The sequence below is a fragment of the Sciurus vulgaris genome (assembly GCF_902686455.1).
Source record: "Sciurus vulgaris genome assembly, chromosome: 17".
NCBI lineage: Eukaryota > Metazoa > Chordata > Mammalia > Rodentia > Sciuridae > Sciurus > Sciurus vulgaris.
This window is the reverse complement of record NC_136478.1, coordinates 71146900-71214203: the sequence shown is the minus strand read 5'-3', so window position 1 is coordinate 71214203 and position 67304 is coordinate 71146900. Positions and strand designations below refer to the sequence as shown.

Below are 67304 nucleotides of genomic sequence, written 5' to 3'. Positions count from 1 at the left end.
GGCAGTGTGTGGAGAGGATTTACTTTGGAGATGAACGCCTCCTAGAGACGGTTTCTTTGAGGGTGATAAAGCACCTCCCTGTCTGCAGCCGGCACCTGGAGAACATGGTCCTGGGAGGTGAAGGCTGTCAGTGCATGGCCTTGGGTTCCCTCCCTGTTCTCAGCCCTCACTGTCTTGGGGGTTTCTCCTTCTCCATGTCTTTTACAGACACCGTTCTCATTACAAGTGTCCTTAGAATTTTTCTTGGTTTCTACTGATACTCAAACCCAGGCTGAGGTTTTCTCCCTGGCGTTCTGCCTGACTGTGACTTGTGCAGCTGCGAGCTGTCGGGGAGCAGACGTTAGTTCCAGAGAACGACCCCTGTGACTGACTGCTTCACTGTGGGGCGACTTCTCCACCCTCCACCCGGTCTCAGGGTCCACCCTCTGCAGCCCTCACCTGGGTCTCTGGTGTTGGGGTCTTCCAAGGCTGGCTCGGCCTGCCTTCCAGCCCTGTCCCCACTCGGTGTCCCCACCTGGGCAGGGCAGCTGCAGCCACGGGAGTGCAGGTCTCACATCGCAAGGATCCACGAACACAAAAATCCAGCTGTAATCTGCGTCTTTTAATATTACACACTTTTTTTTTTTTTCTTTTGAAGCTGGCCTGGTTTCCTGACACATGAAGAACAATGAAAAATCCCTGAAAATGCAGGAATGGTAGGGAGTCATCGAAATCAGAGGATGAAAATGCTCATAAAGAAGAATCTTATTTAAAAATGGTGAATTAATTTAATTTTTAAAAGACAATAATTTTATAAGTTCATGGGGTAAGGTGTGATGTCTTGACATGTGTTTACAGAATGAATAAATCAGGATAATCAACAAAATAAGAATCTTAAAGTACAAAATAGTAAGCAAAGCAGTAGGAATAAGCCTTTCTTCCCAGGTCAGGTTTCTGGAGAATTCTTGAAGAGTTGATGGAACCCGACGACAGACCTTGGTGGTCACCCTCCTATCCCTGGGTCTTCCAGAACATTCTCGCATGTCAGCTGTCTCCACCTCTGGCCATTCTTACCTGTGCTCACGGCCCTCCCTGACCACACCCCAGAGGGTCCACCTGTAACCAAAGCCCGAACCTTTTCCCACCCACCCACCCACCGCCTTCAGAAGTGAGAGAACCAGCTGAGACACAGACACCACGAGTCTCACGCAGGCGAGAATCTAAAACCAGACCCAAGGCAGCGGGGCGGGGGTCTCAGGGGCCACCGGATCCTGGGGGACGGACGTTGGCCGGAAGCCAGGCGTTCAGTGAGAAAGAATGTGTCCTCGGGGTCCGTCACTGATCGTGATGATCCTTGTTAGTAACACGCATCCTTCAAAGTTCCCAAGGGTAGCTTTAAGCCTTCCCATTGCACAGAAGGGACAGGCAGGAGAAGCCACCAGCCTTGGTTCCCTGGGTTTGAGCATTCTGCAAGGTACCTGTCGCGCCTCACACTGTGCCCCGCAGATGCACAGAATTACTCGTCAGTGAAAATAAAATAAAACAGTAAGAACGTTTAAATAATGACCCGCCATGAAGACGCAAAGAATGGACCAAAGGGCCAGGACAGCGTCCAGCCTGGCAGCCACCTCTGCTGGAAGCCGCGACGGCCCGGCTCCCGCTCACCCCAGTTCCACAGGCAGGGCCTGCGGGGATCTGGTCTGCGTTCTGCTCTGGGTGTGACCACCCAATTCCTGGGCCGCTTTTCTCCAGAAGATGAGAGGAGCGTCTAATTTCAGAACTAAAATGTAGGGTAGGAGGGGAGAGGGGAAGCAGGACGGAAACCGATGTGAGGTGACGTTCCTCTTCTGGTCTGGGAGAAGCAGAGGCTTGCCGAGGAGCGGGAGTCCAGCTGCCAGATACGGCTTCGTCCCGGATCGCTGGGTTTGGGAGAGTTTGTTTTCGTTTCTCAGTTGGCTGGCTGTTTCGTGGTGCTGGGGTGGAGCCCAGGGCCGGAGCACGCTCTGGGAGCCCTCTGCCACCGAGACGCTCCCCGGCGCAGTAGGTTTTAAGCACATGCACTTGGGAGCACGTCTCTCTGGGTCACCGCCGACTTCATAGGAGCTATGGCGGGCAGTTCTGTAGGTCTCTGAATCAGGTGGACAGGTGTCCCTGGGAGGATACCCAGGTCTTCTCCACCTTGGTGTGCAAGGACCTCAGCCCAGCACAGTGGAGAATCAGATCCTGGGGAATCTCCAAAGCCCTGGGGAACAGGAGTGCAGGTTGTAGCCAGCTTTTCCACCATTGTGACTGAAAGACAAGGCGAGGACAATTTTGGAGGAGGAAAAGTTTATTTGGGGCTCATGGGTTCAGAGGTCTCAGTCCATAGACGGCTGACTCCATGGCTCTGAGCCCGAGGTGAGGCAGACCATCATGGCGGAAGGGCATGGAGGAGCAAAGCAGCTCAGGGCATGGCACCGGGATGCAGAAGGGCTCTGCTCACCGGGGTCAAAATATAAACCGAAAGGCACAGCCCAGTGACCCGCCTCCTCCAGCCACACCCCAGGCTAGTTAGGGCCCGGTTAATCCCTGTCAGTGGATTAATGCTCTGACTAGCCAAGGCTCTCATAACCCAGCTGAGTGGAGGAACCCAACCCAAGTGAATGAAGTGTGCGGTGAGGCGTGTCTCCTTTCTGAAGACGAACTCGGTGGCACCCTGACACTATCGGAGATGCTGGTGCAGCCTGTCCTCAGCAATGCCACCTGGTTCCGGGAGCACCTTCCTTCTCTCCTCCCCTCTCCTGTTCCCTCGTGTGGCTCCCCAAATCCCGCCTCTGCTCACAGCCTCGTCTGGGCTCTTGCTTTCACGGAGACCCACAGTACGACAGGGCTGGTAACGCCCGGGGTTTTGCAATGACATGCGGCTCTTTAGCGGCTCAATGCCCCTCACCTTAACCAGCCCAGGACCTCTTGGGCTTCTGCATTTAGCCATCCACCCTCCATTCAGCAGATCCCATCCCTCTTTACTTAAGAAGTATTCAAGCACATCCACCTGGGAAAGACGACTCCCACCTCTAACGCCCAGTGGCCTCCCCAGGGCCAGTGCATGCTCCGACTGGATTTAGCAAAGATGGGCCAGGTGGGGATGCCCAAGGCGGGGATGAGCGCATTCTCCTCAGCGACGTGGCTGCCCAACCTGGCTCTCTCTGCTCCAGGCTTCCAACGTCTGTGGGGTCTTTTGTCTTCTCCTTCATCTAAAAGCGTCTTAACTACCTCCCAAGCCAGAGCTTGGGTGCCACTTCCTCCAGGAAGCCTTCTTGGAACACCCTGTCCAAGCAATGGTGTTCTCTCTCCCTCTCTCTCTGCTCCTAGAGCATCCTGCACCGCCTCTGATCACAGCCGGTTCAGCTTGACTGTCGAAAGGCATGAACAGCAGAGCAGGCTCAACCCCAGTGTCCCTTCTTGTCCTCTGCACACAGAACACCATGAATAAGGCCTAATATTTCATAAAACCACACATTTCCTCTGAATCACATCTCCCATCGTTAAAAAATGTTCCTGAACTTGGTAAGGGGGGAGAGTTTTACTTTTCCTTCAGGAAATTTCTTCAGTTGGAATTTACTCTCAGCATGGAGACAGAAACATTGGATTACATATTACAGAAACATATTGATTGTATTTGAAGAGCTCAACATGTCATGTCATAGTTAAAGCATGATGATGGTGATGGTGAAGGTGATGGTGGTGATGGTGATGGTGGTGATGATGGTGGTGGTGATAATGGTGATGCTGGTTGTGGTGATGATGCTGATGACGGTGGTGATGATGGTGATGGTGTTGGTGGTTGTGGTGTTGTTGTTGGTGGTGGTGATGGTGATGGTGGTGGTGGTGATGATGCTGATGACGGTGGTGGTGATGCTGATGACGGTGGTGGTGATGGTGATGGTGGTGGTGGTGGTGGTGATGGTGTTGGTGGTTGTGGTGTTGTTGTTGTTGGTGGTGATGGTGGTGGTGGTGGTGATGGTGGTGTTGTTGGTGGTGATGGTGGTGGTGGTGGTGATGGTGGTGATGGTGTTGGTGGTTGTGGTGTTGTTGTTGTTGGTGGTGATGGTGGTAGTGATTGTGGTGGTGGTGGTGATGGTGGTGGTGGTGATGGTGGTGGTGATGGTGGTGATGGTGGTGGTGGTGGTGATGGTGATGGTGGTGGTGATGGTGTTGGTGGTTGTGGTGTTGTTGGTGGTGATGGTGATGGTGGTGGTGGTGTTGATGATGGTGTTGGTAGTGGTGGTGGTGATGGTGATGGTGATAATGGTGATGGTGGTGATTGTGGTGATGGTGGTGATTGTGGTGGTGGTGATGGTGGTGGTGGTGGTGGTGATAATGGTGATGGTGGTGATGGTGGTGATGGTGGTGATTGTGGTGGTGGTGGTGATGGTGGTGGTGGTGGTGGTGGTGGTGATGGTGATAATGGTGGTTATGGTGATGATGCTGATGACAGTGGTGATGATGGTGTTGGTAGTGGTGGTGATGGTGGTGGTGGTGGTGGTGGTGGTGGTGGTGATAATGGTGGTTGTGGTGATGATGCTGATGACAGTGGTGATGATGGTGTTGGTAGTGGTGATAATGGTGGTGGTGGTGATGGTGGTGATGGTGGTGATTGTGGTGGTGGTGATGGTGGTGGTGGTGGTGGTGGTGATGGTGGTGGTGGTGGTGATGGTGGTGATTGTGGTGGTGGTGATGGTGGTGGTGGTGGTGGTGGTGGTGGTGGTGGTGGTGATGGTGGTGGTGGTGATAATGGTGGTGGTGGTGATGGTGGTGGTGGTGGTGATGGTGGTGGTGATGGTGGTGATTGTGGTGGTGGTGGTGGTGATGGTGGTGGTGGTGGTGATGGTGGTGATGGTGCTGATGGTGGTAGTGGTGGTGATGGTGGTGGTGATGGTGATAATGGTGATGGTGGTGATGGTGGTGATGGTGGTGGTGGTGGTGGTGGTGTTGGTAGTGGTGGTGATGGTGGTGATGGTGTTGGTAGTGGTGGTGATGGTGGTGATGGTGGTGGTGATGGTGATAATGGTGATGGTGGTGATTGTGGTGATGGTGGTGATGGTGGTGATGGTGGTGGTGGTGATGCGTCTCTCTTCTGGTTCTTCTTAAGATGCAAGGATTGCAACCGCATCCACGGCCCGTGCTGGAGAGCCATAGAACTTGCGCCTCTCACGCAGTTGTGGTGTCGTGTCTTCCTCAGTGCGTTAGAGTCGTGTGGAGGGGGTTCACTCTGACCTAGTCACACAGCGACGATCACATGCTCCACCTCAGGCCCCAGGGCCTCCTCCTCGCCCCAGACCCTCTTTCTCTACTCTGCTGCTCTTCCTTCTATTTTCTTACTATTTATAAACTGCTGCTCTATTGCTCCTCATAAAGGTGGCATCCCTGTGGCACACTCGTGTGCACAGGCAGGGAAGCTGGTCAGACTCACTTTGCCCTTCCTCCTCACCCCCTCTAGTCCCCTTTTCTATTTCATGGACCTCCCTTCTCTTTTCATGTGATCCCTCCTTTTTCGCCTTATTTCATGCAACAGTATTTTCAGTGGCTCGTTTTCTTTCTTTATTCAAGTTTCTGCACAGTTGTTTGCCTTGCAAAGAGCCTCACATGGTCTCTTTAACAATAAAATGTCACCTGCACTCGGCTTCCCTCTTTCATTCACTGTTATGTTTGAAAACTAGATCTGTATTTTTGCTTACAGTACTAGATTGGATGTTTTCGCTAGTGTATAATATTCCACTGTATAAAGGTAATATGGAGATGTTCATTCATCTAGCTGCTGATGGATTCTGGGGTTCACAGTATTTGACTCTGGAAACAGCATTCTGCTTTTGTGTGCCTGTATCACAGGCATGTGTGCAGGGTTTTCCTGGAGGTCTCTACCTGTCAGAGTGCTGGCCTAACTGCCCAGCTCTTCCCCTTCATCAGGAAAGTCCCATGGATCCTCAAATAGGCTGCAGCAAGTGGTGCAGCAACCAGCATCTGAGAGATCCCACCTGGCCCGCCTCTCTCCAGCAAACAATGTTGAAGTGCAACTGAACAACGAGAATCGGGCACCAGCCTCCAACCAGCACTCCTACCCTGGCTGCACCACCCTGCCAACCAGCACCATCACTACCAGTCACGTAGGGAGACGCAGGGGCCTGCGGAGGAGCCGCCACTCTCCAGGCAGAGCAGGTCCTGGGCTCCAGCTGCCGATGCCGGGGAGGAGCGGCCCTGGGAGCCCCTGGAAGACCAGACGAGGTGTGGGAAAGGCGTCCCGGTTGGTGCCTTCCGGCTGGGACACACAGCTGAGTCTGTGGGTTCCTTTGTCCAGCCACACTGCCTGAGCCACTGCCCTTAAGCGGGACCCAAGCCCCATGGACAAGCCACCCGATGCCTGGGTCAGACACGCCCAGCGCTCCAGCTGCTCAAGCCAGATCCTGGAGCCAGATGTGGCCAGCGCCCTGGTGATGGGTATGCAGCGTGGCGGCCACCCTGGGGCACAGGGGCAGATGCCGAGGGAGGCTGGGGTGGGTTTACACTGCTCGCCGGTGCAGGCTGAGAACGCATTCAGACCCAGCAGTGTCCAGGTCCACAAGTGCACATCATGGTGACCTCTGGTCTCCTGGGGCTCCACATGGGCTGGGTCCTTGAGGGCCTCTCCCTGGGTCCTGGGGTGTAAGCTCGCTGGCGGGTGCCCTCTTCCTTCTGTGCCCTCAGCCAGCTGTGCCAAGCTCCTCCCAGAATCACCACCAGGATCACCAAGACCAGCCCAGCCAGGCCCAGGCGGACACAGTTCAGCCTCGCATAGCTCCGGAGGGTGGAGGCTGGAAGCAGGACAGAGGTGACAGCTCAGGACAGGTCAGTGACAGGTGGGAAAAACCCAACTCAGGGCCCCTGAAATGGGAGCCACTTTCCCACTTCTCAGGCCAGAACCTGTCTCCAAGGGCACTACCCCATGCAGAGTTCCAGGAGACCCACCTGTTGTGGAGCCAGTTCTGTGGGTGGGGCTGATGTCACGTGGGGCTCCTAGGAGACAGACAGGGCTGGAGAAGGCTGGGCAGCCTCTGTCCTCTAGGCTGACCTCGGCATCCTGAGCCCCTCCTGACTGACCTGTCGTGGGACGGCCCTGCCCCACCTCCCCTGCTCCCTGTGCCCCTCCCAGGCCTCCAGGTAATCAGGAGGACCCTGGGGACAGGTGACCTGGAGCACACACAGTAGCCTTTGATCAGACTCAGCTCCATGTCTGAGGAGAGGCCACCCTGTCCTGGAGTGAACGAGGGAAGCACAGCCTCTGCCACACGAGGATGTGAGGAGCTCTCCGTGCCTGTGGTGTCCACACCCCCCCCCCCGGGAGAACCAGCCACCGGAGGACAGAGGCTGGGACCCTGGCCTGGCCACTGGGCCTCATGTCCCCCAGCCTGGAGCTTTCCAACCTGGCTGCAGGTGAGGGCTGGGACTTCTGGACCCCGGCCGTCTCTGCTCTGCCCGTTCATCCAGCCCCCCTCTGCTGGTCCCTTCTGCGTGCTCCCCATCCCTCCTCAGCTAAACCCCAGCGTCTGAGGCCTTGGGAAAAGGGTCAGGCCATGGTGTGGGTGGCCCCTGTGTGTGCATCCCTGAGGCAGGCTGCGTGAGCTCTGCTCGCCTTCACTGGTGACCCCCTCACCCCAACACCAAGCCTCCCGAGGACGTGGTTCTGAGCTATGCTGAGCAAGGCCAGAGTCCATGGGCGGGGGTCGCAGGTGCACCCCCAGTGCATCCCTGGAGTTGACCCCCGGGCTGGTGATGGACAGAGCTCTGGGTCACAGGTCCTGAGGAGGCCACAGGGCACAGGACCATTGAGACGTCACCTCACAGATACTGATGGAGCCCTGAGAGGACCAGGGTCCCCACAGCATGGGGACAGGGAGGGGAGGACTGAGGGTCACACAGGGTCTCCCCCTCGTGGAGGATTCCAGGAAAACAGCAGAGGGGGAAGGCGAGACTGGATCCACCCAGACAGCTGGACCAACGGGACACAGTGGGGGACACTCAACCCATCGCATGGACAGAGGAGCAGAGACCATGACGGTCTGTGGTCAGGAGGGGTGGGCTTCAGCATGACACTTCACAGCCTTGCCACCTGCCAGGAGCCACCTCCCTGCACTGGGCCACATCCCTGAGAGGGTGCAGGGTACATCACGTCCCTCCCTCCAGGACCTGCCGCATCTGTGGATATCATGGTGGTCTCTACAGGATGACCCTGCTTTAAACCAGCAGCTATGTACCTGCCTGGAGCACAGGCGCGCGCGCGCGCAGGCACACACACACACACACACACACACACACACACACACACCCCTGAAGTCTCTGAGCTCCTGTGAACAGGCAGAGGAACAGCTGAGAGCTTCTTCTGCCTGTGACCACTCAGCTGGTCCCCCCACAGTACCTCTCTGACACCTCCCTGGGCCCTTGCTCTACCCTTGACCATAGGTGACCTTTGCAGACCCCAGGGTGGGTGGGGAGACCTGGGGCACCAGGATGGCACCCAGGCTGCTCCTGCTCTGCACCCACCAGCACTGACCAGCAGGTCCCTGGTCATGGGCAGACATGGGTGGGTGCCTCTCCCTGGACACAGGGTCTGGTCTGGGGTCTGACCTCATCTAGGGGGCTGTGGGCCCCCAGTAAGTACCCCAGGGCACTGGGGACCTGTCGGAACCTCAGGTAAGGCTTTAGTACCCAGGCCTGGCCGAGAGCAGCACCCCTGGACACTGTGCATCTGCCCCCAGGGTGTCTGAGTCACAGCAGAATTAACAGAAACGGGACAGAAGATTGACTCTAAATGAAGAACGTCCCTGCTCCTCCCTGGGGTGGGCTGAGCCCCCTGGACTGTAACCCCAGACTGAGCACACAGGACAAGGACCATCTCATCCCAAAGCTTCCCCAGTGTTCCTTCCAGCCCTGGTCACAACCATCCCTGGGCCAGACGACCTGCCCAGGGGAGGGGACCAGCAGCCAGGCCAGCTCCATGTCTACCCCATGCTGGAGCTGTGTCCACGTCACCCAAAGTGACCCTTGAGACCAGGGCTGCAGGGACCTCAGGGCATGGGGACCGAGGGGACATGGTGCAGAGGGAGGGGCTTGGGGTCAGGATGGGGCAGGGAGGCTGTGGACAGGACGGCAGCTGGAACAGGGTCCAGGACCTGGGACACACCTGATGGCTGAGCTGGGACCCGGCTGGGGGTCTGGGTGGCGTCCTCGCTGCTCAGCACCAGCTGCAAGTCTTCACTGAGCTCAGACCACAGGACTTTAGGTGGCGGCAGTGACAAAGCCCAGCAGGGTCCTCACTCATGGAGGGAAGAGGAACCTGGCCTCTGCCTCAGGAGGTGAAGAGGTCCTCTGACCCCAGAACTGGGAACGTCCCTTCTTCTCCAGGGGAACCTCACCTCCCCAGCAGGGCCCGGCACACAATGGTCACGGGCCTCCCCCGGGGATCACAGAGCCCAGTCAACAGAGAGGGAGGGTCTGGGCAGGGCCCCAGGAGGAAGCAGAGCAGCCTCAGCCTCCACTGGGAGGAAGGGCTCTCCCCCTGTCCTGCAGGACAGGAGGGAGATGTCTCAGACGCCATGGCCTCCAGCTCATGTGCTCCCCACGTCCCCACCTGCACCACAGCACTCCAGTGGAGCCCCATGGAACAGAGGATGGCACTGCCACCCCAGCACAGGGCTGTGCAGCCCCGTGCCCATGAGGCTCCAGGAGAAGCTGGAAGAGCAGCAGTTAAGCTCCTGTGTCTGCCTTTCCCTGCCCTCCAGCCTGCACTGGGGTGTGATGGCTGCCTGCACAGCCATCCTGCAGCAAGGGGCTGGGGTGAACTAAGTCAGTGGCTGAGAACCAAGATTCTGCACCAGGAGGCGGTAACCTGCATCTCTGTGCCTCCTGCAGGTGCCTCTTGGTCTCTGCTGGGGCTGAGAAGTGGGGAGAGACTTCCTTGCAAGACTGGTGGGCAGATGTGAGGACATTTATGGGTACCGGTGCCTGGACTATGGCTGGTTAGAGGTGGGTGGACAGAAGAGGCTATCTATCATCTGGTCATAACCCACAACCTCACTGAGAAAATAAAGCGGGGCTGGGACACGGAGGACCAGGTGTGTGGGCTGAAGCCAGCAGGATGGCGGGCCCTGAACGGGAAGCATCTGCTGCCTTGCAGGCACCGGGAGATGCCAGGAGAAGACTGACAGGTGACACTCATGTGGCCTAAGATGGGGTTGGGGTCCCTCCCAGGATCGACACCACTCCCCTCCAGAGCGGCCTGTGGAGGGGGTTGGGACACTGTAGGCATGACTCACCTGCCTGCGTGTGGATCCGCTGGCCCAGGCAGAGCCCTGGGAGAAAGACCCAGTGAGAAAATCACCCACGGGGCAGAGTCCTCAAGGGCCGAAGGGTCCAGCTGGCCGCAGGGAAGGACTCGGCTGCCTGTGACCCCAGCCCCACCACATGGCCTCTCCATCTCATGGCTTCCTTCCTCAATAGAAGGGTTAGGACGGGCCCCAGGTGACCTCCCAACAGTCCCACTGGACCCATCCTGTCCCCTTTTCCACAACACAGGAGGGGCCTCGGGTCCCTCCAGGGTGGGCTCAGGCCCAGGGACATCAACTGGACAGGTGCCTGCAGGGCTGACTCCTCCCCCAGGGCTCAGCGTCCTGCACTAGAGGGGGACCTGGACCCCATGCCCATCTCCCACCTGCTGCCCCTCAGAGGCCTTTGTCCTTCCCAGACTCACCAAGGCTCAGCAGGGGGGGAGACTGAGGGGACATGGCCCAGTGTCCCCGGCCTGCTCTGTGCTTGTCCTGTGTGGGAGGACAGGCCCTGAAGCAGGAACTGTGCAGAGTGAGGCCCCAAAGCAAGTCACAGGGAGGAAGGGACTCGGCCCCAGGCCTGTTCTTCCTTCCCCCACGTGACCAGAGGCAGATGTGGCCTCCAGAAGGTGTTTCATAACTAGACTGAGCGCGCGTCCACACAGCCCACAATTGCTGCTGTGTCACAGATGGACGGGTATATAGACACACATGGACACAGGTGGCAGAGACTGGCACATACGTAGGCCATGATACACTGAAGGAGAAATGATTGGTAGAGAGAAAGATAACTGGGTGGAGAATGGATGGGCGGGTGGACAGATGATGGAAAGATGAACAGATGGACTGGGTGATGGATGATGGATGGAGAATGGAGAATGGATGAGTGGATGAATAGCCTGACGGATGGATGATGGAAAGATGGGACAGATGGACTGGGTGATGGATGGAGAATGGATGGGCGGATGGATGGCCTGATGGGTGGACGATGGAGAGACGGGCAGAGGGATGGTGGACATGTGGACATGTGAGTTACCCATACATACCCACACAGGGTGAGACGGGGGCTGGAAACTCGCCATCAGGGATTCTAGTCCTGACAGGCTCGTGGTTCCCGCTAAGACAGTCTCACACAAGCTGCTCGCTTCCCCTCGTGCAAAGGGAGAGTCATAAATGCTGCTGGTAACTTGGTAAGATCTCATCTGCCAGGGGTGTTTGGTACAGAGTGAGGACATTCGTCCCCAGTTTCCACCCTGTTCCCAGGGTAGGTGACCCCTGGGCCAGCTCTGGGGCCCTGGCTCCTGCCTCCTCCTGCAACCCAACACTTGGGCTGTGGCCTGACCCCTGAGGCCTGCTCTGGTGCCTGGGCAGGGCAGGCTCGGTCCTTATGGGCCTAAAGGGATGTGTGGGTCAGGGCGGGAGGTGTGCCTGGCCCTTCTGATGCTCGGAGAGCCCCATTCTGATCTGAGGGCTCCCAAGCCTACAGAGGCCACTGCACCAGGACAACTGTGCCAACCTCAGTGGGTGGGTTCTGGGCCGACTGGTGGTTCTGGGTGGTGGCTGGATTCTTGTCTGGGACGCCGATGATCCTCCCAGGGCCCATATGCACAGAACAGGGTTCCCTGGCTTGGGAAGGGTGGTCTGGAAGTCCCATCCCTGACCTTGTGGCCGCCCTCCCTCTCCTGGCTCTGTCTGCTCCTGGAAGCCCGCACCTCTCCCAGCACCTGGGCTCTTGCAGGCTCTTGGCTCTCGGCTCTCGAGTGCTCCCCTCGAGCCTGAAGGAGCTGCTGCATTTCAGGGGACCCCATGTTCTTCTCCCCTTCTCCATCAGGTCCTGTGCTGCCAGGTGGAAAAGCGGCCACTGGACTCTGGCTCCCCGTGGCCTCCTCTGACAGCCCAGGACACCTGCTCACACTGGGGAGGCAGCTGAGGAGCCAACTCTGTCCCAGGGCTCCTAAGGACATATTGGCATCCTTGGTGGGGATGAGCCCCCTGAAGAGGAGATGGACAAGGAGATCATGGTTTACAAGGAAGGAAATGAGCAGAGGGAATGGCTGGCCGCAGCCTTGGGCTCCAGGTGGGCTACCAGGCAGAGCTGGGGTTGGGGAGGTGACCCCTAATGTTCTGAGGGTGGCAAGGTGGGATCTGATGGAGATGGAGGAGGGGTCCCCAGTGTCGGCTGTGGTGTCCTCATGAGGCCAGGTGGGCTCAGCCTCTGCAGGGCTGAGACCCAGGACTCTCCCCACACCCTGATCTCAAGCCCAGGAGGGAGGCAGCCCAGGGGCCACGTTTCTTCACGGACAAGGCCCTGAGCTCTTGGTGACGTTGACCCCTCCACGTGCCGTATGTGCTCCCCAGCAAGGCCCAGACCCCACACCACCTCTTCACGAAACGCTCCTGTTGGCCAAACCCTGCTCCTGATTCCCCGAACTCTTTCCACCTTGACCTGACTTTGGGCCTCCGTCCTGTCCTCTCCAACCAGGATCCTGCTGGGTCACCGTAGTCCTCCTGCTCACCCCAGGTATCTGAAGGGGTCCCCTCCCCCACCAGGCCCCTACCTGTCAGTCATCCCAAATGCTGCCTCCTGGGAACGCTGGCAGGCAGTAAGGGTGCATTATTAGATGCCGCGGCTTTGAGAGGGGGCGTGTTCTCAGCTGAATGAGCTACAAACCCATGATGGTCCAAGAGGTGTGAGGGTGGAAGGTGCCTTTGAGGGAGTAAGTGAGTGAAAAACTCTGTAGGAGGGAGCCTCTGGGCTGGGGAAGGAGAAGATCAAGTGTGCATGGAAAATTGGCAGAAGTAGACGAGTCTCCGGCATTTTGTCCAGCACTTTCCATTCACTGGACTCTGCTCTAATTTGTTAAAACATTAAAAACATGAGGGACATTTCAGTCCTTAGGAAGTTAAAACGGGAGAAGTAGTGCTGAGTGAGAGTACAGGGGCTGTCACACATTGTGTGCAGGTGTGTGAATGTGTGCATGTGTGTGCAGGTGTGTGTACGTGTGTGTGCATGTGTGTGTGCAGGTGTGTGCAGATGTGTGAATGTGTGCGCAGATGTGTGAATGTGTGCATGTGTGTGCATGTGTGCATGCACGTCTGTGAATGTGTGTGCAGGTGTATGTGTAGGTGTGTATGCAGGTGTGTGAATGTGTGCAGGTGTGCGCATGGGTGTGTGAATGTGTGTGCAGGTGTGTTTGCAGATGTGTGAATGTGTGTATATGTGTGCAGGTGTGCGTGCAGGTTGTGAATGTGTGCAGGTTGTGAATGTGTGCGGGTGTGTGTGAGGTTGTGTGTGCGGGTGTGTGTGCGGGTGTGTGTTTGCAGATCATGATGCAGCTTGGTTCAGCAGAAGAAATGAAACGTCTCTGATCTGATCTGGTAAGCTGCCCTCCTCCATCACAGCGAACACGCCTGCCCCACAGGTTCAAAGGTAGCTCTTCCCAGTCACGATGGACACGCTCTCTAGGTCTAGTCCATCTCTTGTCTCCCTCTCCTCAGCTCCTTCTCTGGGTGGTGTCCTGGTGAGGAAGCAGGCAGTCCAGGTGATGTTGGAGTGGGCAGCTCTGTGTCCTACTGTAGGTCCTCTGGTCTGAGCTGACCAAGGTCTCACTTGCTCACCAGGTGTAGGGGGCCACATGTGCCTGTGGGCAATGGTTGGGGGGGTCCCCCCTCCCCTTCCTGCTCCCTTGGACCCAAGGACACTTGTAGTGGACTGAGTATTCACTTAGTCCCAGGGTCCTGGACGTCTGTGAGTATATGCTCCCGCCCCATCTGATCGGGTGGGCTCTCTCCTTGACTGGCCTGCAGGGCTCCCTGAAGCTGGTCACCAGACAAGCCTTCTGGAACTGGGAGGCGGGTCCCGAGTCAAGGCGGCCCCTCCCTCCGCTGGGCACGCCGCGACTCTGGGTTCACTAGCGCCGCCTGCTGCTGAGACCGCTGGGCGAGCTGGCACCTGTGTCCCGCAGGTGCGAGATCAGGAGGAAGGCCAGTCCCGCCCCTGCTGTGCTGTCCCTCCCTGGCCCTCCTCCTCCCACCGCCCCTCGGAAAAGGAGACGCGGGGTCGTGTGTAACTTCTGTCCCGTTTCCCGAGGCCGCGGGGCCACGCGGGGGGTCGGCACTGGGGGTCGCGGGGCCTGGTGCGCACCTGTGCTGGGGGTGGAGGGTGCAGCTGTCGGGGGTCCACCCTCTGCGGAGAGCCACCAGCCAGCTGTCGGTCCCCGCGCCAGCAGGACTCTTGGGGAAACATCAGGGACAGGCGCGGAGAGCAGCTGGACCCCGCGACACAGGAACTCAGTCCCGCTGGGCAGAAAAAGACACAGGGCTGGGCAGGAGGCAGAGCCCGGGAAAGCCCGCCGCAGGGCGAGCCGGAAACGCAAGTCAGACCAAGGAAGCTCGTCGGGGGACACCGGCTGTGAGCTGGGCGAGGCCCCGGGCTCAGGGGACGAGGGACGGGCTGCCTGCCCTGATGTGGGCGTCGAACCACCGAGATGGCCAACGCCGGTGGGAGAGCAGGCTGTTTCCGTTCACTTTTTAAATGAATAGATAAATACACACATATATATTTAACACACACACACACAGACACGAACGACAAGGACGAGTATTTAAATATATGTAATACAATATAACATTTTACATGCTTGTCCTGTATCCGATGTGCATTATGTATACATACACATGCACATATGCAAACACGCAGGCACGCAGGTTCCTTTTCTGTTATTTCATGCCTTTCCTTAATTGATAAATAATTTCAGACCTATCATAATGTGGCATTATGTTATATGTTCCATCTGCAGTTCTGCCCAGCTGGTGTCCTGGAAAGGTTTATTTCTTGTTTACACACACACACACACACACACACCCATACACACGGTTTTTCTGGGTTTTCTTGACTTTAATCAAGATGGGACTCTCCCGCCCCCTAGTGGTCCTCGGGGTAATTTTTCTATTTGAATTGAGGAGAGCACCTCATCCTGTAAGTGTGTCCCAGGGAGGTTTCCCCGGGTTTGTGAGTGCGTGTGGGCTACGTGCCTGTGTGTGTGTGTGTGTGGGGGGGGGGTTCTGTTACTATAATAGAATCCAAGTGTTGGGGATGGAGAAAAGAGCCCTGGTCCACTAGTGAGGGAAAGGCTGGTGGGAAAGGCGTGGGGCACCTAAAGAAATGAGCCTCCGTGTGACACAGCGATCCCACTTCCAGATATGTATCCAAAGCACTGAGGTCAGGCTCTGGAGATGTCCCCACTGTGTTCCTCCCACCGCGACACACAGCAGCCAGGATGTAGAAACACCTAACAGTCCACCGGCTGATGAAAGGACAGAGAGAACTTGGCACACGCCTACCTCAGAATGCTCTCCAGCCTTCCAAAGGAAGGAAGCCCTGTCATCTGCAATAACGTGGATGGACCCAGAGGGCATCATGTGAAGCACAATGAGCTGGACACAGGAAGAAAACAAATACCGAGGTCGAGTCCACTCACTCGGAGCAGAGTTGAACCGTGGGACCAGAGGATGGGGTGGGGACCAGCAGATGAGGCCAAAGGCTACGGAGTCTGTTTTCCCGGATGAATAAACTCTGCAGAGCTTCACAGGGCAGCTATGGGTACGATTCTGCCCAGTGGTCCTGAGGTTTGCAGGTGTGGATCCCAGTGCCTTCCCACCACACGTACCCCGAGTGGTAGCCATGTACATGGACAGATGTCAGCGATCTTGCCTGTGGTATTTTGTCACAATGTGCACACGTCAAGTCACCCGCTGAGAATGTTAAAGCACACATTTTTCAACGCCCAAAGCAAGGGAATGGCAAGGGTCTATTGTTTAGGCAGGAGGGATGGATTCCACTCTGAACCACAAATGGGTAAAACTGAGGTTTATTAAAAGAGCACCACCTCTTACACTATTTTTATTATTTCCCAGCATTGAAGAACACCTTTTTCACTATTACAATGGTTATAATTATCAACACATGGAGATTATTTAGAAATAAGACCACAATGCTGAAATGTACCATTTTTAGAAAATTCAATGTATGTCTAGTAAATAGAATCAAGAAGGCCAGAAAGAAAATCATACAACCACGAATGTATATCTCATCAACCCCCAAATTACCATTTCAGCCTTTGGAAATGATCCCATTACCTAACAGCTAAATACCTATAATTTGCTAATTGCTAAGTAGAACAAAATGAATTCATTAATATTTACGAGTTTGAAAATAAACAAATTCTAAGTAAAATGATAACTTACACATTTTTATTTCTAGAGACAGTTTTGTATTTTAAATTGTGGTTTAAAAAAAGAAACCATGGGGCGAGGGGCATTGGCACCCACCTGGGATCCCAGCTATTCAGGAAGCTGAGGGAGGAGGAGGCACGTTTGAGGCCAGCCTCAGCATCGTGAGATCCTGTCTCAAAACACAAAGGGCTGGGGCTTCGGCTCAGGGGTAGAGCACTCCTGGGTTAAATCCCAAGTACCAAGAAGGAGGAGGAGAAGGAGGAGGGCAAACATTCATGGAAAAATTAAGACCTTCCCCATTCTTTTGTCAAAGGATTTTCTGGAGATATGATTAGAGACTGAAATGGCACATTTTACTTCCTGGGGACACTGGCGGTCCCTGGTGGTATGAAGCAACAGAGACGTGCAAACTGTCACACTGGATGCTCCAAATCAAACACTCCTATGGGACGAGGATTGGGGTGACCCTGCACATAATAACTTGGAGCAATTTTGTTAACTAGTGAGCACCATGAGATTGACTTGACAAAGTGAAGAAAGATAAAGATCAGATTTTCATCCTTGGGAATTCAGAGATTCAAATTCCCAGTTGAGAGTCACATAAATGACCTGAGGCTCCCCTGTCTGGCCTGCAAGAGATTCATCTTCTGTAGCCACAGGGCTGAGGTTGCTGAAAACCAAACCCAGAATCTCATCTTTCAAGTTGCTGGATTTCAAAGCAAATTGAATTCCCAGCTTCACAAGGTGTCTACTATTCAACTGCGGGTACTAAATGGGAAGGAATGGGACCCAGAAAGGTGGAATGGGAACATGTGGGAAGACTGTGATGAAGCCGAGGACACTGAGCCCCCCAGTTCTGCTGAGTCTTCTTGACCAGTGGAAGCAGGCTGTCCATCCCCCTCTGCAGAGGCTACGCCTGCATGTCTGAGGACACTGTAGTGGCCTCCCAGGGCAGTCGCCTGGCCAGACAGTGCTCTTCTCCTCAGGACCCAGCCCTCTTTGCTTCTTGAGCCATTTTAAGTTGGATCTGGAATGTCCCCCAAAACCTCATGTGTGGAGATTTACTCCCCAGCTGGTGGCACTGTTGGAGGTGAAGAAGACTTTAGAGTGGGGCATAAGTAGAGGAGGCGGGTCACTGGGGGCATGGTCCTCTTTCTCTCTGCTTCCTGGTCCCCTGGAGGTGAGCAGCTTTGCTGTATCACACCCTCCCCGCCATGATGTTCTGCCTCAACTCAGGCCCCAAACAAGGGAGTCAGCGTAACCATGGCCAGAAACCTCTGAAGTCATGGGTCAAAATAAATCTTTCCTCCTGTCAGTTGTTTATCTTGAGTATTTTATCACAGTGACAAAATACTAACACAACCCATAACTAGATTCCAAGTCCCAGGAAGCCCCCAAAGGTGAGGACCAAAGTGTAACCCATGAGGATGTGTGCCGTGTTCCAAAGTAGCTACTGGATCTTTCTAAAGTGGACTTTAGAGGAACTCAGGAGACATGTTTGTGGTAATAGACCTTGAGTGTATGGGATAATAACAGGAGGGACATAAAGGTGAGTCGGTTCACATTCACTGCCATGGGCCCTCAAAGCAGAAGTTCTGCATTTCACGTTGCAGCTCAAAGAGGAGGAAATGGTTCTGCCACTTTGTCTGGTTGACTGAAACGTGGAGCCAGAGGCAGCCCTCAGTAAATGAACTCGGGATGCAGCCCTGCCTCAGCCTCTGAGGAAACCAGGTGGGGAGATGCTACGTGGATTTGTTATTTGAGAACTACTCACCCACTGGAGGAGAACAGACACTTGCTTTCACCAATTCTGTGAGAAATAAATTCGTGAGGGGACCCTGCTGTCCCTGCAGAGGTCTGCGATGGCTCCTCCCTGCAGGCCAGAGCTCACAGCCTGCCACCGTGATGGGGAAGAGCAAGACCCCGACACCAGGGGCGAGGTGGTACTGTAACAGACAACAGAGCCAAGGCAGAGGCTGGGACGCCCTGACTCGCGGAGTCCTGTGCTGCTGGCAGGGCACGGTGCTCCTAGGATCGAGAGGCAGGAAGCCCACTAAATTCTTACTGGATCTGTATCAGCACTAAAGTTCTCGGTGAAGTGAACAAAAATTGAACTCAAATCCCAAAGTCAGAGAATCACAACCCCTCAATCAATTCCCAGACTCCAGTCAGTTTACAGACCAGACCCCTTGAGGGGAGGTGGGGTCCCCTCGAGGAAGGACCCTGGCATCAGGCAAACATGGAGACCATGCCATGCTCAGGGACACTTGCCTGTTATCCCAGTTACTTGGGAGACTGAGGCAGGAGGATCTCAAGTTCGAAGCCAACCTCAGAACTTAGCAAGGTCCTAAGTAATTTAGTGAGACCCTGTCTCAAAATAAAAAATAAAAGGACTGGGGATGTGTCTCAGTGGCTAAGCACCCCTGGGTTCAATCTCTAGTACCAAAAAACAAACAAACAAGCAAAACAATGGAGATTGTTACTCTTTCTCCAAACCTCTGCAGAGTAGGATTTTCATACCAACTGGTCAGTGTTGTCTGCTGCAGGAACACTCTCCCTCTCTCCCCAGCCACCCCATCATTGTCCAATAGGCTAATGAACAAAGTAGCCATGGTGGCAGGAATGGAGGTTGTGCATGACTCGGTAACATGGGCTTCCACCCACCGAGGCTGAGCTGGCTCCAGCTACCCCTGAGTAACCAGTCTGCCGCAGAGGAGAGGCTGAGCCCCTGATCCGGCACCGTTCCCTCAGATAACCAGCCGGTGTCCTGGGGGCAGGTTGTCCACTGGGCCACTTCCACCCTTTCCTGGACACAGACTTACCTTCCTTCTCTGCACACCATGCTCCTGAACTGCCCAGGACCACCCTCCATGGGCTTACAGAACTCTGTTGATGTGGAATTCTCAGCATCCCTTCTGATCAAGAAACTCACGTTGGTGATGAGCTCATGCTCGTGAATTCAGTGGCCTCACCTTGCTCCCCGCAGCCCTGAAGCTGCTGGTGTGACAGCAGCATGGACGTCACTCCCAAAGGTCCACTCTCAAGTCATCTGGGGCAAGGCTTTCCAGAAGGCTGCCTGCGCCCGAGCCAGCAGCCCCACGTGGCGCTCCTTCTCCTACAGCCAGGATCCCCAGGTCCGGGAACCAAGGGGTGGCACTGCGGCTCTGCCGCTAGCCTCCACTACTGAAATCTGCTTTTGTTCCCATGACCTCATGGTCTGTAGGTCAGAGGTTTAGCCCCAAAGGGAGGCACCTCTGCCCAGGAGGATGCCAACCTACTGGGGTTCAGATGCCACCTCCACTCTGGGCCTCTCCTGCCTCTGAATCAACAGCTGAAGGGGAGAGTTGGGGTGCTGGCTGGGTGATGGGTCCTGACTCCCGGGGTGGGGGACTGGACCAGCACGCCACAGTGCTGGTGAGGGAGAGGAAAGCAGGAGACCCGGGGCGCATCCTTGGTGTGGCCACGCCTGTGGCTGAAGTCCAGGGAGCACTCCCCATCCCCACCTACACAGGACTGCTGATGTCCCAGGCCCCCCAGCAGCAAGATTTGGTCACGCCACCACATAAAGAGCCACACCAGGGAGATGCTTACGTGTGGTGCAACAAAGTGGTTATCAATAGCAGCTATGGGCGCGTGAGCACTTACGTCAACGGGGCTGCCATCTTGAGTATTTATTCCTTCTTTTGTTACCAACATATCAATCTGTGACTATGCATTATAATATCAGCTCTTCTGTGTTGTTTCTCTCTGTTTTCTTCCTTCTTTTGCCCCCGTATCATGTGACACGCCGTGTTTCGGTGTGTATCATGGTATCTAAGCATTGTTAATGTTACTTCACAGTGCTTAAGTGACGGAATATCAAGGGAAGGGTGAACATCACCCATGGCCCTCTTCTGGAGACAGGGCTGATCCTCAGAGCCACGTACCATGCTAGGTGGAGGTATGGCTTGTTGTTGTCTTTAGTTGATTGAGTGTGGTCCAGGGAGATGTGTGGGTAGCAAGTTGACAAGCTTTGGCCTCGTGATGGTTGGTTTCATCAGTCAGCTCGTGGGCCACAGTGTTCAGATATGTGGTCAGATGTCATTCTAGATATCTGGACAAGATTAACATTTAAATTGGCGGACTTTGAGGGAAGCAGATTGCCCTCCAAAATGTGAGCAAGCCTCGTTCATCAGTTGAAGACCTGAGTAGAACTTAATAGGGCCTTCCTCCAAGCAAGAGGGAATTCTGCCAGTAGGCAGTCCTTGGATTTGAACCGGAGCACCCACTCATCCTGGGGCACCAGACTTCCAGATCCCCCCTCAAGTGTTCAACTTACTACTGTTGTGTGAACCAGTCACAATTGCACGTGAATATTTATGTATGCATGTGATAGATAAATGATAGATAGGTAGATAGATAGATACATGGATAAAATTGGTTTTGTTTCTTGGGAGAACACTAATACATTAGTGCAGGTTTTCTTTAGGAGCTCTGGAAATGTTCTAGAACTAGATTGAGGTGATGATTGCCCACGATTTTGAATGTATCAAATGTCACTGAACTGCACACTTTTAAATGGCTAAGGGTTAATTTTTCCTTAGGCTAATGTTACCCCACTGTTGCTAATAACACAAGACCACAGACTGGGTGAGTTTTATATGAAAAGAGGTTCATTTTGGCTCATGGTTCTTGTCCAAGGTTGAGGGGACGCTTCTGGTGATGGCCAGAGTCCTGAGGCAGCAGAGGACATCCCAAGGCAAGAGGCTAGCAGCACCCTAGAGACTCAGTCCAGCTGGCTGTCACAACAGAGCCCACGAACCCATTAGCCACACGAGTGGACCAATGCACTTGTATGGGCAGAGCCCTCCCTGCCTCCCGAAGGTCTCATCCAGCCCCACCTCTGAACATCTCATGATGGAGATTAAGTTTCAACACGAGTGTTGGAGGAGACAAACTGTACTCAAACTGGCAGCCCCTGCCCAGGACAGCCGCTGGAATGGGCCAGGTGTCACATAGCATTCAGGACACTAGCTATTAGGTTTTGACCAAAAGACCATGGGCTTGGGGGTCACACCAAACTGGCCTCAAAACCTGGATCTGCCTCTTGCTACCTCCGTGTCCTTGGGAAAGTCACTTCACCTCATTTTGCTTTTCTATAAAATGGGAATAGTAATGGTGTCTGCTTCTTAAGGGTGTTTGGAGAATCGAAGATTACCATGTTCTGCCTCTCACAGGAAGCAAATTTTCTGTGGAGTACAGTGGCACACACCTGTGATGCCAGCGATGCCTGCGTTCAGGAGGCTGAACGCAGGAGGATTTCAAGTTTGAGGCCAGCCTCAGCAACTTAGCAAAGCCCTCAGTAATTTTAAGGCCCTGTCTTAAAAAAATAAAAAGGGCTAAGGATGTGGCTCAGTGGTTAAGCACCCCTGGATTCAATCCTCAGTAGCAAAAATTTAAAAAAAAAAAATAATAAAGACGGAAGTGAGCTAGATAAGAGGGAGGCTCTGGAGTCAGGCAGCCTGGGATTTGATCATTTCCCTGGCTCTCTTAACTATGTGACTTAAGAGGGCCACACTACTGTTTAGTCATCTATAAAATCAAAATACTGCTTCATTCAGATCTAGATGAGGACCATGCTTAATATGGGTGATGTGTGGAGTGAAATGCCAACCAGTAGCTAGCAATCACTCAAAAATGCAAGCTGCTGTCACATTATTGCCATTATCAGTAAGTGCCCAGACAGAGCCTGATGCACTTCACTGAATAAGGCCAGCTGCTTTTCATGAGTCATTTCTAGGATGTGGGGACAGTCCTTCAACATCCGGCACTTTCCCTGATTTACTTCCAGGTTCTGGATTCTCCACCTCAGGTTTAGAGACCCTCCTGGGCCTCGAGAGATGCCACCTTTGCTTATTCAGATATTTGTTTATGGAACAGCTCCTGGGACTCTGGTGTGCCACATCCTGGGTAGGAAACAGTGACTAGAAATCAGCAAGGTGCAGTCCCTGTCCCTGGCAAATTCTGACACAGGGATCCACAATTTAATGTCGGAACTGGGCTACCATAGCCCAGGAGACGGGGAGCACAAAAGGTAAACACATTTTTTTCCTAAGGGGTGAGAAAAGGCTTCTCAGAAAAAGGAACTTCTCACATCTCACCTGACGGAGAAACAACTGATCCAGAGAAGGCGAGGGAAGAGGGTGGGGGAGTGCGGGGGTGAGCGAGAACTCAGTGTCCTGGGGTACTCCGAGCCTGCAGCCTCCGCTGGGCGAGACTCAACAAGAGGGAGGGGCGGGCAATGCCCACGTGATCAGTTGGGTCGTAGGTAAAATTGAGGACCTGAGCACCGGGAGACAGGAGAGACATCCAGCGTGTCCAAGAAAGAAAGTAATTTAAAAGGGAGGAGCAGGAGGGAAAGAGACTCAGACCATCAGCCTGACAGTCCATTATCTGTGGAATGCTTCATGGGGCCCGCCTGGCGGGCATCAGGGAGCTCTGGAGGAGTTCTGAGCAGATACTTGGATGGCCTGCAGACAAAAGCTGATCTGGTGGTCACGGGCAGGGTCTCAGAGAGTTGCTGGAGCCATGGTCCAGGCAAGGGAGGACTAGGCCTCAGTCAGCACAGGGATGCTGAGCAAGAGAGGAGGAAATGGGTTAGAAAGAGACTCCAAAATGAGATGCAGCAGAACCAGGTGACCGCTGCCAGAGGAATAGGTCACAGAGACAACAGGGACTCTCAGAAGTCAAGTCTAGGTGACAGCGGGCATGATAAGTCCATTTCCAGCATGGCTATCCCAAGGGCAGTCCGACTGGGTGAGCAGGAAGGGCTTGCAGGAAATTCTTCAAGGGAAGAGCTGAAGAGCAGTCGGACTGGACAGGAAATGCACTCAAGAGTGCAATCAGTGGAGAGAGAGAAGGAAAGAGGCCAAGGCAGGGAACTCAGATCTGGGCTCACCAGCCCCGAGCACCTGTGGAAAAGTCAAGTTAATTTAGTTTTTTAAAAAATTTGTTTTGTGAGGTTAGGGATGTGGCTCAGTGGCTGAGCACCCCTGGGTTCTTCAATCCCTGGCACAAAAAAAAAAAAAAAAAAAAAAATTATTTTGTGGGCCGGGGCTGGGGCTCAGTGGTAGAGTGCTTGACTAGCATGGGTGAGGCACTGGGTTTGATACTCAGCACCACAAAATAAATAAATAAGTAAATAAACAAATAGTTATTATGTCCATCTACAACCCCCAAAATATTCTAAAAAATTATTTTGCAGTGTAAGAATTGCATGTTAGGCAAGCACTCTACCACCGAGTTTTGCACCCAACCCAGAAGGGTCACATTTAAACGTCCGGGACTGAGGGCCAGCACTGCAAAGTGTGCCCTCTGAGATGCTACCCAGTGTCAGCGGAGAGAATATCAGTGTCTCGGCTTGCGGGGGCAGCATTGCCATGGAGAGGGGCCGGGGAGGGAGGGAGAGTTCTACATAACCTGGCTGCAGCTGCTCCTCATGGACCCTCCTCCCCATGGGAGTCTCTGGTCCTCCAGAGATGCTGAGAGTCCCCCAATTTTTTCAGAAGATTATTTACCATTTCAAAGCCGCAGCAGGAGACCACCCCCCCACACACACTTAGGATGGCTACCATCAAAAGAACAGAAAATAACAAGCGCTGGCAAAGGAGTGGAAAAATTGGAACTCTTGTGTCCTGTTGGTGGGAATGCCAAATCTTTCATTCATTATGGATAGCAGCGTGAGCTCCATAAAACGTTAAACATGGGATTACCGGGGGCGGGGCTGGGGCTCCGTGGTACAGCGCATGCCCAGCACATGTGAGGCACTGGCCTTGGTTCTCAGCACCACATAAAAATCAAATAAAGATATCATGTCCATCTACAGCTAATTTTTTAAAAAATGGAATTACCACAGGATTGAGTGATCCCCTTCTGGATGTATCCCCAAGAGAACTGAAAGCAAATGATACTTGCACACCCGTGGTCACTGCCTCAGTGTCCACAATAGCCAAAAGGTGGCAAAGACCCAAATGTCCATCAATAGACTAATGAATGAAGTAACTGTGGTCTATACATCCAATGAAATAGTCTTCAGCCTTTAGAAAGAAGGAAATCCCTTTATCTGCCGAAATATGTGAACCTTGAGAACCCTGAGCCAGTCACCAAGGACAGACAGACGTTCTCCACAGAAGCAGAAGTGGGGTCAGGGATGGGGAGAAGGAACGGGGATCAGTGTGCCTTGGGCACAGAGTTTCGTTTACAAGATGAAAGCGTTCTAGGGATTGGTAGCACAATAATGTGAAAATACCGAACAATATTGAATGGTGATAATGGTTGTAATGGTAAATTTAATGTTATGTGGTTCTTGCCACAAAAATCTGGAAGTTTTATTTTCTGTCTAAGCAAGGAATGGAGGGGCGCCCTTGCTCACAACCTCAAAACCTTCTCCAAACAGGAGACGCTGTCTCTGACGACAGCGTTAATCCCAGATTCCCACCTGCTGAGGATGCGGGGTCCCCTGCTCTGGGAGGGGATAGCTCTGAGGCAGGAGGTTCATTCATAGACCATGGGATGTGGGTGAGGTTTCCGGAGAGAGGCTACAGTGAGGAGAGGGGAGGTGGGCAGAGCCATCGGCAGAGGCGCAGGAGGGAGCACGCTGGCACGTGGGGTCCGGCGCCCTGCCTGTGCTGGCTCCCCGTCTTGGGGACCACAACCCATTTAAACCTTGCTCGAATTCCTTCAGAATTGGGGGCCAGCACATCCCCGTTGCACGGACTAGGAAACGGAAGCTAAGATGAAAAGCGACTTGCCTGGGTCCCACAGCCCAGAGGAGGTGGAGCTGAGACGCAAAGCCAGGCCCGCCGCAGCCACGCACGGATCTCAGCACTACCCGGCGCTCGGGGGGAGGGCCGTAGGGAAGAGCCCTCCCGCAGCCTCCAGGCGGGGTCTGCAGCCGCCGCTCATGGGCCCTCCCCGGCTCCCCAGCTCTCCCCGCTGCTGCCAGGAGATCCCTTCCCCCACAGACACCGCCAAGCGCTCCAAGGACGCTCCCCGGTGAGGCTGGGCTCGGGGAAGCCAGCCGCAGCCGGTCCGAGCTTTGGGGCGGGCCTGCGCCCGGACTTGTCGCGGGGCAGGAGGGAGCCGCCACTCGTGGCGGACGCCTGGAGGCCCACTCCCCAGGCCCCTCCCACGAAGGGGAACTTTGTCCCCCCTCCTCGCTCCCTCCTTCCCTCTCCTCTCTGGATCTGGGCGGGGCTCTCGCAAAGTCCTTTTGGCGGTGGGAAATCCTACCTTCCTGCCCACCTGACCCCGAGATGCTGTGGAAATCCCAGAGGCGTCAGGGCGCCGGCAGCCACTGCGGCCGTGGGCAAGGCCCTCCCTGCTCCAGGAGATGGTGACAGCACGTGCCCAAGACATGGGCCCGCAGCGCTCCTGGGCCCCTGGACCCCAGCTTCTTCCCCTTCCTCCCCACCAGCTGGCTGTCCTCTCGCCCTGCCAGGAACCTGCCGGCTGGGGTTCCTGTCCTCTCTCCTGCCCACTTCCAGAGAGGCCTCCCCTCGCCCTGACCAAACCCTCCTCGAGTTCTCCAGACCTGGGTGGGCCAATGGGTGGGCCACTGCTCACCAGTGACCACGCCAATTTGAATCAATTAAAATTAAATGAAATTGCCAGGCGTGTCTACCAGCCTGAACAATTTAGTGAGAATGTGTGTCAAAAGTGCAGAACAGAAAGGGCTGGGGTGTAGCTCAGTGGCAGAGTTCTTCCCTAGTATACAGGAGACCCTGGGTTCAATTCCCAGTACTGGAAAAAGGTGAGGTTTTAAATTAAAAATTCAGTTCCTCAGCCCCACTTGCCACATTTGAAGTGCCTTGGCTACCCCGTTTTGGATAGTGCCAGTAACATGACAATCCCTTCCTTCCAGAAAGTTCCGTGGGACAGGATCCAGTTCTTGCTTGGTCCCAAGGGACCTCTCTGCATAGCCCACCCTCTCATGTGTCTCTGCCCTGTTTGGGACAGCCTGCTAGAGTGCAAATACCACCCACACAAATCGGTTGCATTAGCCGTGAGTTTCGAAGAAACAAAACAAAACAAAAACTCTCTGTCTCAGTTTCCCCATAAGAAAAATGAGGACAATAATATCAGCTCCCACCCCTCCCCACCTATATGGAAGGTTTCCATAAAACATAAAGAAGCATGCCTGCTCTTGTTATTTTGTTACATATTTTGTTACACTGAAACAAACTTCTTTTTCAATCTGCACTAATAATGAATGATTCCCAAATGAATGGGAAAACGGGGTGTCCCAAAGGTATCCTGTGGGATCACATTTGTGTATTCAAAGCGCACCAAAAGTTTCCTGAATGTCGTCTACATTGGCCTTTCTCTGCCAAAGATGTTTCACACCCCAGGAGTATCTGGCACTGTCTGTGGTCTGAATGTGTGTTCCCAGGGATCCCCATGCTGAAATTCTCTTACTGGGGACATTAGGTCATGAAGCCCCCCCCCCCCCCATGAATGGGATCTGTACCTTTATAAGAGACCCCGGAGGGACCCTTGCCTCTTCCACTGCATGAAGACACAGTCAGAGGATGATGTTGTATCAGAAGCAGCCCCTCTGCCAGACCCCAAATCTACTGATGTCTCACCTTGCACTTCCCAACTTCAGAACTGTGACAAATCAATGCCATTGTTCGTAAAGCACCCAGTCTATGGTCTTTTGTTTTAGCAGCCCAAATGCATGGAGGCAGGAGACATTTTGGATTGTTCACACTAGGAGGGTGGGAGGTGAGCAGGGAGAGAGCTACTGGGGTCTGGTAGGCAGAGCCCAGCAATGCTCCTCAGCACCCTGTGGTGCACAGGATGGCCCTTCAACAAAGGAGCTGGTCAGCCCCAGCCCCAAACAGCAAGCCCACCCAAGGGCAGACACCCTGCTCTAGGCATCTGTAAGACCCCTGCCCAGGTGGGGAGGTGTGTAGCCCAGACTAAGCTCAGGGGATGTGTGAGCTGGGGACTGGGTTGGAGCAGGCATGGAAGCCTTCTTAAGGTTTCTGTCTCTCCCCCTTGTGCCCCTCCCTCTCCAGGAGAGGATGTGCTCATGTACCCTTTGTGTCATGAAAAGTTATCTTTTTTTTAAAAGAAGAAACAAAACAATGCCAAATGTATCAACCAAAGAAATAAGAACCTTCCTTTGAGTGACCTCCTCCCAGATCCCTTATCTCTTCCTTTCCCTTCTTGGGGGCTCCCTGCGTGCTCTGCCCAGCTCTCAGCACTTCCTCATCTCTGCTGAACCCCAGGATTTGCCTTGTTACACTTGGCCTGCTGTTGAGATGGTAAATCCTCCCCAGGTTTCTGGGACACAGTTCTCCTCCTTCCTCTCTGGCTGCTGCCAGGACCTTGTCCGGGGTCCCATTTCTTCTTCTTATCTCTCCAATGTTGCTCTTCTCAGATGCTGTCCCAGGCCTTGGCCCTTCCTGCATTTCCATGTGGGAAATGCAGCTACTTAACAGGCGGGGTCTGGTGCAAAGGAGAAGATGGGGATCCGTGTTCAAAATGATCAGGAAGAATTTCAGGTGGCTGAGCGTTAAATCTAGCCCCAGGCCCTTCTGAAACTGGGCCCTGGGTGACCTCACAGGGCTCATTCCATGAGGCTGCCCCCCACACACCAGGATAACCTCTGAGGGTCACTTCAGAAGGCAGGATGCCTCCCCAAAGATACCCTTGCACTAGTTCCATGTCACACCACAGGGTGGGCATGCCATTCGCAGGTGGGATTCAGGTTACGGACCTGACGTTAGGGAGATTATCCTGGGGTGATGGTTGATTTCATTGTCCACCTGGCAACCCTCCAGTCTCCAGCTCTTCCATCAAACCCTAGCCGGGGTGTTGTGCGGAATATGTGCTTGTAGGTGTGGCCAACGCCTGCAATTCATTGACTCTCAGTAAAAGGGGCTGCTTGAGACATGTTGGTGGGTCTCGAGCTGGAAAGGACTGAGGAGCAAAACAGCACTTTCCCTGCCTCACGCCGCCCCCGTGCCTGCTTAATACCTCTGAACAGCAGGTCTGGGGGAAGCAGTGCACGGTGCGTGAACCTGAGAGCGTGCTCAGTGAAAACCCAGACACCCAAGGCTACTGGGTCACGCTTCCGTTTACCCGAAGGTCACACGGGTTCACCAGAACAGGCAAACCCACAGAATCGGAAACAGACCACTGGTCTTGAGAGGCTGAGTGGAGGGGATCAGGAGTGGCTGCTTAGCGGGGTGTTCTTGGGGTGAGGGAATGTTTTGGAGCTAGACGGAGATGGAGGTTGTTCCACCAAGTGAAAGTACCAAATGCCATTGAGCCGTGACATTTTTAAAAGGTGGATTTTATGTTATATGATTTTACATTAATAACAATTGCTAATTTAGGTGTTTTCTTTCTTTTCTTTTCTTTTTTTTTTTAGCCTCCATTACTGAGGCCTTGGTGACCACCTCTCTCCCTAAGACTCTGCTCCGGACACTGAGCACAGGCCTGTTCCAGTCCGTCCTCAGGTCCCAGAGGAGCTAATGCCTGTACCTAACCCTGCCCTGATCGGGACAGCTCTCAGCCGGCCTCTCAGGGTGAACCGAACGCCCCCTTGCCTGCTTCCCTGTGTGCCACCTGGCCTCAGCCTTCCCGGCTCTTTCCTAAACTCCTGCTTCTCCCGGGCCCCATGCGCTCCTGCTTGTCCTATAGGATGCAGCTCAAGGACCAGTCTCACGGCTCGAGCCCTGTGAGGTCACCAGGGCCCCAAGCTCAGAAGGTCTGGCTCTGGAACTGATGCTCACCCACTTGAAATTCTTCCTGATCATTCTGAATATAGGTCCCCATCTTGTCCTTTGCACTAGACCTCAAAAATTAAGTAGCTGGTCCTGTATGGAAATTCAGGAAGGGCCAAGGCCTGGGGCAGAATATCTTCCTTCTGATCTCTAAAATCAACTCTTCTCCTTTCTCCAAACTTCAGCCCAGCCTACCTCTTCACTTCTGCAGTCTCCCACCTTGTTCTCCACCTAGGCCTCCGCTTCTCTCTCCAGTGGCCCAGCCTCCCACATGGGCCTCCCTGCTTCCCTTGGAGCCTGTTTCCTCCCAGGAACCACTGCTCTTCCCCAGGTCAGGCCTTGGAGGGAGCTTCCCAACACTTCAATCTGACTCTCTTCACCATGAAGCTCACAGTGATGTAAAGATCTTTCTACAGAGGGTGGCTTCAGTCAGGGACAGTTGTCCAGGGGGTGCCCCACAACAGGGCCAGAACTGCCCCTCCAGACCCCTTCATTCTTCTGCTGGTCTTGGTGACTCTCTCCCTCTCCCAATCCTCACACCCGCACTCCCCCACCAGCTGCAATCTGGAAGAAATTACTCTAAATTACTGCTAAACAGCCAGACTTCCCAGTGTCAGGAAATTCCAAGCTGGGCAGGGGGCGGGCCCAGCCCGCGTCCCCCAGCCCTCTGCGTGTACTGAGAGCACACCCAGTCCTGGCCTCCTGCCCCACGGCCAGCAGGAGGGGCCTCAGCTTTTCCATCGCTGCTTCCTAGTCCTTTAAATCCTAGAGGCAAACTTTTGGGGGGATAAGGAACGCTGGGAGGGGCTTGTGGCTTAACCCTCTCTACCCAGGAGCAAGGAACTGAGCCCACTAGGAGAGTGAGGCTGTGACGACTCCCGCTTGGACTCCTACCATGGCCCCCGAGAGGGGCTGACACTCAGGTCCCCGTGCAGGTAAAGAGGAACCCCAATGGGGGCTTGCCAGGTGGGCTAGGGCTGGACCCTTGGACCTAAGGGGGGAGGGCTGGGCCTGGACCCCTGGGTCTGAGGGAGGAGGCTGGGCTGGACCCCTAGGTCTGAGGGAGGAGATTGGTGCCTGGAAACCCCCGGGTCTGAGGGAGGAGGCTGGGTCTGAACCCTGGTCTGAGGGAGGAGGCTGGTGGCTGGACCCCTGGGTCTGAGGGAGGAGGGCTGGGCTGGACCCCTGGGCCTGAGGGAGGAGCACCCCCCATATGAGAAGTAAAACTAGGAACGGGGACTCCTGGGACCTGGGACCACAGGAGGGGCCTTGGGAGGTGGGACCCGACGCCCGGGCCTGGATCCCTCTCCAGGTTCGGCATGACACTTCCTCTGCCAGGTGAAATCCCGCCCGGAGGAAGGAGGAAGAAGGCGCGGGCAGGGGACTAGGAGGCGGAGGCGGACTCTGAGCCAAGGAGGGTCCCAGGCCGAGCCCAGCGGTCGCCTGCCGCGCTCAGCAAGGACCACGAGGTAAAGGGCGATGGTGGGCAGGGGTCCTGGGTCCCGACTGGAGGGAAGAGGGGCAGACGGCCAGAGGCCGCTGCCGCTGAAGTCCCGGCCGCAGCCACGTGGCCTCGGGAGGCTCGCAGAGAGCCCGTTGCGCCCGGGTCTCGGCTCCGCGTCCCCCACCGGCGGCGGCCGCACCCCTGTCCCCACTTCTCCCGCGGGTTTGAGAACCTGTCCGGCGGGATCCGGAGCGGGTTGTTATTTCCGTCCTGGCGGAGCCGGGGCCGCAGAGGGCAGAGGTGAGCTGGCTGCGCCCCCGACCCCTGCCGCTGGGGCGGGCCCTCTGGGGCAGGAAAGCGGGGGCGACCGCGGCCGGCCGGAGGAGTGGGCTGAGGGAGCGCTTGCAGCCTGCGCGGCCTGCTTTCTGCCTGTTTCGTGTAGGTCCCAAACAACAGTCCCTCTGTACAGGGTTTGGCCAGTGACAAACTCTTTCCAAGCATGACCTCATTGCATGAAGCCCTACAACCCTGCTAGAGGGCGATTAGGGCCGTTTATCATGAGGACACCCAGACTGGGAGGAGGGATGCCTCGTCCAGGGTCTCCAGGGCTGGCGAGGGGAATAGGGGGCCTTGGAAAACTCGTGTCTAACTCAGTTTTCTCATCTAAAATGGAAAAGAGAAAAGAAAACCACTTGCAGCTAAGGGTGCAAGGGAATCCCTGGCGATTCTATCAGAAGACACATGGCAATTGCACCTCCCCTCCTTGGATGGTACGATATCGTCCTTAGACTTTGGAGTTCATCCGCCTGGGCGCCGAATCTGGTCCCCAGCATTTACTCCTGTGTGACCCAGGGCAAGTTACCCAACCTCTGTACTGCAGCCATCACACGCCTGTGAAATGGACCTTAGAATTGCAGTCTCCCCCTGGTTGGGTTGTTTTGAGGATGGAATAAACTAGTTCATCCTGTGAAACACTTGGACCAGTGCTTGACCTAGAATAAGTGCCTTGGAAATAAATGGCGGTGTGGCCAGTAAACTTCCTGAGGTTCCAGGCCTAACTCCTGGTTTTCAGAGGGTAAACCAACGGGCAGGCTGAGGAGCTAGGTCAGGAGCTAGTTCCCACCAAAACAAAATGACTACCCAAGCCAAGCTTGCATGTCAGAGACCATGATCTCAGAGTGCCACCAGGGCTGGAAGACAGCAGTGACACTGGCCCGGTGTGGTGCCAGGTGGGCGCATGAGAGCCCTGGAGGCGGGCACAGGGAGCCGCAGGAGGGCTGAGTTCAGGAGGAGCAGGCAGTGGAAGGAGCTTGGCAGGACTCTGCAGTCCCCCGAGCTGGCTTTGTGAGCTTGGGCAAGTCAGGGATCCTGTCCAAGCAAGCTGCTTCTCTGGGACCTGGGGAGAGTGATCCCAGGTGTGTGCTGGCTACGGCACTCAGACTTGGATTGGCAGCATCTCACCAATCTTTGTCAAGACTCTGAAGTCCTATACTAGTATCATTCCATTCTCCAGGTGAAGAAATGAGGTCGGAAAGGCTAGGCAGTTTACCCAGCGCTTCATGGCCCTGGGCAGAGCCAGGTCCTTACCCTGGGCAGCTGTCTTCCTGAATCCACCTCTCACCCTCAATTCATACAGAGCCAAGGGCTGAGATAAGGGGCACTGCTTGGCATCTAGAGAGGACTTTTATTTTAAACTGTGGATGGAGATTCTTTAATGAGACGAGTTAATCATTTAAAAATAGAGTGTTAGAAGAGAATGTATCAAAGTAGTTGCCACATTGTAGACAGTCTTATTTCACAAAGCTTTGGTTTCTCTTATAGGGGAGGAGGGAGTCGTGATTGCTGCTGGGTTACAATAAAAGTGTATTTAGTCATGTAGGTTAAGGTTGGAGAACTGTAATAAACGCTGCAGGGATGGCAAATCAAGACCGGTTTCCCCAGAGAAAAAATGCAAAGTGTGTGTGTGTGTGTAGGGCAGTACTCAGAATACATCCACCTAAACTATTTTAAATTTTTAACTTTTTTCTGCTTCACTTTCTGTCCACATTATCACAGACACACCCCAGAATCCTGGTTACTAAAAGAACAATGTTGGTTGCATTGTTTGGTCATTGTGTTTTACCAAATCTTACCTTTTGTTCCAAACTTATTGTTTGGGGAAACATTTCACCCCAGTACTAGCATACTACCACTACCAATTGGCTAATACTTTTTTTTTTTTTTTTTCCAGTTCTGGGGATTTAACTAGTGGGTGCTCCACCACTGAACTATTATCTCCAGCCTTTAGTATTTCTATTTATTTACTTTGAGATGGAGGTCTGACTAAGTTGCAAGGCTGTCCTTTAACTTGGGATCCTTCCGCCTCAGTCGCTACAGCCACTGCACCCTGTTAAGGCTGGTACAGTTATAAATCTAATTTTCTTCAATAGAGCTTTTTCTATGTGCTCTGCAAGGAAGGTAGTGTTATTTTATCCACTTTACCAATAGGAAAACAGATTAATTTATCTCAATTCATATGGTTGCAAAGGGCAGGGCTTCGATTGAAACAACAACTAAAGGCTTTTCATCATAATAACAGTGACTGTTAAAACAGTCACCAAAGTCCCTCCCAGAAGTTCCATAAAAATCTGCCAAGTTCCAGGACATGGCAGAAGCTGGCTGCACTTCTGTTTGCTCTCCAATCCCAAGCAGCCATGCGGCAAGAGCACACCTAGTCTACAGTTCTCAAGCAGCTGGCTTCAAATATGAGTCATGCTGCCATTTTTAACCTAAGGGGGGGGGGGGCTAATTATTATTAGTGTTTTACAAAGTATGATCGTATTGTTAGGTCATGGTCTCTCAAAACCAGATCACTTAAATTACAAAATGCTGTAATTTAAATATTAGCATACTGAAACCCTCAACCCCCCCCCAAATTAGAACTTGTGTCTCTTCGTGTGTGTGTGTGTGTGTGTGTGTGTGTGTGTGTGTGTGTGTGTACACACGGAGGGGCCTGCGTCCCTTAATGGACAAAGCAAGCCCTGTCTGCAAGGGGGGATCCTGGGAAGCTCCATCCTTGGCTAGCTGGAGTTTCTACCAGTCAGGTCGGGAAGCGCTCTGAAGGGCTGGTGGAAGATGTTTCTTTCTGCCTGGCCTATAGGAAGTTCAAATATGAGTTCTCGGGACCATCAGCAGGGCACCATGCGCATTTTGGAGTCAGGCAGACCTAAATCTGAATCTAAGATTTGAGTCCAGCTATCTGTGACCTTGAACCTCTCAGAGTCTCAGTTCCCCACCTGTAAAATCGGAATAACCACCCCACCACGGCCCTGTCCCTTGCTGAGGGCATCCTTCAAGGGGATGCCCCCGCTGGTGGGCGGGGCTGGGAGCACAGCAGGGCTCCCCCGAGCTGATCGCCCGTGCCCTGACAGATGCCGGTGCTGAAGCAGCTGGGCCCCGGGCAGCCCAAGAAGAGGACAGAGCGCGGCGCGCTGTCCATCTCGGCGCCGCTCGGCGACTTCCGGCACACACTGCATGTGGGGCGCGGAGGCGACGCCTTCGGGGACACCTCCTTCCTGAGCCGCCACGGCGGCGGGCCACCCCCCGAACCCTGCGTCCCGCCCGCCAGGGTCCCGCGTAGCGCGCCGCCCTCTACCCTGTCGCAGTCCACAGTGCCAGCCCTCCGCCCGACGGCGCCCGCCGACCCTCTGTTGTCCTTCCACCTGGACCTGGGTCCCTCCATGCTGGACGCCGTGCTGGGAGTCATGGACGCGGAGCGCGCCGCAGCCTCCAAGCCCGACGTGGACGCGCGCCTCGGGGCGCAGCACCCCAGGGCCCGCTGCGGCCCCAACGCCGACCTCGAGCTGGACGACGTCATCGGTCTGTAGGCCTCGGGTTCCCCGCGCCCTCCCTTCCGGCACCCCACTTCTGCGCACATAAACGGCTAAGATTTGCGCCCGGGCTCCGTCTGTTCATTATAGCGGATAAGGGGAGAGAAGAGAGAAAGGACTGTGGAGTCCCAGTGCCTGGGAGAGTGGTAGGTGTCATCCGCAGTGCCGGACTAGGTCGACTGGCAGGCAGTGGTGAGGTGCGGCTCCTTCAGGGGCCTCCGGGGCGTGGCCAGCCAGTTCCTCCCCCAGGGTGCGAGTGCCCCGACCTGGCCGCTCCTCCTGCCTCATTCATTCATCAAATATTGATTGAGAAACATTGCCAGGGGGACTTGGTGCCGGGTACTGAGGCCTGGCAGCTACAGCGGCCTTGCCCCGAGCGTCCCAGTGGGCCCCGACAGGGTGGAGCCACCCTTTATTCTGGGTGTGGTCGCCGAGGGAAGCGACTGGAGCCCATTTAGAGTCTCAAGGGGCGTGGCTCCGGTGCAGAGGGCCGAGCTCTCGAAAGGTGAGTTGCCAGAGATTGGTGGCGGCATCCTAGGTTTGGGCACGAAGTTCAGCCTGAGCCCGTCGGCGTCTGGGTGCTTTTAAGTTCCCCGAGGCGCAAGACCGTGCCCGCGAGTACTGTGAACTGCGGGTGGGGCCAGGTTCTCTCCCGCCGGCTCGAAGGTCGGGGAACCGGCGTCAACCACTCCACTAGGGGCGAGGCCGGGAGCCTGGGGGAACTCCAGAAGGGCGAGGCCAGACCCTCTAAGGCCTCCCAGGGGGCGGGGACATGCGTGCCAACCACGTGAGTGCGGGGCGGGCCTGGTAAATCAGAGGGACCGGGTGCCCGGGCGACCGTGGGTAAGGTACGGGGTGTGGTCCGGGCGCCCGCAGCGTGTTCCCTCAGGAATCCCTGTGAGACCTCAGCACGCGAGGTGATGGCGGGGCAGCCAGAACTTCTGCCGGAGGGCCCCGCCGAAGACCCCGCATCCCCGCCAGCTTGCCGCTACTTCCTGGAGGGCCGCTGTCGCTTCGGCGCCCGCTGCCGCCAGCCGCATCCCGGCGCGGAGGCGCCGCCTGGCCGAGGGGCGCAGCCGGAGGCCGGAACCAAGAAGCCGCCGCTGCGCACAGCCGCGGCGGTCATCCAGCGCATCCGCTGGGACCCGCGCCTCGACCCCGCCGACTTCTCGGTGGGCTACGTCGACCGCTTCCTGGGTGTGCGCGAGGAGCCCTTCAGCGCCTTCTGCTGGGACGAGCCGCTGGCGGCGCTCGGGCCGGGCGTGCTGGCCGTGCCGCAGCACCGCGTGCGCTACTTCCGCTTCCGCGGCCGCCTGGTGTGGGACCGCGCCTCGCGCACCGACCTCGTCTTCGGCTCGGGATCGGCGGCTGGCCGGGGGCCCACCATCCTGGACGTCCTTGACGGCGAGGACGCACTGGAGACCCCGGACGACGAGAGACCCCGCGAGGCCCCAGCAGGGCAGAACCAGGCTGACCCCAAGGGAGCGAGCGAAAACACGGACTGGACAGAGCTCCGGGAATCCGACCTGGAGGAACCCGGAAGAGACCGCGAGGCGGCCAAGGAGAGGGGGCCGGGTGCGGCCATCGACTTGGGAAAAAAAATCCCGAGGGGGCATCTTGCAGAAACAGAGAGGGCATTGAGGGCAACCGAGCCCCACGGAGCCACAGTGCTGCCAGGCACGGAGGCACAGGCCGTGGCGGCCCCAGGATTGTCTGTTGGGGAGATGGAAACGGAGTGGGGTGCAGAGGACGATGAAAGGGACGTGCCAGCTAGGGCTGTGGCTCCTCGCCAACCCCGCCCTACACATTTTGTGGCCCTCATGGTGAGCGACCTAGGGCTGCAGGCAGAAGTGGCCAAAGCCCAGGAGCACCTAGTCCAGGTTGCCCCATCCTGTGCTGCCTTCCTGGTGCCCACACATGCCCTGCATCTGACACTGGCCCTTCTGCGGCTGGCAGGCCCAGGGGAGGAGGCGGCGGCAGTGGGAGCTCTGAGAAGGGCCCTCTTGGCCCCAGGGCTTCAGGCACCCCAACGGCTGCGGTTTAAGGACTTAGTGCTCCTGAGCCACCATGTACTTTGTGCTCCACCCTCCCCCACACTGGAAGGCATGGCCCACGTCCTGAGCCAGAGGCTGGAGGCAGCGGGGCTGAGAGTGCTATGGCCCCCAGGGGGGCTGCACCCCCACCTCACTCTGGCCAAGGTGCCCCATGGCTCCCAGGTCTGCCTCCCTGAGCCCAGGTTCGGCCTGGACCAAGAGCTGCAGAGCCAGCCCCTGGGGCGACTCTGGCTGTGCCGCATGGGGAAGGCGGGCGGCCCCTACCAGCCCCTAGCTGACGTGCCCCTGGGGCTGCACACTGAATCCGCACAGTGAAGGGGGACCCAGGCCAGGCAGAAAGGACAGTGCGTGCGCTGTGTGCTCGCTCTCTCTCTCTCTCTTTAATTTTGGTTTCTCTCAAGCTTCCAAATGGTGCTCAGTGCTCCAAGGAAAAGAATGAAGGAAGGAAGGGGAGAGGAGGGGAGGGGAGGGAAGGCAGAGGAGGGACATCTGGAAAAAAGCAGCCTGACAGTCCAGCTGTTTGCGAACTCATAGCACATCCTCCAGTTACATGGCAGAAGAGGAAGGGAGGACCGAAAAGAAAAGGGGAGGAAGAAGAAAAAATAACTTAAATAAACACACACACAAAGAAAAGAGAAGGAAACATGACGTGAGCTGGTGATCCATGAAGGCGGGAGGGAGGGAGGGTGACCGGTTTACCTGTGCTGAGCCAGGGAGGGCTGGGAGCAGGAGGGGGGAGGGAAAGGGAAAAAAAAATCAGAAGAAACATTGGGGCGAGGAAGGAGGGGACACGGAGACAACTTAATACAACTTGAGACGAGGCGGCCCGGCCGGCTGGTCCCGCGATGGCCTCCGGAGTCCTCAGTGCGGTGTGGTGATGCTGGTCTGGTGGTGGTGGTGGTGGTGGTGGTGGTGATGACGATGACGGCGTTGGCATTTCTGGGGTGGGGGACCAAGGGTGGGGCATAGTCTCTAAGCAGCTCCCCTCACCCCAAAACACTGAGGCCCCAGAAGGCTGGGCAACAAGAGTCTGTGAAGAGGCAGACGAGGCAGCGGGCGTGGGCTGGTGTGCTGGTGACCCCACTGCAGGCGGGCGCGGGCTGGACGGCCTGTCTTCTTTCCGCTGGCCCCCCGGCATGGGATGGGCCAGCACGCCGGGTCGGGTACCGGAGGAGAAGCTCGAAAGAGAGAGAGAAAAAACACTGAGACAGCATTAGTGGAGGTGAAAAGGGGACAGGCAGCCTGCAGACCACGTCCCCGACCTCCGCAGCCCCCCCTCCTCCCCAACCCATCCCTCTGAGGCAAAAAATAAAAATGTAGAAAAATCTCTGTACAGACTCCCCGGCGGGAAACGGGGGCAGGGATGGCGGCTCTTCCTGGAGCCCACTCCCCACAAATTAATTTACAACCCAAGTCCATGGCTCAAAAACAAAATCCGCAAAGGTGGCGCTGGGGGCCCCAGCCCCTGCCCCCGCCCCATCCTCGCTGGGTGCTCAGAAGGCCGGCAGCTGCGCCAGGCTGAGGCGACAGTCGATGCTGGAGTTGTCCGGGCCCGTGTAGGCCAGGCCCAGGGGCTCTAGGAAGGCCCGGCAGGCGGCCTCGCCCTCGAAGGCCAGCTCGGCCTGCAGGTAGGAGACTGGCAGCGCAGGGCGGAAGCTACGAGACAAGAGGAGAGAGCGATGAGGCCGCGGCGCGTGGGCAGGGAGGGCCCCACAGGCAGGGAGCAGGCGCCCCCAATAGGGCGCCCGCAGGGTCTTCCTCCGCACGATCCCTGCTGGCTCCCCCAGCTCCTCCCAGCCTCCCCACCTCGGGGCTTGGGGGGGCCTGGGCTGGGGTTGGTGGCCCCAGTCCCCAGTGTGCCCCCCCTTGCCCTCACTTACCTGTCCAGGAAGGAGAGGGGACAGGAGGGGAAGGGCCCAGCTGGCTCCTCCACTGGCTGAGGGGCAAGAGCCAGACAGGGGGCAGTGCATGGGCATGGGAGGGCAGGGCCAACAGTGCTACCTGGGGAGCCCCTGCTGCTGCGCTCTGCCCTGGGAGCTAGAGAGCTGCCTGGCCAGCACTCACCACCACACCCCTAACAGTGACTCTGGTTCCAATGGCAACGTGATATACTGCTCACTGTGCACGTTACAGGGGCCAGGATTATGTCAGGGGCTGCCCGGGAGCGCTACAGGCTGTCAACCTGCACTGACAGGCACAGGAAGCAGCACCAAGTGAGAGGCACTAAAAGGAAAATGGGGTCTGCCTGCACAGCCCTGCTTCCTGTGGGCCCTGGGACTGAAGAGCCTGCTCATCTGCCACCCAAGCTGGCCTCCCGGCCCTGCAGGAACATGGCTCTGGGACCTGTCTGCCAGGAATAGCTGTGCCAATTTCACAGGGGGAGGTGCTGACAGCATGAGGTCAACCATCGGCCAGGGCCCCCAGGCCCACCCACAGGCCATCCCGCGTTATGCTGTCATAGCTGGGGCCAGTATCTACTAATAAGGAAATGATCACTTGCCAGTCACACACTGTGTGCAGCAGTACAGCTCAAGGGCTGCCCACCAAGGGGGCCCCTCAGGCCCCTGCTCCATCCCCAGCTGGTGACCATGTCCCTGGCACGGTACACTGCATCCTCCTCTGCCACAGTCCCTGAAGCAGGCTTGACTGGAACTAGATCCCAGAAAGAGTTTCCTGAACTTCAAGCTGATGGTGCCTCCCTTACTCCGAGCCATGCTAGGGCTCCCTGTTACCTTCATGAGGAAGGCCAGGCTACCCAGCCTGGTGTTCAAGGTTCCTCAGACCCACACAGACCTCCAGATCAGGACTTCTCAACCTGAGGCAAGACTGACACTGGGGCTGGATGACTGCTGGGGCATCCTGTGCACTGCAGAAGGCTAAGCACCCTCCCTGGCCTCTACCCACCAGATCCAGCTGCATCCCCCTCAGTGTGGCAATCAGAAGTGTCTCCTGATGGTGCCCAATGTCCCCTTGGGGGCATCTCAACCCCAACTGAGAACAAGGGTCTTATACACGAGTCAAACATGCCTTCCCCAGGCCACAGCATGGCACACGCCTGTCAGCAAGACCTGCCCAACCCCAGGCCTTTCAGCCCACCCCAGCGTGACTGTCCCTCACCACGCCTAACCCTAAACATGTCTGGCATTCCCAAAGGAGCCGAGTAGCAGCACAGCCTCTCTAGTGGAAGAGAGGCCCCAGACCCTTCCCTCCCAGCTCATCTCTAGCCCAGGAGCAAGTGAGGAGTGTGATGGGCGGGCAGAGGCCCTGGAGAGGGAGCCAAGAACCTGGAGAGAAGTGAAGATAACCAGGTCCAGGCTGACATGAACAGGGGGAGAGAAGCACAGGGTGGGAAAAGGAGCCAGGGGCAGTGAGGGAAAAGATGGAGAGGAGACAGAAGAGGGGCCCGGGACTGAGGCATGAAGAGGAAAGCACCAGGAGAGTGCAAGGAAGGGTGGGGAGGGAGACTGGAAGATGGGAGTGGAAGGCCAGGAGCACGGGGAGGGAGAGAGAGGCCGGGTAGGGCCAGAGTGGAGGGCAGGAGAGCACAGCGCCACATACGTTTTGATCATTGCCTTGAGGGCAGACCTGCGCTCCCGGTCTGCAAACTTGTCCACGAGGTAGCCAGACATGCAGGGTGCATGGCAGTAGAGCCGGAAGAAGCGGTGGTAGTTGCCCAGAGCCCACGCTGCCCGCAATGCCAACGCATGGGCCACACAAGGGTCTGCCTTCAGGTCCCGTGTGAGGTACGCCAGCTCTGTGGTGATGTCTGACCCCAAGAGAAACATGTCAGGTGGCAGGGCACCGCCGGTACACAGTGCCCTCCGACCTGGGGGCTGGGCTTCCCACCTCCAGAGTTCTTGGTGAAGATGTAGTACAGGATCCGGTAGGCAGTGAACTCGCCCACATTGCCTGGCAAGTTCTCAGCATACAGTGACTTGAGCTGTGTCTGGCACTGGTTAAACTCTTCATGGTCACCCTGAGGGAAGGGACATGAAGGAGCACAGTGAGGCCCAGGCAGGTGCAGGCAGCTGCTGCGGAGAAAGTGGGGGCCTGTGCCACTTGCTCACCTTCTCCAAGGCAATGCGGGCATGGGTCTCATACACCTCCACCGTGAACTCCGTGCGGATGCCTTGCACCTAGGCCAGGGGGACAGCAGGAGTTGCAGGGCGCAAGAAGGGTGGGTGGGGTGGGTAGGGCAGGGCAGCCTGCAAAGGGCCCCTCCCAGTGTCCACCTCACCGTCAAGTCCTGCCGGATGGACTTCATCTGCTCACAGGCAAAGGCGTAATCCTGCTTCTCCTTCCAGTGGGACTTCACCATGCACAGCGACTTTTTCAAAACCTAGCAGGGAATCAAATCCAAACTCAAGGAGGGGTGACATGGGCAGGCCAAGGCCATGCCTCTTCTGCTCATGCAGCGACCTTGGAACCAGAGTGTCAACATCAAACCCAGGCTAGTATTCCTCTGCACCGCGAACATCACACACAAGAACAGACAGGCCATGCGGCTCCTGCACACAGGGCCGCCGGTGTTCTGTAGCAGAACCTAAGTGCCTTCTCCTGCTGGGATGACATGCACGAGACGGGCTTTATTCTCAGCCCAAGGGACCAAAGCTCAGGGAGGCCAAGACAATCCTCTGGCAAGACTGTGTCCTCAACAGCAGGGGTCCAAGCACAGGTCTGTCTGAGTTCACCTCGGGACAACAATCTGCCATCATGGAGGGCCTGCAGGGTGGGGTCTTCCCATGGCCTGGGCCACACCCACACCCCCCATGTGTCCTCAGCCACCCCCCTGGGGTAGCTCCCCAGGCCTGGTGCCAGCACCTCATGGAGCAGACCTGCCCTGCTTGGGACTTACTGCCACAGGGCGCACAGTGGAAGGGTCAGGGGCACAGGTGAGACGCAGGTAGTGCTTGGTGATGTCAGGGCATGTGCCCACAATCTGCAGCTCTTGCCAGTCAGGGTCGGCCCCACTGTTGTCCAGGCTGCTCATCTGCAGCACCAGGGGCTCAAGGCGCAGGCGGCGGGAGTGCCCGTGCTGAAAGCGGGCTGCCCGCTTCTGCTTCTTGAGCTCGCGCTCTGGGTCCTCACACTCGAGCGCTGCCATCTTTTTGCGGCTACGCTTGGTAGGAGCAAGATCGTGCCTGGGAAGAGACGAGGTGGGTGAAGGAGACGGCACCCCCGGTCACCTGGCAGCCCAGGCCTGTGACACAGCCCCATCAAAAGCCTTACCTCTTCCCACGCTGGGCCCTGCCTCGGCCCCGGTCCATGTGGGCCCCCCGACCACCCCGGCCCTTGGGGGGCGGGTTCCTACGGCCCACAGGGTGACACTCGTTCCCTGAGTAGGAGCTGTCAGAGTCCGAGTGGGAGTCACTGCACAAGGAAGCAGGGAGTCAGGCCTCAAGCAGTCCTTCCCAGCCACCCTCCAACCCCAGGCTGCGCACCTTCTCCGGAAGTGGCGGGTGGGGGACCTAGAGGAGGAGCGGGAGCGGGAGTCCGTGCTGGAGGAAGAGCTGTTGTCCTTCATGAAGACGTTACGGTTGCCGAACTTGGCGAAGCTGCTGCCCCGGGCTCGGCCAGCACCCCCGGCCCCTGGTGTCCCTCGCTGGGACTGGGCACCCCCGCCCCTGGTCACTGATCCTGCCCCCCTGGGAGGGTGAAGGCTGCTAGGGGCCTCCCACCGCTTCTTCTTGGGGCTCTCAGGCACAGGCTCCCTGGTCAGCCTGAGGATACAGCAGGGCAGGGCATCACCACCCTGACAGCCAACCAGCAGCTCGCAGACCCCCCACAACTTGGGGCACCACCTCACAGAGAAAAGGCACTTACCCAGGCTATGTGGCTGCCGTGGTGCAGGAAAGGGAGCAAGCCCAGAGTTCTCTGTGTCCAGGCTGTACTCAGCCCCTGAGCAGTGCCCATCACCCCAGCCCACAGCTCTCCCCACCCTGGGACCCTGACCTTGGCCATCACTGGCCCACTACCACACCAAGCCCTCCAACCCACAACTTCATGTCCTGGGTGCAGCTTTCTGTCTCATTTCTCTCTGGAGTTGCTGCTTCCTGGGCTCAGGTCGCCAGCCCAGCACCCAGCAGCTCTGCCCCTGCAGCACCACCCTCCCGCCCAAACTGACCCGGGCAGCGGCTCCCGGCTCCAGTCAATGGTGTAGGCTGAGCCGTCCTGCAACCGGGCCTGCAGCACCTCCTTGAGCAGCTTTTCTGTCCGGTCCTTGTCCTCCTCTGACTCACAAGCAGTAAAGCATCGCTCCACATACTCCTTCATATCCTGGGGCCAATCGTCAGGCTTCCCAGATAGGTTCCCACGGGTGGAAGGCCCGCTGTGGGGAGGGGAGACCAGGACCCTCAGCCAGGAGGACCCAAACCCACACAGACCCTCATGGGACCACTGAGCTGGCAGGTGAGCCAGATATAACCCGAGTACTCCTTCCCCGCCTCATTCAGTGTGTGGGGCAGCCCTAGGAAAGAACCTTCCCCACTCTGGAGGAACAAAGAGCCTCAGCCGGGGGAGCCTGCCAGAGTACAGACTGCAGAGCACGGGGGCAGGGGCAGGCATGGGGAAAGAAGTAACTGTCACCTGTGGTTCTGGGCCTTCTCTGGATTGGGTTGGGGCCCAAAGCTGCTGTGCTGGCCCTCTGCGCTGGTGCCAAAGTTTTGGTTGGTGACAGCAAATGGCCGCTTTTGAATGTTGAACTTGAGACCACCGGTCCCGGGGGCTGCTGTGAAGGCCACAGAGGCTGGGGTTAGGCCCTTCCTCCCCAGACACTCCTGGGGCTCCCGTAGAATGCAGAACAAAAGCCTCAACAGCAAAAGGACCCAGGCATCTGGGAACTGGAGCGGTCATGCTCCAGAAAAAAGCCCAGCACACACACCTGGTTGTGGGACAGCCCACCCCAGCCTCAGGACCACCCTGACAGTCAGACAAGGGATGTACCCTACACATTGCACACCCAGGAGCTCAGAGCTCTAGGAGGGTCCCTACCCCTCATCCCCGACCTTCCCACAGCTTTGCCAACTTACGCTTCATCCGGTTCCATAGCTGTTGGCCCTTCTTAGGCTTGGCAGGCTCATTGTAGGTATGTGGCCCATAGGCTTGGCCTGCAGGGGGCCCCCCCTGGCTGTGCTGTGTGGCTGGAGCTGTTCCAGGCTGAGGCCCACTGCTCAGAGAATGGGCCCCATGTGGGGGGTTTGAGGGCTGAGGGGGCTGGGCCGCTGGCAGCTGCTGTGGAGAGGCCTGATAAGCCATGCTCTCGTCCATGCCGGGGACTGGGGGCTGCAGGAGGAAGCGGGAACTGAGGGTGAGAGCACTCTGGAGCCCTCATTGAACTCAGCACTCAGTTCTGCACCCGGGCTCTTCAGTCTGCACCCTCAGTGATTCCTGGGGTGAATGCTTTGACTGACAACCCTCAACACAGCTGAAAAGACTCAGGCTTGGAGAGACAGGGAAACTCTCTATGGCCCCAGCTGTTAGGTGCCTCCTGTGGAGTGTGACTCCACAATATCAACAGCACTGACGGAACACCCACTCCATCAGTCTCTGACCTAGCACAACCAGGACGCACTTGACTACAAGTCCTCACAGGGACCTTTCCTACTTCAAATAGCTGACTGAGACATGAATCACAGTGCTGCTACCACATGGGGGTGAGAGTGACAGATTCAAACCAAGGTCTATCTGGCTCCCACACACCAGACTCCACCATTCCTCCAAGGTGCACATTAAATGCAAAGCCAGAATGCAGAATTGTGTGTGCGTGCAGGCGCGTGTGTGTGCAGACGTGTGTGTACATGTTGGAGGAAAAGAGAAGACAAGTGGCACACGACAAATTGCTCCACCCTCTCCAGTGTTGCAGTCCCTGGCCCAGACCAGGCCCACACCCACCCTACTTTCAAAATTATGCTTTGCTCTCTTCCTTACATCAGAAGCTGACCGTCAGGAAGGAGAAAAAAAGGAGTGGTGAACAGCCTAAATAGGCAGACGACTCCTTAATGTCGGCCCCTCAAAACCTACATTCCCACCTCCAGCCTGACCTGGCAGCTGGCTAGGCATGGTGTTACCTGGTTCAGAGTCCCTTGGTGCTGGGGTGCCGATGGCTGCTGGGGCGTGGCTGAGCCATAGGAGCTGGCCATCCCATATTGGGATGGGGAGCCGTAGCTCTGGTACATGCTCTGCCAAAGGCACAGGAGGAAGGGTTAGTGGCAGGCGGTCCCCGCCCCTCTGCCTGCTTGGAACTGTGCACAATCTAAGCCTCTCTACTCATCTCTCACCCTTGTTCTGTCCAATGTACAAATAGACCAAATCCTACCTCAAACATCAAAGAAAAGGAAAGAAAGGAAAAGTAAACCTCTATCAATCCCATGTCCACTTATGCCAGCTCTCACAGGCTCATTCAACAAACTGCCAACTCAGTTCTAACTTCTATGACAAAGTAATAAAAGGCAAAACCCCATGCTCTAACAAAACCTGTGCTAAAGACATGTGCACAGCAGTAGGTAAAACGTAGCATGTTCTGTGTAGTACCATGAAAAAACACAGGGCAAAGAGGAGGAAGGCGGGTAGGAACACTACTCTAGGTCACGGTCTGGCAGGTTGGCTCTCTCAGGGCACTTCCCAAGCACAGAGCTCCTCAGGGAAAGCACAGAGGAGAGCTGTGGCAAAGCAAAGCATGGTGGACGTGGTGTGTCCCAAGGTGTCAAGGTCCCACACAATAGCAAGGGCACGAAGAGGGGAGGGATCAAAAGCAGGCACACAGCAGCTGGAGGGCCTTGGGGGCCACCCAGCTCACCTCTTGGGTTGTGAGCCAGTGGAGGGCTTCTGGGAGCATCGCTGCTCTCTCTACTCCCTAGCTGCCCCTGCCCACAGGGAGGTGCGCCGCCCTCCAGAGGGACTCACCATAGGATAGTAGTAACTATAGGGGTAGGCGTAGTTGTACTGCTGGTACCACTGGTAGTACTGCTGCTGCTGCAGAGCCGAGGCTTCTGCCTGAGACACGTACTGCGGAACAGAAGCACCGTACCATGAGCACTGGCAGGAGCCTCATGTCAGGAGCCACCAGACAAATCGCTCCCACTCTCTCCCAGTGCTGCTGGCTCCCAGGAAGCCAGGCCTCTTTGCTGATGGGTAACTGCCAAAGGAGGAAGCTGAGCCAGTCTCCGTAGAGAGTGCTCACCTCTGCTGTCAGACTTGGGCACCTTAGAGACCAGGGACATGGTCTCCATTTTCCAGGCAACATCAGGCCTGGCTGCCTCAAGGAAACCAGATCTTCCCCCTCATCAGATTTGGACACCAGGAAAACATCTTGTTTTGCCTCCCCACCAGGTACCTCATCCAAGTGCTGCAAGTGGACACTAGGCAGTGACCCTCCCATAGTAACCCCCACACAGGATTCCCAGGTCCTATGTGGCCTTCTTACTTGTGCACTGGCCACAGGTCCATTGCTGCTGGCTTTGGAGCTGCCAGCAGCTCCCGCTTTGCTGATGCTGGCCAGGGCCTGGCGGGCCTTCTCCCACTCTGGGTTCTCATGCATGGGGGCCTCCATGCCATTCTCTCTGTTGGCGCCAGCCACCATGCTGTATTGAGAGGACCTGCAGAGAGAAGACGTCGATTCAGCCTGTCTTCCCACTGCACACCGGGCAGGATGGCAGGGGGCAAACACCAGGCCTTGAATCCCATACCTAAGCTCCTACGCTTCCTAATTACACTACGATGATAACCAGCTTTTGCTTCAGAGGTCACCTGCTTCAGGTGCCTAATCTGGGTCTTGCACACAGCTTTTTAAATAAAAGGGTGGCCAGTATCATAGAACTTAACTTAGGCCTTGCACCTAGTAGGCCTCAGTGTTTTATGTATGAATCAATGGATTCTGTTTGACACCACCCATGGTCAGCAGGTTATAAGGCTTTTTGGAAAAAACTAGCAATTAACAGAAAGTCAATGGTTGCACACTAAGTGTTGGAGGCTGCCTCCTTATTACAGATACATGGAAGAATTAACAGTTCTCTGAAATGAAGGCACACAGGGGAAGACTTGCCCTGCCACACTACAACCAAGAGTGTAGTGTCCCTTTGCGTTTGGGGCTAGAAGTGCGCCACCCCAAACCCAGGGACTGCTATACCACTTTCCTCAGGTTGAATAAGATCCCACCCCAGAAGACACCCCTGGGCTTTGCTTCCTCTGTCCCTCCCAGCTGGCCTCTGTCCCTCTACCCCACTAACCAATCCGTGCTACGTTGATCACCCACGTTGGCCGCCATCTGGACCTCGGGGTATAAGGGGTGGACCTCGGGAGCCAGACTGCTTTTTCACTGTCTATGAGAGAAAGAATGAATTGGGAGACTCAAGAAAGAGCAAGACACATGTCATAAAGTGGGCAAGAAAAGCAGGTGGACCCATAAGAAACCAGGCGGAAAAGGGAAATTTAAGAAAGAAGAACCCTAGGTATGGAATGAAGGACCTAGAGTATGAACGGAAGACTCTGGCCTCCCCGTAGAGCTCCAGGTGGAAAATGAAGGGTCTGAAAACTAAGCCTGAAGGAACTTCCCAGAGGAAAAAGGCCTGGAATCCACACAAGAAAAGAAGGGATGTGAGGGAAACCCAGGAGGAAAGTTCAGAGGGTGGGTGGGGGACCTCAGCCAAGGGTAGGGGATCTAAAAAGAATTCCAGAGGATACAGGTTCTGAGAGAAGTAGGAGAAGGAGAATGTGCCAATGAAAAAAGTTTGAGAGACCCTAAGGCTGAGAGCTTGGAAGGAGGGAAGCCTTTCAGGGCACTGCAAGGAGGGAGCAGCTGTACCTGGGAGAACACTGGAGAATGGAGAAATTTCTAAAAGGAAAGATGACTCTGGAAGTTCCCCTGAGAAGCCTGCAGAGGCTGAAGGTGCCATAGGGGATCCCCCATGAAAAGAAACAGACTGTCGGGAAGCATTTAAAGACTGATCTCTAAAGATGCCCTAAGGCAGAGGAGATACCTGTGCAGGAGGTTTCTAGAGGCAGGAGTAGGCCTGGGGGGCCAAAGAGGTGACCCCCTTGGTTGGGATCTGGACATGCTTGGGGACACCGAAACAGGTTCAAAACACATTTAGGAAATCATTAAGAACTGGGTGGGAAGTACTGGGAGGAAAGCAAAGAAGCAAGGACTGAGGAGCCCGAGCTCTGGCGCGGGTAACTGGGTACTAAGGTGAATCCCATCAGAGACCCAGGCTTACAAGAAGTGGAGGAATCGGGAACAGGAGCCTGGAGCTGGGTAAAGTCCTAGAGAGGCGAAGCCCTTAAAAAGGACCCAGAACCTGCGCGTAAGTAGTGGGGACTCTGGGGAAGGAGGTAGATCGGGGTGAGGGCTGGGGTCTGGAGACAGGCTACTGTGCGGGCAGACGCGAGGCCGGCGATGATGCGGGCGGCACCTGGCGGTCCCGCAGGCCGCGAAGAAGGACGCCGCAGTCGCCGGGGAAACGCCGCCTGCCGCCCAGCAGCCGTCAAAGGGCCTGGAGCTGCCGCGTTCGACGCGCACGCGCGCTGGGCCTCCGGGCGCCCCCCCGCCCCGCCACGGCGCGCAAGCGCAGTGCCCGCCGCCGCCACACCCTGCCGACGCTCGTGCGGCGTCCGTTGGCCCGACGGCTAAGAAGGCCGCTGGGGCGCGGGACCGAAGGGAAAGCCGTTCCCGCTTGCCCGCCCACCGCTCCCCACACCAACCAGGACCGTTGGCTCCCGGGACTCGTCAGCAGCGGCCCAAGGCAGTAGCACCAGGTCCGCGACAACGCTCGGCCACCCGGCTGGCTCCTGTCTTCTTTGGCTTCGACGTCCCGACCGCGGCGTCCTGACGTCATGCGGAGGCCTCGCCCCGCCCCCTCCCCTGAGTAGCCAATGGCCGCCACCAATTTGGCTTGAGCCCGCCCTCTCACCCACGCAAACATGCGGGGGGGTGACGTTTGCAGGCAAGCCGGAAGTCTGGGTGGGGACGGTGGCCCCGAGGGGACAATCGCGGCTGAGTCTTCTGGCCCGCCGCCTTGACGCGCAGCCTTATTTCGACTCCGCCCGTGGTCGCCATTGTTATCCCTGAGGCGTAGACCCGAGTGACGAGGGCTGTGAGGCCACTCGCAGCACAGTGACGTGGGAGCCCGCGAGAGGGGGACGGGCGCGAGGGCAGCCTCCACCCGGAAGGGGGGCGGGGCGGCGTCGTGGAGCTGGGGTCCTGGGCGGGAGGGGGCTCTGCGCTGGGCGGCGCGGACCCCGGGAGCCGCCGGTCCGCGTCCGCCCGCGCGCGAGTCACCCCAGGACCCTGCGGCCCGTGGGTGGGACAACAGCACCGAAGCGGCAGCTTTCCTCCGCGTTTCGTTCGTGTTGGCACCGATTCCGCCACCCCCGCTTTGTTTTATTGAATTCTGCTTGGGCACAGCTTAGATTTAAGGGGAAAGTTGGAAAGATCATACTGAGTCGTGCGTACTGTGCCCGCGTCGCCCTCTTAGTTACCACAGGTGTCAACACGAAGAAAGCGACATTGGTGCGTTACTTACACCAAGCCTCAGACTTATTTGGATTTCGGTACCTTTTCCACTCACCGTCCCTGTTCCCAGTCTAACCCAGAGCACCACGGTGCACGTAGCTTCCTTTTACCTGTCGTGTCCGAGGTGAGTTTCTTGGCTTTATGACAAGAGGCCCCAAGAGGCCACTGAGGCCCGTGAGGGAGTGAGTAGCAAGGCCAGCAAGGCCCCCTGCCTTGGGGCTCTCTGCTGGGGTTGTCCGACACCAGGTTCCAGCCTCTCTTCCAGCGAGAGCCTTGCTGTGCAGTGATTGGACTTTGTTTCCACGGGTTAGCTGATCAAAGTAGTGTTGTAGCCAACAGCTCCTGATGCAAATCCTTAGGTGCTTGTGCTGCTTTTTCTGGAAATTAATTCCCCACAGCAGGATTGCTGGGTCAGGGGGTCTGCTCAGTTTTGATTTTTTCACAGACTAGGTAAATGTTTTCAAGGGATGTGATTCAAATCCCTGGACTGTGTGTTGGAGTGCTGTTCCTGCACCTCCTGGCCAGCACAGAACAGGACCCCTGTTTCTAATTTTGTAACTAGTTAGTGGAGCTGCTGGTTGCTTCACGTCTCCTCTGTTTGTGGGTGTTGGGACTTTTGTTTCGTTAATGTTCATCTCAGTTGCTAATTTTTAAATTGAGCTTTTTGTTGTCTATAGTATAAAGTTTTTGCAGATTATATTTATGTATTAAAAATAATGTATTTCTCCGTGTCACATACAGTTCCCCAGATTAAAAATTTGCCTTTTGACCAAATTTTGTTTTCATGCTATGATTTGCTAAGTAAGTTATCTTTTCCCTTCTGGGCTTCTGTTATCTTGATTAAAGTTCTTTCCCCCAACTCCACCTAGATACACAACATAAACATAATCTCCTAATTTCTTTCAAAATACTTCTGTCCCTTTACTGGTACACGTTTAGATTTTTTTGCCCGTCTGGGTGGGAGGTTTTGACTGGATGCAGAACCAGCTGATTGGGCACGGTTAACAGCTTTTATAGGGACTTGCGGTTGGTCTTCTGTCCTAGGTACACAGATACACAATCATCTTCTAGGTGTGTTCTCTCTTCCTGCCAGGATACGGGTATGGCTTTTAGAGGTAGAACCGCGGCTGAGCTTGGGCAGGAGCACTGACTAGCAGCCACTGGGAAGGATCCTCCCAGCCCAACATGGAGCAGAACCTGGGAGGGGGGGACATAAGGACCCTGCCGCTTGTAAAATAAAGTCTTCCTTTTTATTTCAAATCAACCCTTTCCAAGTTAGTGCCACAAGTTGAGACCAGAGCCCTAGAGCTCACGGGTATGGATGAACAGGAAGGCTCTGTCCCTGCACCCATTCCAGTCCCTCTGTGGATGGGACTGGCAGGCAGAGATGAGGCCTGGGCTGTCTGCCTGCCTCCTCCCCTGCCAGCCTTGGCTCCTGCTCTGCCAGCTCAGCTGCCCAGGTGAGGACAGATGGTGGCATTGGGACCAGGGCAGGAGACAGTCCTGTGTGGGGTATCCGTGGCCGTCAGTGTTAGTGGTCAGAGCCCAGTCAGGCGGGTTAATGGGGTCTCCTCCTGCGGCCAGGGAAGCTGCGGAGAGGCAGAGACAAGGCACTGAGGGCCACGGGCCACTCTGGTGCATACCCACCAGCATGTAGGCCCCTCAGGGAGCACCAAGGCCGGGCTACAGACCCCCTGGCCATTGGGAAACTCACCGAAGAGGGGAGGTGGGCTCCAGGCTGGCGGGGAGGAGGGGTTCAGATAGATGACTGCCACTGCACAAAGCGCTTGGATTCCTGCCGGCGGGGAGAAAGGAGGCGAGGAGGTGGGCACCTGGCTTGTACGGTGGGTCCCCCGAGCCCAGGTCCCAAGCCCTCCTCCCTCAGACCTTGCAGTCCAGACCCCAGCCTCCTCCCTCAGGCTAGAGTCTGTACCTGAGGGTTAAAAGGGTCGTCGTCATCAGTGTCTTCATAGTCGTCACTGGGGTATGAGGTGGGGAGTGGCAGAGAAGCAGGATGGGGACCCATCAGGAGGCCACACCCTCCCCAGCAGCGGCCCTGGGTGCTGCCTCCTGTCCCCGCCCCCAGGACCCTGCCCTCTCTCCCCTGCTGACCTGGGTGGGAAGAGGGCCCAGGCTCGGGGTAGGCTGCAGAGGGTGGTGGCCAGGGCCCCAGCGGACAGGAGGGAGAAGAGCAGCAGGAAGAGCAGGCCCTCCAGCGCGTCTTCACACAGGCCGCGGAGGGCCACGCCGTAGTCCTGGGGCGAGGGTGAATGTCTGCGTGAGCATGCTGGGCACACGTGCGTGCTGCAGTCACGGTCAGTCTGCCTGGCCGTGCCCCACTGCACAGTCACCCAGGAGCTCTGTGACTCGGTTTCCTCCCGTCGAAGGGCTGCTTTGAGGATGGTCATTCATGCTCACAGGCCTCCCTCCCGCTTGGCCTCGGCAGCGCAAGCCCTACACCCCACCCACAGCGCCCCTGCATGCAAGCCAGCCTCGTGTGTCCACCTGGCACCCCAAGAGCTGTTCTTCCCTCCCCACTTGGCAGGCAGGCCTCTGCATGGCTACCTCCCCACCATCCAGAGCCCTGGGCCTGCACCAGCCCTGCCTAGGGTTGCTGAACCTGGACACTTGACATTTTGGGCCAGATAATTCTGTTGTGGAGCTGTCCTGAGCACTGTGGGATGTTAAGCAGTGACCCCAGCCTCCACCCACTAGATGCCAGCAACACCCCCTTCCTGCAGTTGTGACAGCCAGACACGTCTCCTCACATTGCCAAGGTCCCCTGCGTCTGCAGTCATTGTCTTGGAATAACCCCGGGGAACACCTGGAGTGACATTGAGTCACACCTTGGTGATAGCAACTGCCAGCTACCGTGCCCTGAAGACCCAGCAGCACAGCCACGCTCCTTCACAGTCCTTGCTCTGGGCCAGGCCTCCTGGTAGTGGGGACCCCCAGGAAACAGGACAGGGAAGGTCACTCCGATAGCGGTGAGCTGCTGAGGCAGGCAGCCCGGGGCCGAGGCCACGCAGGAACAGCCATGCTGGCAGAGGGGCTGGGGGTGATCCAGGCAGAAGATGGGCGGCTGAGCTGATGCAGACTGTGGGGAGACTGGAAGGGGCAGAGGTCAGGAGCTGCGGCCAGGGCTGCCCACAAAGGCCCTCGTAGATCAGGGCAAGGAGCCCAGGTTTTAATCCACGTGCAGAGGGGATCACAGGAGGGCTTTAAGTGGAAGAAGGCTTGATCGGATTGCGTGTTGAAAGGATCGCCAGCTGTTGGCTGCTGTTGGACAGATGGGGTGGGCAAGAGGGGACAGGAAAGAGGCCCCTGAGGTGCCTGGGCAGTAGGGAGGCGGCCAGGACCTGGCGGCAGTGGCAGCTGATGAGCAGTGGTTGGAGTTCAGACAGGGTTCAGAGGCAGGGAGCAGGACTTGGGAGGGGGGCGTGGAGGAAGCACAGCCAGCAAGAGTGTGGGCCTGAGCTCCACCTTGCACACCTGGGCTGGGTGTGCCTGTACCAAGCTGGAGGCCAGGCGGGCCCGCCAGGGCCATGGGGAGCGTGACCCGGACGTGTCAGCACAGGGACATCCTTTCCCCCTTACAACAGCCTTGCCCAGCGGGCCCACATTGCTTTGGCTGTGTGGGAAACAAGCTGAAACCCAGAGAGGACAAGCCACTTGCCTAGAGTCACACAGCCTGGAAGGGACAGACTTGGGCTCCAGAGCCACCCTCCTTCCTCCTAATCCCTTGTCCCTGGTTTTATTGTGTGAGGAACCAGGGCCCCGGGTCACGTGGCACATCTGTGGAGGGCAGCGGCTCTGACCATCTTCCCCCTTCCTTCACCAAGGAGCGAGCATGCTGCAAGCCCCGCCTCTCGGAGAGCCGTGCCCGGGCTCCGTGTTCCCCAGTCTTTCTCAGCTTGGCTGTTCAGTAATTTTGCACATTGACTCAGTGCCCCTGGGCCCCTTCTTGGTGCGATGGCATCAGGTGCCTAACATATATTGGTTTCTTGTAAGTACCTCCCAGAATTGCAAGACGCACACAAGGGAAGGCCGCGGCTGTTCACTGAGCCTGGCGTCCCTGCTCTAGGGAAGGTCAGGAGTGGGAGAAGGTGGCCAAGGAGGATGTGTCCTCCAGGGCGGAGAGCTGGGTCTGCTGAGTGGGGACCGTGGTGGGTGAATGAGGACGTCCCAGCAGCAGAGGGGCAGACAGCTGCTCTCAAGGGCAGCGGGAAGTGTGCCCGGAGAGGGAAGGCTGGGATGGGCGACCTCCGCTGGGGAGGAGCACCTGGGAGGGGCGGAGTCACCTTGTGCAGGCCGCGGCAGTGTAGCAGTGCCACCAGCTGGTGGAAGTTTCCCTCTGTCACATTCAGCGTCTCCTCCAAGGACAGCAGAGGCTTCTGCCATGGGAATGGAGGTAGTTATCGGGACGGTGCACCGTGCTCCGCCCAGCCCCTCGGGCTCCGCCCACAGCAATGAACCCCGCCCCTAGAGACCTGCCCAGCTTTTCAGGCCCCGCTCCCTCCCATAGGCTCCTCCCAAACTCATGTTTCAGTCCCCTAGAGACCTACCCAGCTCAGCATTCCCCACTCCGCCGTGTGTCCAGCCTGTCCTTCCTGCGGATCCCTTGTGCACTCCACAGGTCCCCCCGCACCCCGCCCTCCTTCCCTTTGGTCTACAGACCTGTGCAGATGGGAACTGGGGAACTGCTTCTCGCTCCAGGCCCTGCAGCTGGGAATGGATGTTGGCCAGCGCTCGCTGGGACAGAGTCAACCTCTGCAGGAAGACAGGAGGAAGGGGGACCCTGTGGGTGACATCCCTGGCCTTCTCCACTCTTGGGACCCAGGACACTGGGCCCCAGCACCATGCTCCTCCCCTTAAACCCAGGAGCGCAGTCCCGGCCCTGCCTCCTCCTTTGGGAGTCCACATTCAGGGTCCCTGTATGCCCATTTCCCTTGTCCTCAGCCCTCACCTGTTGGAAGGGGTTGGTGATGGCCTGGTTGCACAGGAAGTAATAGTTCAGGATGTCTAAAGGGAGGGGAGAGGGGGGCAGGCTGTGAGCCTGGCCTCTGCCCTCTCCTTGGGGAAGCAGAAGGTTCACTCCCGGCCTCAGGAAGCCTCAGAAGACGAAGCCGATTAAACTGCTTCCCGTTTTTCTCCCATAGCCAATCCTCTCCGGGGCTCAGGTCCATGCTCCTGACCCCTCTCTCTCCTTCTCACACTAGCATCTTTATTCAGCCCTTTCCCAGCATCCCAGAGGGCCTGGGCACTGGGGACACTAGGAAAGAGGACCACAGGGATCACCTGAGCTGAGCCCCGTCTCCTCCTGGGTCAGGTTCAGGACATAGGCGTCTGGATTGGAGCAGAAGTCACTGAGGCCCTGAGCAAGAGAGCAGGAGGAGCTCAGACCCAAACCTGCCATTTCCACTCTCCACAGCGCCTGGCCCAGGCCCCTCCCTCAGACCCAGGAGTCCAGATCCCAACCCTTCCTTCCTTGGAGCCCAAGTGTCCAGCGCACCTGCCTCTGCCCTCCCAGGACCTGAGAACCAGCCCCAAACCTCAGAACTGTGATTGTGTCTCCCACGCCCCTTCTCTAAGGACCTAATGCATTAAGTGCCCCCTGCCCCAGGACGCAGGGTCCCACCCGCTGAACGCAGGGCCCTCAGAACTCACCACAGCTGTGGCTGCCTCAAGACCCATGGAGCCCCAGCTCAGGACAAGCACCAGGAGACTCATGGCCGTCATCCTAGCATGGGAGGGCACTGGTTTTAGGGCTCATAATCGTTCCCCACCTTGCCTTCCCCCTCCACACCAAACCCCCTCACTGCCCGCCCCTCCCCCCACCAGCCTCTGGATCCTGGGGGATCAGAGTTGGGGAGGAGGAGCAGCAGGTGTGGGGACTGTGGCTGCTGCTGTCAGACGGAACGCCTGGCACCTGCCAGTGTGGTGGAGATGGACAGGGGTCTGGGCTGGCAAGTCAGCACCTGCCTCGTGGCAGGCTCTCACCACCTCACTTGGGACCCTGGAAGCCACTGCTCAACTCTGAGCTCAACTTTCTGAACTTTAAATTCTGCAAGGTCCAGTATCCTGCTGACCAGGCTTGCTCCCAGGTCACCCACAGCCCAGTCAGTCTCCCTTTAGCCCTCGGAGGAGTGGAGACTGTTCCTGGATTGAAATCTGAACCCGGCTGGTCCCTAGGGTGGGCTCAGGCTGGTCAGTGGAGGGTCAGCAAGCAAGGAGGGCACTATGGTGTATGGGGACCAAAGGCCTGCCCTGCTCCACCATGTCTCCTCCACCTCCAAGCCTCAGTGGGGGCCCGAGTGGGCAGCAGGACTCTCCCCCAGGGTGGTATGTAGACAGCAGCTGCAGCCCAAGGCCCCTCCCACCCCTGCTGGGGCAGGGAGGATGAAGGGTCCTTCTAATGATAGTGGATTGGCTTTGAATGCCAGCTCTAGCACTTCCTGGCTGTGTGGCCCTGAGCAAGCAGCCCAACCTCTCTGAGCTTCAGTCTCCCCTGTTAAACAAGGAGCACAGCCTGCCTCAGTGACTGGGCATGAGGGCTCCATGAAGTGCCAAGAAGTGCTAAATAAGAGCAGGGTGCCGTGGTTCCACTCGGCATCCTTCCACCTCCGGTTCCCGAGCCTAATGGTTCCTCCTTCCTGGGGCCACCGTGGCCATAGAGGACTCAGTGGCCCTCCACAGAGTCAGTGGCCATGCTCATCTGTACTGTCAGTGTAATCAGGTATCTCCATGGTGCATAGCACTGCAAGGCCTGCCTGTCTCCGGGCCCCCTGGGCTGTCCTGGGTGTCACCTCTGTTGTGTGCCTAGCTGTGAAGAACGCTGGTCCCTTGCATAAGAGAGCTATGAGGCCGAGGTCCCACAGCCAGGGACATGCTAGGCACAGCGATGCTGAGGAAGCCTGGTGAGGGCCCCCCATGCCCACCGTGGAAGGTGCTAGCAATCAACTCACACGGCCACCAGCCACTTGCTCTGCTTCGCCAAGCCCAGGAGGGTGAAGAGGCAGACCAGGAGCTCCAAGAGCAGCAGGAGGACATAGGCCAGCCACCTGGGGGCAGGAGGGCTGAGGCAGCGGACCCCAGAGGAGGCCAGCTGCACCCCAGCTGCATCCCAGCCCAGCCCCGCCTAGGAGGAGACCCCAACGCCTGCCAGCCACCACCACACATCTGTGAAAGGGGTGCTGGGGAAGACACCATGCTGGAACAATCCGGAGCACAGGCCCCAGAGTGTGAGTACCTGAGACCCAATACCCACTGACCATGCTCCAGCTCTGTGACTGTGGACTTGAGCTGGCTTCTCTGAGCCGGGATCCCCTCGCCCTGCAGAGCAGAGGTAACTCATCCAGCATGGGGGGATCTCATCACAAGACCTGGGGGCGTGTGCACAGAGGCGGGGCTGCCTGGGCCTCAGCCACGCCCACCTCTTAACCAGCTGCAAAACCGACCCAGGACTTCCACCTCCTGGCCTCAGTTTCTCTGCTGCCGTGGGAGCACAGTGAGGACTTGGAAAGGTTGCTGGGCAAACGGGCGAGCACACCTGAAGTCCTTGAGAGGGTCAGGCTCACGGACCCACACAGACTAGCTGGAGTGCCAAGGAGGCAGCTGCAGATAGTGTCCGGTGGTCAGCTAAACGTGAGTAATTCACCAGAACTGCCTGGGTGGTGACTGGGAGGCCAGGGCACAGTGCTCGATCACGGGAAGCACTGATACCTAGGCGGTTGTCCTCAGCATCCCACAGAGCTGTGGACTGCTTTCCGTGCCCCCCACTCTCCCTCCAGGGCCCTGACCTGTTGGTCGAGCGACCCCCAAATGCTGGGTACCTTGGTGCTCTCACAAGGGTCCAACCCTGGATGTTCCCTGGGGACCATGACTCCATCCCACCCCAGCAACATCCTCACAGCTACCCCGACCCCGGAGCCCAGGCCCAGCTCACCGGCCTGTGCCTGACGGAGATGCACAACCTGGTCCGCAGCCCAGGCCTGTTGCCCGCTGTGCTCTGATGCCTCATCTCCACCGCCCGGCATTCCCTGCTCATGCCGTTCCCGCCCCACGTGTCTGCACCCAGGAACCCAGAGCCCAGGACCTCCTCCCCCTCCCTGGGCTGTCGACTGAGTGGAGGAAATAATTCCTAGTGAGTGAAGCAATAGGCCTGGTCCGGCTTGCTGTTGGGAAGGGCGGCTGCCCCTGGGGGCTGCACAGTGGGTGCCTGCCTCTCCGGCAGTGCCACCCGCTCAACGTGGCCTTCCTGGGCCCTGTGTTGCAAACCGCCAGCCTGTTTCCATCCGCCTCTTTTCCGTTTCATTTTCTCCAAAGCTCTCACCAGCCAGCACCTTACAGAGCTTGTCTGTGTGTTGGTCACCTGTCACCTCCCGACTGCTCTGTCCAGCTCCGAGGATGTCACCCTGTCAGGGCTCACTGTGTGCTGGTGGCCATCCCCAGCAACCAACAGATACTAACTCAGTCCAGTGAGGGCAGCACTGCAGGAGGCTCACTGTGTGGGGAAACTGAGGCACTGGACGGTGGCAAGGGAGCGGCCCTCAGGAGCTGGGGATCCTGATCGCAGGGGTGTGCAGCCTCCCTGATCACAGTGCTAAGTAAACATGTGCTGGATGAACATACGTGCCACACGGATCACGGAGCCAGTGGGCTCCTGACCAGGTTGCAACTGAGTGCAAGAGTGACTTGCTGTGAGCGAATAAATAACATTACGGTTGAGGGGCTGGTGGGACAGTGGGTGCACGCCTGGGACCCCATCACTTGACCCTCCGCTATGCAGTGGGGCTCCTTGGACTTGTCAAATTGACTTTTGGGGCTGGATGTTCTGGGAGGGGGGAACCTGTGTGTGGTAGGACGCTGAGCAGCTCCCTGGCCTCCACTCACTAGGTGCCAGGAGCACCCCTTCCCTCATTTGTGACACCCCAAAGTGTCCCCAGAAACTGCCTGGGTTCCCCAGGGGACCCAGCTTGAGAACCCGGGCTGCACAGGGGGACGCCTCTCACCTGTACTCCTCCACAAAGGACACGTCTTCCGCCACCTGCAGGGGGTTCAAGGGCACTCCCTGCCAGAAGGCCAGCCCCTGCAGCTGCTGGGCCACAGCCTCTGCCTGCCGCCTAGCTCCCCGGGTGGCTGCCACCAGCTCGGTGCGCTGTGCCAGCACCTCCTCCAGGGTGGTCAGCTCTGTCCTCACCGCCTCGCCCAGCCTCTCCACCGTCTCTAACACCTGGGGAGGGAGGGGCTCAGGTCTGGGGAGGAAGTCCTCCAGAGCTGGGCCGAGGGGCGGGGCTCTGGGGGGAAGCAGGAGAGAGCAGTGGCAGGGGTCTGAGGTCCTGATGGAGTTCTGTGGCCTTAGGGGGGCTCTGGGTGGCCCGTCATTGGGCCTGGAATAGATTCCAGCCCGGAACTGGAAGGAAGTTGGGGGTCTTTGGTCTGAGGCCTTCATCTGCCTTCCCGAGTCTGGGACCTCAGGTCTGGGTGCCCTGGCTTAGGACTGCAACTCTAATCTGGAGGTGGCGCTGCAGGGCTGGGGTCCCTGGGCTTGCCTTGGGGCCAAGAATCAGGTCTGGGGTCCTGGATCTGACCGCAGTGTTTGGACTCTGGTTTGGGCTGCAAGTTGGATCCAGGCCTGGAACAGGATGTGAGTCTGGGGTCCAGGGTGGAGCCAGCTCTGGATCTGGCACAAGGTTTGTACCAGGGCTAAGTGTATGGCCTAAGGGCCACTGGTCCCGCACCCTAAGTCTCAGGTATGGGCTGTGTTGGGATCTCTCTGACCCTGAGTGCAGGGCCCGTGCTCCTGAGTGGGGGCCAGTCTGGGTGTGGGTCAGGGTTCTGGCCAGTCTCTGTCCCCCTCACCAGGTGGTCAATGGTGCTGAGCGTGTGGTTGGCGTGCAGCAGTGCCGAGCTGAGCTGGGACACCCCATCACTGGTCTCGCTGTTGCCATAGAAACCAATGCCAATGCCAGCACTGAGAGGGGAGGAAGGAGAGGAAATCTCAACCAGTCTGGGACCCCACCGGGGGCCACTGTCTCCCCACAGCACCCCTCTGCCCCACCTCTTCATCCACCTATCCCGTTTCGGTGCCCACCCCATTGGTCCAGCCGGCGTGGGAAAAGACTGTCTGCAGCTCAGCCCCCACCCGTTGCCAAGGTAACGGGAAGGCCTCACTCCCCCAGCTGGAGGGACGTCATTGTGATGCTAATGGTGGGTGGAGTGGCGGAGGGGAGGGAGCCCCCGATTTAACTCGCACCTCCCCAGAGCCAGCCCTGGTCACACCCAGCCCTGCCAGAGATCATCTCCTCCTGGCCACCCACCCCACGCCCCTCTCCTTCATCCTCCCCGGGAACCCAGTATGCTCAGCACATGCCCAGGAGTCCTCCGAGCCCAGGTGTCGGCTGCCCCTGCCTCCTGGGGGGTCCTAGGGGTGCAGGGTCCCCCAGCCACCACCACCTCCTAGGGCTCTCGGCCTTCCCCCACCTCACCCTAGAACCCTAGCGTCTGGCCTGTGGGGAGGGAGTAAAGGAATGTGGGAGGAAGGGCTGGAGGATGGGCCAGGAGCTGGGGAGCCTCTGCCCAACCCCAGCCAACACCGAGCTCCTTTGTGGAGACTGAGTCTGGAGACCTTTCCGCCCCCCACCCCGCCAGCGTCCCACAGTGGAGGGGGTGAGAGGCTGTGCCCCCCCAGTTCCCAGCCCCCTCCCTGGGATGGGCGCCCGCTGCCCCCGCCCCATTGTTCAGAGCCCTACAAAGCTCTTCTTGTTCCCAGGGCTGGGGGCTGAGGCCGTGTCTCTCCCCCACTGGGCCTTTGTCTGCCTCCTATGTCCACCCCCATCTGCAGAGCCCGCTGGAGAACACCCCGCCTCCCCACACACCCCCAACCAGACACCCTCTTCTCCCTGAAGTAAGCAAGTGTGACCCGGAGCCGGCTGGGGCCACCAGCTCCAAGCCATGCCCGTGGGCCGTAGGAGACTCCCACAGCCTCCTCTGCCCTAGCCCTGTGGCACAAGACAGCTGCCCCTCCTGGTGGGTTCTGCCCTGCAGGGATGGGCTGGTTCTTGGTAAAGGGCTGTCCTGGGGCTTGGGAGTGCATCTCCACTCTGCCCCTCCACGTGGCATTGAAATGTGCCCTTCTCTCCCTCCCAAGCTGGACACCGCAACCCAAATCCAGCAGCTGTCCTGGGAGGGAATTAGAGCGGGCTCGGGCCACATGGCCTGTCTCCCTGGTGGGAATGTAAGCTTCGGGCAGGCCGGTCAGGTGCCTGGGCTGGCATGTTCAGCGTCCAGCTCACAGGAGCTAGCCAACAGCTGTTGTTATGAATGCAGGAAGGACATCAATGGTTAGCACTCCCTCTGGGGAGCAGTGTGCAGGCCTGTGCACGCTCCCATCTCTCTTACCATCCCTAGAAGGGGGTGGTATTATAAAACCCATTTCACAGATGCGGAAACTCAGCCATGGGACGGTCACATTACTCTCCTAGATCACACAGCTCCTTGATGGGAGGGCTGCCAAAACCGGGCAGTCTGACCATCCCCAAGCCCTTAGCCTACTCCTCCTGCCAGGCTGGCTGCCCAGGGAAAGTCATTTCCATTTAAACGTCATTCCTCCATCCATCAACCAGGAAAGTTCTCCCTGTGGAGGGCGAGGTGGCAGGGCCTCACCTGTCCCCTACCCCTGTGCCCGGGCACCCCAGGAAGGCTGATGGAGACCTGCCACCAGCAGGGAAGCCCTGGAAGGCTGGGGAGCCCCACCCGCCCTGGGTCCCCGTTACCAGCCGACGAGGAGGGCAGCCACACAGCTCCAGGTGACACAGCCTCCACCGGGTGGGGTGCTCTTGGCCCCGGGGGGCTCTGGGGGGCGGCAACAGCAGAAGCGGATGAGGTAGACAGCAACGAAGATGAGGCTCAGGCCCAAGCCCAGGCCCGCCAAGGCCACCACCAGCAGCAGGGCCTGGGAAGGGGTACATCAAGCCTTGGAGGGCACCAGCGTGTCCTGGACTTGGAGCCCCTCCCTTTCAGGCATTTAGGTTTGCGGGGAACATGGGGTCCCCAGCCCCCACCCCAAACCTGGCGGCTGGGGCCCTGAGACCCAGGACTGGGTTACTTCCAACTGGAGGTCCAGCTCTGCTCTGTCCTCCAGTGACTGTGTGACCTTCAGATGAGCCCTCCCCTCCCTGAGCCGCTTGTCCTCCTCACTACCACCATGTAGTTGAAATGGAGCATGCCCTGGGACCTGATGAGGCTGCTCTGGAGCTGTGGGCCAGCGTGGTGGGTGCCCAGTCCTGTGCTGTGGCAGTCTGGGGGAGACAGGCTCCCTCCCTCCTCCTCTCTCTGCGCTCTCCCCTGCTGTTGAGCTCAAACACCCACCACACCTCGAGTCTGTCACCCAGGGACTGCGGGATGGGGTGCTCTGTGACAGCATGTGTGTGCATGCAAGACTCAGAGGTGGAGACTGGGAGAGGAGGACAGAGCAGAGGAGAGATGGAGGCAGACAGAGCCAGGACAGACAGGGAGATGTGCAGAGATAAGACAGAAAAAGACGGGGACCGAGGGACCCAGTCCGAGACAGGACAGTCGGACACTCAGAGAATGGGAGGGAGAGATAGATGCAGAACCCTGGAGAACAGTGGAGAGCCTGAGACGGAGATGCAGGGAGAACCAGAGGCTGGAGGCAGGCAGATAGTATGGACACCTTTGGAACCACCTTGCAGAATAAGGGGCTGTAGGCACAGTGGGTGGGGCTTCCAGCAACCTGTGCCATCCTGCCTGCCGGAGGCCCAGCGTGGGGGCACCAGGATCAGAAGCACACCCTGTACTCTGAGGCTGTCCCCTAAACTGGAGGTGTTGTGTGTCCCTGAGGGAGAGAAAGCGTGTGTAGTGTGCTGTTGGCGGGAGGTCAGCTGCTTGTCTTGAGTTTGCCTTGAGTCGAGACCCTGGGGCATGCTGTGTGTGTGAGGTGCATGGGAGGTGCGTGCACACTGAGGTGCCCGGCCTGCAGCTCAGAAGACACCTGTGGGCATTTATGTGTTCTGAGCACAGTTCCTGGAGGTTCAGAGTTGCCTTGGGGTTCGTTTGTGTTTTTGTGTGTGTGTGCATGCACATGTGAGTGAGTGGTACAGTCCATATTCCTGTGAACATGTGTACATGTGAGGATGTATGTGAGGGTGTCAGTGTGTGAGCTAGTGTGCATGTGAGTGTGTTAAGTGTGAATTAGTACATGTGTGCATGTAGGTGTGTGCATAAGTGAATGTGTGTGTATGGGTGTGTCTGTGAGCAAATGTGCAGCTGAGTTAGTGTTTGTGTGCACATGTGTATGAGCGTGCGTATATGTGTGTTCATGTGTGTATAGTGTGTACATGAGTGTGCATGTGTACGTACGTGTGAATGTGTATACGTGTGTTAGTGTACACAAATGAGTATGTCTACAGCTGGGGGGGTGTATGTGGTCATGTGTCCCTGAGTCCCTTATGGTGTGCCCACCTGTGCCCCAGGTAGTCCTCTCTATGGAGAGGAGTGTCCTGAGGGGGTTGTGCCAGCCGTGTCCTGGCTGTGACCTGACCACCCACGAAGGGGGTGGAGAGATCCCCTCTGAGCCCTCAGGGAGGTGCCTGAGGCCCTAGAACCCTAGTCAGTGTGGCCGGGGAGGTCCAGGTGCGAGCGTGGACGGCTGGAGGTTGTGATTGTGTAATGTGGCTGTGGGCGAGGGGATGGCGGTCCCGCTTCGTGGGGAGAGGGGGCGGCGTGGAGTCGGCGAGGAGGAGCTGCTCAGGGCTGTGCCAGCCGTGACCCAAATAGCTACATACAGCTCACATCCTCTCCCTGCCGTTCTGGGAACCCCACTCCTCCTAAGCTCTCCCAGCCCCAGCCCCCTTTCCCAGAGGCAAGCCAGGGCAGACAGCGCGGTTGGGACAGGCAGGGCCTGCGACCCATGCTGGGGCATCAGGACTCCCAGCCCCCTACCCCGTCCCCAGCTCAGCCAAGCCTTTCTCCTCGCTAATCTCAAAGTCAAGCACTCAATTAAACTGGGTCAGGGGACAGTTCTTCCCCCCTTTGCAGCTGTGGTTGGGCCCCTTCCCGAGGGACCCTGACCTCAGTGAGGTTCCCACACCAGCCCCACCCTCCAGGACCCAAGTCTGTCAGCCCCGCGGCTCCCCTAACCCAGTCTGGTCCCTGCCCCCACCCCGTCCGGCCCCCGCCCCTTCTGTCCTGGGCAGACTGGAAGCGTCCTCTCCAGACACCGCCTCATTTCCTTGCCCTGGCCCTGAAAACCCCCTCCCTCTTTAAGGTTCTCAGTCCCATCTCAGAACAGGGCACCCCCGCGCCGCCCCGCGACCTTCCTCCGCTCCACCGTTATCAGGTCCGCTCTCTCGGGTCCCCCCTTATCTGGGACACAGTCACCCGCTGCGATCCTATGGGGGCGGGGTCCTCTTTTAGGACCCGAAAAGTGAACCTTCCCTCCGTTGACCCTGGAGACTGGCTTCCCAGGCAGGTCTCCGGAACCGGGAATCCAGGCCGCTCCTTCGGGACTCGGGGTCCAGGCCCTGGGTGCCGGGTCCTCCCTCACTCAAGGGACGAGGGGGCTGATCCCCGCGCCCGCGCCGGGAGCCTCCAGGTATGGGCGCCCTGCTCCTCCTCCCTCAGGTGCCCGAAGTCCGGACCGCCCCAGCCCCGGAGACGCAGGACCGAGACCCAGCCTCCTCTTCTCCTCCCTGGGGACCCAGGAGCTCGGGCCGCTGGGCCGCGCCAGGTCCCACCTGCTGGTATTCCTGCTCCCGGGGCGCGAAGCCGCTGGGCACCGGGCGGAGCTGGAAGTCGGCGCGGGGCAGCTGGTGGAGGAGATGCACCCAGGCGGAGGGCCGGTAGCCCGGGGGCGCCCCCATGGCCCCGGGAGGGGCAGCGGGCGACGGCGGGAGCCGCGGAGCCGAGCGGGGCGCGGGCGGAGCGGGGTCTGCGGCCCGGGGGAGCCGAGCGGAAGGGCGGGGGGCGGAGATTGGGGGAGGGCGGCTCGGCGCTGCCCCTGGCGGCCGCAGGGGGCACTGCGGCGCGGGAGGCGGCCGCGCTCCGCCCTCCCCGGGCTCCCACCTGCCGCCGCCGAGCAGGTGCCGCGCTGCCCAAGTCGGGGCCTCAGGAGAGCTGCGCTGTGCCAGACTCTTGGCCTCGTTCGTGTAGGGACGCTGGCACTGTGATATCACGCTGAAGGACAGCGATCCCTTTATCTTAATGAAGAACCGCGTCCCTGTAAAGGCCACTAGTGTTTGCTCAGCATTGCACAGGTAACGGCCAGTTGCGTCACGAAGACGCCCCACTTCTGTGTATAGGGGTGCCTCCTCTGTAAAGGACGCCTGTGTTTGGGCAGAACCTGCACAAGGACACACCTACACGCAAACCTCGCTGTGCTTATGGACCAATCCAGGATGTATTACAAACCTACACACCTGCAATGACGGGCGTCTGCTTAAGGACCCCTATTGTCTCTGTAGAGACCTTTCCCGTCCTTAGAAGGATGCCTCCCCTGTGAATGTCTCCAAACCGACTGAGGATTCCTTCAGTGTCTGTAGGACTCCCATCCCTCAACGCTGATTTGGTAGTTCACAGGTATTTTCCAGCCAATATATGTTGAGTCTCCCAGGAATCCACTAGTGCCACTTGGATATTGGGGAAGTACAGATCCTGAAGGGGACTTGGCTACCCTGGCATCATTAACTAGGTGTCACTGTTGGAGCTAAAGCAAATTCCCAGGAATATTGCCCAGGGCCGCCCCCTTGGAGTGGAGCAGGTTCCTATAGATACCTATAGAGACAAGCAGGGTCCCTAGACAGGTCCTTATGCAGACAGCAGGAGTCCTTGCGAGATGTGCAGGTTTTAAATACATTCTGGAGGGTTCCCCACACGCAGGAAGTTTTGTGTGTAGAAGCTGTGTCCTTATGAAGGTTAGGAAAAGGGGGGGCTTTCCCAAACACAGGTGTCCCTTACAGATGAGGACACACACATGCTGTGTGAGGGTTCTTCATGATGAAGGAGACATAGTCAAGATCCCCACACTTGTCCTCACCCCCGGGGGGATTGAGGTGGGTGGAAGGAAGAGAGGAGGTTAATGATCCATCTGTCCCATATTTTGCCACAGGTTGGTGAGAAAGGGTCAGGGAGAAGATAATGAAGATGTGAAGGTGGTGGTGATAAGAGATAGTGATGACAGTGAGTGCTGTGTTTGGATCTGGAGCGTCGCTAGAGGCTCATGTGTTGAGGGACTGGTCCTCAGTGCAGCCATGCTCGGAGGTGGGGCTCTGGGGAAGCGACCGAATCATGAGGGCTCTCACTTCACCAGGGAGTTAATGCACTGATAGCCGAATGGACTACTGGGAGGAGGTGGAAACTGTAGGGGGTGGGGCATGTTGAGGGGAAGTAGGTCCCTGGGGGTTCACCTTGGAAGGGTATTTCTTGTTCCTGGCCTGTTTCCTTGCTCTCTGTGCTCCCTGGCTGCCACGGCCTTCCACCATGATGTCCTACCTCACCCCAGGCCCAGAGCAATGGAGCGGGCTAACCATGGACTAAAACCTTTGAGACCATGAGCCCAAATGTGCCAGATATTTTGATCACAGCAATGAAGAGCTGACTAACACACTGATAGTGATCATGACATGGTGACAATGTTCATGATGAGGATAATGATGGTGATGATGATGGTGGTGATGGTGATGATAGTGATGGTGATGGTGGTGATGATGGTGGTGATGGTGATGGTGTTGATGGTGATGATGGTGTTGATGATAATGGTGATGATGGTGGTGATGGTGATGGTGGTGGTGGTGATGGTGATGGTAGTGGTGGTGATGGTGATAGTGGTGATGGTGGTGATGGTGATGGTGATGGTGATGGTGGTGATGGTGATGGTGATAGTGATGATGGTGGTGATGGTGATGGTGATGGTGATGGTGGTGATGGTGATGGTGATGATAGTGATGGTGATGGTGGTGATGATGGTGGTGATGGTGATGGTGGTGATGGTGATGATAGTGATGGTGATGATGGTGATGGTGATGATGGTGATGATGGTGGTGATGGTGATGGTGGTGGTGATGGTGGTGATGGTGATGATGGTGATGATGATGGTGGTGATGGTGATGATAGTGATGGTGATGGTGGTGATGATGGTGGTGATGATAGTGATGGTGATGATGATGGTGGTGATGGTGGTGATGTGATGGTGATGGTGGTGATGGTGGTGATAGTGATGGTGATGGTGATGGTGGTGATGGTGATGGTGGTGATAGTGATGGTGATGGTGGTGGTGATGATGGTGATGATGGTGGTGATGGTGATGATGGTGATGGTGATGATAGTGATGGTGATGGTGGTGATAGTGATGGTGGTGGTGGTGATGGTGGTGATGGTGGTGATGGTGTTGATGATAATGGTGATGATGGTGGTGATGGTGATGGTGGTGGTGGTGATGGTGATGGTGGTGGTGGTGATGGTGATAGTGGTGATGGTGGTGATGGTGATGGTGATGGTGATGGTGGTGATGGTGATGGTGATAGTGATGATGGTGGTGATGGTGATAGTGATGGTGATGGTGGTGATGGTGATGGTGATGATGGTGATGGTGATGATGGTGATGATAGTGATGGTGGTGGTGGTGATGGTGATGGTGGTGGTGGTGATGGTGATAGTGGTGATGGTGATGATGGTGATGGTGATGGTGATGGTGGTGATGGTGATGGTGATGATGGTGATGGTGATGATGGTGATGATAGTGATGGTGATGATGGTGATGATGGTGATGATAGTGATGGTGATGATGGTGGTGATGGTGATGATAGTGATGGTGATGATGGTGGTGATGGTGATGATAATGGTGGTGATGGTGATGGTGATGGCCATCATGGTCATAATGATGATGGTGAGGAGGATGATACTGATGGTGGTGGTGAGGATGATGGAGACGGGAGGCGCAGATGCTTGCACATGCACTCATTGTCACTACCTTGGATTTTTTTCCTCAGCCAGCTCCAGTGCTGGCTGGAGTTGTGTTCTTGCCCATCCCAACTAGATGGTTTACACAGGGCTTAGGACTGAAAGAAACTTCTGAGCTGAGCACCTGGTGGCA

At 57.1% G+C, this 67304-nt stretch overlaps 5 protein-coding genes across 18 annotated transcripts; 2 read left to right on the top strand and 3 right to left on the bottom strand.

The window, feature by feature from the left end:
- Positions 1–5067: 5067 nt before the first annotated feature.
- Positions 5068–10857, bottom strand: LOC306648283 (uncharacterized protein). Its single transcript, XM_079118270.1, has 4 exons — positions 10739–10857; positions 10305–10340; positions 6961–7008; positions 5068–6806 (listed from the first exon to the last, which is right to left on the bottom strand). The coding sequence occupies exons 1-4, from the start codon at positions 10770–10772 to the stop codon at positions 6550–6552; spliced, it is 375 nt and encodes a 124-aa protein (XP_078974396.1). The 5' UTR covers positions 10773–10857; the 3' UTR covers positions 5068–6549.
- A 19730-nt stretch (positions 10858–30587) lies between these two features.
- Positions 30588–34700, top strand: CDC42EP5 (CDC42 effector protein 5). The gene is made up of 2 exons (XM_079118268.1): positions 30588–30792; positions 34178–34700. The coding sequence occupies exon 2, from the start codon at positions 34178–34180 to the stop codon at positions 34631–34633; it is 456 nt and encodes a 151-aa protein (XP_078974394.1). The 5' UTR covers positions 30588–30792; the 3' UTR covers positions 34634–34700.
- An 812-nt stretch (positions 34701–35512) lies between these two features.
- LENG9 (leukocyte receptor cluster member 9) lies at positions 35513–37501 on the top strand. The gene has a single exon (XM_079118184.1). It carries the CDS (start codon positions 35557–35559, stop codon positions 37003–37005), a length of 1449 nt encoding a protein of 482 aa, XP_078974310.1. The 5' UTR covers positions 35513–35556; the 3' UTR covers positions 37006–37501.
- Positions 37049–48533, bottom strand: LENG8 (leukocyte receptor cluster member 8). Of its 11 annotated transcripts, XM_079118125.1 has the most exons (16): positions 48385–48533; positions 46914–47006; positions 46112–46283; positions 45592–45693; positions 44757–44867; positions 43719–43971; positions 43276–43417; positions 42815–43018; positions 42132–42410; positions 41920–42060; positions 41546–41831; positions 40928–41029; positions 40758–40826; positions 40537–40666; positions 40249–40456; positions 37049–38346 (listed from the first exon to the last, which is right to left on the bottom strand). In XM_079118125.1, exons 2-16 carry the CDS (start codon positions 46949–46951, stop codon positions 38184–38186), a joined length of 2400 nt encoding a protein of 799 aa, XP_078974251.1. In that variant the 5' UTR covers positions 46952–47006; positions 48385–48533; the 3' UTR covers positions 37049–38183. The 11 variants fall into 11 exon arrangements, 10 of the variants coding, with proteins under 10 accessions (XP_078974251.1, XP_078974252.1, XP_078974257.1 ...); XM_079118126.1 differs by lacking the exon at positions 44757–44867; XM_079118131.1 differs by lacking the exon at positions 46914–47006 and having other exon boundaries at positions 48385–48522.
- Positions 48534–48910: 377 nt separating this feature from the next.
- TTYH1 (tweety family member 1) lies at positions 48911–64190 on the bottom strand. 4 transcript variants are annotated; one of them, XM_079118189.1, is made up of 14 exons: positions 63952–64189; positions 60970–61148; positions 59057–59168; positions 58207–58427; positions 56161–56271; positions 54863–54935; positions 54494–54569; positions 54162–54217; positions 53873–53965; positions 53497–53589; positions 51308–51450; positions 51129–51174; positions 50910–50990; positions 48912–49572 (listed from the first exon to the last, which is right to left on the bottom strand). In XM_079118189.1, exons 1-13 carry the CDS (start codon positions 64075–64077, stop codon positions 50952–50954), a joined length of 1368 nt encoding a protein of 455 aa, XP_078974315.1. In that variant the 5' UTR covers positions 64078–64189; the 3' UTR covers positions 48912–49572; positions 50910–50951. The 4 variants fall into 4 exon arrangements, with proteins under 4 accessions (XP_078974313.1, XP_078974315.1, XP_078974314.1 ...); XM_079118190.1 differs by having other exon boundaries at positions 48914–49572; positions 56161–56256; positions 63952–64188; XM_079118187.1 differs by lacking the exon at positions 51129–51174 and having other exon boundaries at positions 48911–49572; positions 63952–64190.
- Positions 64191–67304: the final 3114 nt, after the last annotated feature.

Bases quoted from the DNA above. Each gene is read 5' to 3' on its own strand.
- TTYH1 (XM_079118187.1), bottom strand. From the start codon at position 64,077: ATGGGGGCGCCCCCGGGCTACCGGCCCTCCGCCTGGGTGCATCTCCTC. The intron at 51,451-53,496 runs GTGACTCCGCCC...CCCTCGCCCCAG, and splicing joins ACTGCCGCGGCCTGCACAAG to GACTACGGCGTGGCCCTCCG. The intron at 49,573-50,909 runs GTGAGTTTCCCA...ATTAATTTCCAG, and splicing joins GAGCCCACCTCCCCTCTTCG to AAAAAGCAGCACAAGCACCT.
- CDC42EP5 (XM_079118268.1), top strand. From the start codon at position 34,178: ATGCCGGTGCTGAAGCAGCTGGGCCCCGGGCAGCCCAAGAAGAGGACA.
- LENG9 (XM_079118184.1), top strand. From the start codon at position 35,557: ATGGCGGGGCAGCCAGAACTTCTGCCGGAGGGCCCCGCCGAAGACCCC.
- LOC306648283 (XM_079118270.1), bottom strand. From the start codon at position 10,772: ATGTCCCCTCAGTCTCCCCCCCTGCTGAGCCTTG. The intron at 10,341-10,738 runs GTGAGTCTGGGA...TCTTTCTCCCAG, and splicing joins TCCCCCCCTGCTGAGCCTTG to GGCTCTGCCTGGGCCAGCGG. The intron at 7,009-10,304 runs GTGAGTCATGCC...TCTGTCTCCTAG, and splicing joins GCGGATCCACACGCAGGCAG to GAGCCCCACGTGACATCAGC.
- LENG8 (XM_079118124.1), bottom strand. From the start codon at position 48,518: ATGACGTCAGGACGCCGCGGTCGGGACGTCGAAGCCAAAGAAGACAGG. The intron at 42,411-42,814 runs GTCAGTTTGGGC...CTGTATCCTCAG, and splicing joins AGCCGGGAGCCGCTGCCCGG to GCTGACCAGGGAGCCTGTGC. The intron at 42,061-42,131 runs GTGCGCAGCCTG...TTCCTTGTGCAG, and splicing joins ACCCGCCACTTCCGGAGAAG to TGACTCCCACTCGGACTCTG.